At 35.9% G+C, this 72,089-nt stretch overlaps 2 protein-coding genes and 1 pseudogene across 3 annotated transcripts; all 3 read right to left on the bottom strand.

Moving 5' to 3' along the window:
* Positions 1–9,304: 9,304 nt before the first annotated feature.
* LOC120189890 lies at positions 9,305–10,750 on the bottom strand. Its single transcript, XM_039193035.1, has 2 exons — positions 10,176–10,750; positions 9,305–9,380 (listed from the first exon to the last, which is right to left on the bottom strand). Exons 1-2 carry the CDS (start codon positions 10,748–10,750, stop codon positions 9,305–9,307), a joined length of 651 nt encoding a protein of 216 aa, XP_039048966.1.
* Positions 10,751–23,372: 12,622 nt separating this feature from the next.
* LOC120189889 lies at positions 23,373–27,498 on the bottom strand (annotated as a pseudogene).
* On the bottom strand, positions 27,416–31,132 carry LOC120189874 (UPF0235 protein At5g63440). Of its 2 annotated transcripts, none has more exons than XM_039193021.1 (7): positions 30,975–31,132; positions 29,823–29,937; positions 29,379–29,532; positions 28,932–29,028; positions 27,878–27,966; positions 27,721–27,789; positions 27,416–27,564 (listed from the first exon to the last, which is right to left on the bottom strand). In XM_039193021.1, exons 1-7 carry the CDS (start codon positions 31,087–31,089, stop codon positions 27,505–27,507), a joined length of 699 nt encoding a protein of 232 aa, XP_039048952.1. In that variant the 5' UTR covers positions 31,090–31,132; the 3' UTR covers positions 27,416–27,504. The 2 variants fall into 2 exon arrangements, with proteins under 2 accessions (XP_039048952.1, XP_039048953.1); XM_039193022.1 differs by having other exon boundaries at positions 29,823–29,923; positions 30,975–31,125.
* Between the last annotated feature and the right edge of the window lie 40,957 nt (positions 31,133–72,089).

Below are 72,089 nucleotides of genomic sequence, written 5' to 3'. Positions count from 1 at the left end.
AACAACCAACTTCAAAATCACTTACCTTAGCAATGGAAGTTTATGTTGGAAGGAAGAAGAGAAGATGAAGATAATGCTTCTAGGCTTTTCTTTTTCCTTTTTCTCTATTTCCCCACATGTTATATTAACATTAAAATGAATTTTAAATTCATTTCATACCAAAAAACCATTTTTCCCTTTCATATTTCAATCTTTGATAATATATCCTGAATAAAAATTCCAAATCAATCCTTGAACATTTCATTTTATCAAAATCAAATCGCTAAAATTTGAGTTCTTACACTTTAGTCACTAACCCGATGTTTTGGGTATTACAAAACTCACATTAAATCTTCATACACTATTAAGTAGAGAATTAATAGTCCATCAAGAACTTGTGCCACTAGAATTTGAACATTCGAGAAATACTTCTTGACTTTTTCGTCGTCTCATACTCTTGAACGCAACTGGATCATATTTATCAGTTATATGAGGAATGACCAGGAATAAAATTTGACCTCCTAAGAAAATCTCGATTTTTTTTTTTGCGTACGAGGTAAGGGAAGACTTTGAATTTTTTTCACTTTATCTGGATCAATCTTAATTCTTATAAGATCCAAGAGCTCTCCTGATGTTACCTCAAAAGTGCATTCATATGGATTGAACTTCAACTGACACTTTCTTGATTTCTAGAAAATTATTCTCAAATTCTAGATGTTCCCCTATTCAATTCTTGATTTGGAAAACATTTAATCCATGTACACTTCAATGTCTTTGTGTATCATGTCATGGAAAAGGGGCACCATAACCTTCTGGTAAATTGTTCCTCATAGTTTTATGCATGAAAGTATTGATATGGGGAAAAAGGAAATTACATTTTGGGCTTACTCTATTAAGATATCTATAGTCCATACGCATGTGTATTTTAATATCTCTTTTCGGCACAAAGACTATGTTGGCTACATACTCTGAATACATGACAAAATGGAGGAATCTTGCATCAATATACTTCTTTAATAACATTTTGGCCTTATTTTTGTCAAACTGGGTTACGACCATGCCTAAGAAGCTTGTACACTACTATATATGTATTCATTCCTGGCATATCTTGATAAGACTAGAAAAATATGTCTTTTAACTCTCAAAGTGGATCTATTGACTCACGTCTTGTCTCAAGTGAGGGAGTAGTGTCGATCTTTACCTCTTTTCTTTCTTCATCAGTCCTTATATTTAAAATCTTAATATCTTCTTTTTTTGGTAAGATCTATTGGTTATCATTTTCCACTAGCCTTAATAATTTGTTAGTAACATCACATTTTACCTCATTTTTGTACTCATTGACTTTTTCTAGACACATGTGCAGTTCAAAATTTATCTTATGATTAAATTCATAAACATTCATGTTATTAATGATTGAAACACATGCAAAGAAAATTTAGAACAAATATATGCATTTGGGAAGAGAAATAAATGTGTTATGGAATGAATGAAAGAATAGAAATTGTAAAGAATAAAGAATGTAAAAATGATAGAGAATGTAAAAATGTATAGAATGATTTCCACTTGAGAAATGAAAGAAAGCATCTTCAATTGCAGAAAAAAAAAGTATAATTAACATAACATCCCTTTAAAAAGATTCCTTAATGTTCAAGGGTAAATTCAAGCCAAAAACTTTCCAACTCTATCATCTCCAATCATCACACTGACATGTGACTCTTGATCTTTCATATTCTTTTCTTCTTGAATTGTTATCGCCAACAACGGTTCAGCATTAACCTTTCTAAACTTGAAAGTTTTTTTCATAAGAAGATATTACATATGTTTCAAAGGAATACACTCTTGTTTTAGGTTGGCGTATCTTATTTCTTTGTTCTTCATCTCTTTCTTCCCTTGCTGAAAATTGGGCCCAATTTTAGGTTCAAAATGATTTTCCATGGAGATAACAATCTTGGTTGAATTCAGAGCATCTCTTGCGACAATTTTTGGTGGTGTAATTATAAAACCCTTTGAAACGTCTGATTTGATTGACTCTTGGTCTTTGCCTAATGCCCCCCCCCCGTTATCAAAAAATATGATATAGGTGTCTGAGATATTTTAGGAGATGCATCTACCCAATTTATTTTTAGAAGTATGGGCCAACCTCGGGTTACATTCATTGGAATCTTCTTTCTTGTATTTCCCTTCTTCTCCTCTTCTTCTACATAGCCTTCATTTATTTCAGCTATGTTAATCTCCAATGGGAAAGGAATTTATGGGCTTTGGATTTTACCTTATTTCTTTTTCGTCTTGTACTTCTCAATTTCTCGCTCAAGAGGGTCTTGAATTTTTCCCTCAATGTTAGTACAACCCTTAATCGAACATCATGGGGTTTCTTTCTGGTTTATCTAAGGAACCTCCTCATAAGACCATTTTTCATGTAGAGACCACTGTGATAGGACATAATGTGGTGCAATCAGCCCAGCTTTGAGCATTTTATAATGCAATTTTTTGTAAGAAAAAGTGAAAAGAAATAAATTGAAATTTTTTAGATTCCCTTTTATTCCCATCTAACCCTCTTTATGAGAGATTAACTTGTGATGACTTTAGAGGTTGAGTTTAGTTGTCTTGGATTGATAATTGAGAAGGATTAAATCATAAGAGTTTGGCCTTTTTTAGCCTTCTTGATTGACATTTGGTCTTCTTCTATGCCCTCTTCTTCGAGTGAGGCTAATCTCTCATAAGGAAACTCTCATATTTCGTTATTTCTTCATTCATTATCAATTCAATGGTGTTGTTTGGAACCACATCTAATTTCTAGAGCTGGCTTGAGTTATCTTGTTATTTAATTGGCTCTTGATCATTTTTTGATGTCACTTTGGCCCCACGACTAATATTCAGACTCTCATTCAAGGTCTTTGTAGTGAGATAATGTATTGGCTTCTCCTCATAGATCAGAATAGTCATCATGTGCATTAATTTAGACATATTCTCTCTTTACTCGTCCTGAAACGTCTTTGCTTGGTCATTCATCTCTTGCTGAGTTCTGAAAAGTTTTTCTTGGAGTCTCTCAATTTTATTAATCTGCTATAATATCTCATTCATGCTCATAATCCTCTTGGTATGACCAGGATGACTTCTACTTGCTTTTTAGATCTATGACATGGAATCCTCCATAAATTATTCTTTTATTTTCATGATTGAGTGCATGTAAAAATGCTTAAATATGTAGTATGCAAGAAGCAAAATGCAGATGCAGATGCAAAAAGTGTTAATTTCGAAAGTGATCCCTATAGAACAACCTTCGTTTAGACAACAATGTTTCTTTACACTAGGTGATCAAAACAAATCTATGTCTTCATTTCTTTGAACCATCTTTTGATATTGCACTCACAGTCATTGTTGCCCCTAGGTTGAGCCATCTCCCGTAATTTATAATGTTCATGCCTTCTAGTCCATCATCCAATCTTAAAGTCTCCATTCCTTTAAAGGAAGTTTTCAATCAAGTTTGAATTATTATTATTTTTTATTTGGCCTTCCTTGGGACATCATCGGACATCAAACTAGATAACTTAGTTAAGAAACTCTTGTTTCATTATGAAGGCCTTCTAATACTGGTGAACACTTTGTAAATTAACACCTTAATATGACATGAAGATGCAAATGCTCAAAAGAATAAGCATCAAACAAAAATGGGTTAGTACACATAAGGTAATCAATACAATAGTGTGTATGCTCCTATTTCAAGGTAAGACTAAAGGAAAGGTTGATTATGGTACATTACATACATGGTTCGATTCTAGAGTAAAAGGTACTCGAATTATCCTTGTCGATGCCCCCTTAGGCATGTTAGACCCTCAATTTTCACCCATTATAAGCTTATACGAACCAAATTCAATTAGAAGAGATGCATTTCTCCATACCCGTATGGAGGTTTACTCACGAGGGTATAGGTACTTTGTACCTCGGAAGTGGTTTACTAGCTCGTACGGAGGTTTACTCACAAAGGCATAACAACCATCTCCCACTTAATTTGGACGAAGCTTGGGTAGAGAGCTTATGTTATGTGCGTGCATTATGTATGTCAAGAATAAAGTGCACATAAATTAAATACGTATAAATCATAAATAAAAAAATTGCACAAACAGAAAACGAATTCAAACCAATTATCTAAACCAAAAATATTTGTGATCAAAGAAAGATTTTCAGCCTTTTTCTTTTTATTTTCACCCGCTCTTTGAAAATCAAAACCAAACATGCAGAAAATACACCCAACGAAGTGATCTAACGAATAAAAATGAGAAACCTTTTGGTTTCTTTTATTTCTTCTACTAAAGACAGTTACAAAGTCCTAGCAAACTATTACAACACTCAATCTCTCTTCATTTCTTCCTTTTTTTATGTGAAAAAACTCCCATTGGTTGTTGATTTCTTGCATGTTATAACCAAAATGGCGTGGAGATGGCGTGCGTTTGGTGATACAGCAACAGTTGTTGTATGGACACTCTGAATGTCATTAATATTCCGGATTTTTAAGATTTTGCTTTGATATTATTTAAATATTTTTATCTGATTTTTGTTGATTTTTTAGATCCGTTTGAAAACAGTGGCGGCTGGAGGCGATTGGCTTCTTGGCGGTGGCTGATGGCTAGGGCTAATGTTAGAACCCTAGCTCATTTGGATTCTGATGCATGGCCTCCTTAGTTGGAATGATATTGAGTCACTTGAATTTAATTTTTGGGTTGTTGATATTTGTAAGACTTGGCCTGCAAAATTCAAACATTAGCAAAGGTTTATGTTTATTTTAATTTCAAATGTATTAATATTTGTTATTTATAATTATAAAATAAAATTATAAAATATGATATTAAAAGGTGTCATAACCATTTTTTTAGGTGAACAATATTTTATTGTTTTAAAAAAAAGTTATGATTTTTATTTTTGAAAAATGGGTGATTTTAAATTAAATCGGATAGAGTAGCTATCGATCTTTGGGTTAGGTAGGTCGAATACCTAAAAACATATTTTAAAAATAATTTTAAGAAAAATCATTTTTAAAACAAAAGCTGGTATGCTTTTACCAAAGATTCAATTAAATGGGTTCGAGAGTCGGTTACGTGTGGGGAGGGTGAGCACCCCCACAACGCCCAAATTTTGATACCTAAACGATTATACAATGTTTAAATATTGGGAATTACAAACTTCAAAAATATATTTAAATTATGATCTTGTTATTCATTTGAATTTATTTAAAAAGTGTGACCAATCTTCGAGAACGCACTTCCTTTGTAGTTAGGAGACTTTCCCACTGATTTCCCCTCACAAAAACGTTATTTCGCAATTTTTGCAAAGGTAAAATAAAATAAAATAAAATGAAATGAAATGAAATGAAATAAAAGTGAAAAGAGTTGAAAAATAATCAAAATAAATAATCGTGAAACAAAGAGAATTATCGAATACAAAACAAACAATTATGCGAAAAATCCTTGAAAAGATACCTTCCCTTTAGTTGGGAAATGTCTTCATAGATTTCCCTCATATTGAAATTTCCTTTTTTATTTTTTTATATTAGAAAACAATGATGATTTATAAAAATGGTGTAAATGAAAATCCAAATATGTACATAAATAAGGGACCAATATACAAGCTTCCTAAATCAACCACCAAGATTTAAAATACCATACAAACAAAAGTGTGAATAAATAAGACTAAAACATAAATATAAATATATCACAAGCAAGATCAATGACTAAAATAAAATGAAATAATAAGTTAAGATACTTGAGTATAAATACTTTAAAACTAAATGTTGGAAATAAAAAGGATTGAAATAAAATGCTGGAAAATTAAAGAGTAGAAAAATAAAGTGATGGAATTTAAAGTGCTAAAAAAAAAAAAAAACAGAAACAAATTGCATAAATTTAAAAGCTAAGGGTTAGTTTGGGAAATAAAAATGAAATGTTAATAATAACAGTAAAAAAATGAAAAAGTCAGTACAATAATAAGAACAAATAAATAAAAGTTAGTATGTTAGTTCGAATAAAATGAATGTTAGTATTAATAAGTCAGTGACAAAAATAAAAAAAAGGAAAGTAAAATGCCCAAATCAAAAATAAATAAAAACAAAAAATATAGCATATTAGTGACCAAATTAAAAATAACTAAACTGAAGTGTCGAAAATGAAATAAACAAAACAAAGAGATTCGGGGACTAAAATGTAAAACATTGTAATGTATCAGGGGGTTTATCATAATTTTATGCAAGCAATTCAATGAACAGATTATAAAAAAGCGTTAAATGTATAAGGGCGTAAGTGTGATTTTACGCAAAAGTTTGGTGGCCAAGATGTAAAACACGACAGAAATTTGAAAGATCTCAGCGCGATTTTACCAATTTTTAGCATATATATTTCACATTTTGAGGGAAAACCCCAAGCCCCTTTTGTATCTTCCTCTCCCCTTTCTCTCTACCCTCTCGCCGGCCTCGCTCTTTGAAACTACCAAAACCGGCCACTCCGACGAGACCCCCTTTTACCTTCTATTCCACCTAGACTCTAAACCAAAGTCAAAAAGGATCTGAAAATGTTTTCCCCTCCTAAACCAAACTACATCGAAACCCGAGTTATCCCAACGCTGTCGTAGATCGATGGCTTTCACCTCTCGACCACCACCAACGGTGGCCGACCAAACCCCAAAATTGCCCTAAACACCTAATAATTTCAACTTTCTTCTACCCTTAACCCAAACTAATATTAAAACGGCCGAATGAAGCCCCCCAACAAAGGTAAAACTCAAATATATTTTATATATATTTAGTTCTTCCGAAATATAAAAATGCATGTAAAAAAATGAAAATACCTTGGAGAAATCGTTGCTTCAAATCTGATTTTTTTGGTACTTTGTATTGCTTTTTTTCGAATTTTTCTGTCTACCTTACATTGGTTTTTTGGGGCATTATATACCCGATTGCATGAAAATAAAAAATATTTCTTTTACCCTTTGAATATGCCTTTTTCACGCGTTTGAAATGGTAAAACCGGCGTGTTTGACGCTGGTAAAATCGATCGGCCAGGGCATTTAATTCCTCGAATTTCTTACGATTCTGCCTCGGCGTTGCCAAATTGTGTGTAGGAAAGTCAAGGGTGACGGTGGCTGGTACTAGGGTTTAGAAATCCTTAGCTACTCTTTCTTTCATGTGGGCTCCTGCCCATTGGGCCTTGGGTCGGGTCTTATTCTGGGTCAAACACGACCCAGTTAAAATACAGGGTCAATAGCTGCCCCTCTTTATCCATTGTCGTGTAATAGGAATATGACAAATATCAAAGGCCCTAATTTTGATCAACCTATCTTCTTATTTTGATGATGAGGAAATCAGATTAATCTGGAAAGTTTGGTGTTAAAGGCGATGTTGCTCATCCGTGTTGAAGAGATCTGGTCGCTTTTAGATAAATTGTTTGTTGAAGATGACATTGTTCCTTTGCATTGAGCAAATCGAGTCAATCTGGAAATGATTTGGAGATAACACGATTCCTTCATGTTGGGGAAATCTTATTCTCTCAGGATGACACTGCTCATTCGCGTTGAGGAGATCGGGTCAATTTGATGTTGAAGATGACACTGCTCATCTGTGTTGAAAAGATCTGGTCATTTTTAGGTAAATTATTTGTTGAAGATGACATTGTTCCTTCGCGTTGAGGAAATCGGGTCAATTAGGAGATAATTTAGAGACAACTCTGTTCTTTCGCGTTTAGGAATTTCGATTGTCTGAGGATGACACTACTCCTTCGCATTGAGCAGATCGGGTCGATGTTGTTCCTTCGTTTTGAGGAAATTGGGCCAATCAAGAGATGAAATTGGAAACAATCATTGTTCCTTCGTGTTTAGGAAGTCTGATTGTCTGAAGACGACGCTGCACCTTCACATTGAGGAGATCGGGTCAACCTGGAGATAAATTGATGTTGAAGATGACACTAGTCATCCGCGTTGAAGAGATCTGGTCGTTTTTAGGTAAAAAGATGATATTGTTCCTTCACATTGAGGAAATTGGGTCAATCAGGAGATAACTTGGAGACAACATCGTTCCTTCACGTTGAGGAAGTTTGATTATCTGAGGATGACACTGCTCCTTCGTGTTGAGAAGATCGGGTCAAAACTAACTTTAACATATTCTGTTCAAAAAAATCAAATACCATGCATGTCATATGCAACATGTCCTAAAGATGATCTAATGTGAATGTAATGTATGAATGTTCAGTGTGCATCAGGTTTCGAATCACGAAACTTCATCGGCTTTCTACAATCCATACTTGATTAAAACTGTCGAGGTTTTCTACTGCCATTGTCTGGGATTTCAAATGTGATTGCATTGCCAACCCCCTTAATTGACAAAAGGTCAAATTGAATGGGTAAGGTTACATCTGATACAAACTCTGATTTATGATCTCTTTTGATCTTTCTTGGGATAGTGGAACCCAAATAAGATGGCTCTTTTGATTGATCTCTTTTACTTGTGCAAACTATTTTTCTGATGCTCCGACCGATTAAAGCAATCCTGTTCACATAGGCTTCCTGGTGGACACTTATTTTGAAATTCATGTACCCTCGCACTCTTCTTTGAGTAAGGCATAATAATCCTTCTTTTTATATAATACCATTATTAATCAAAATTTTATATGTATGATGCTTATGAAAATAAGGTAACAAAAATCATCCAATTGATTTCATTAAAGAGTGGTAAAAAGGTATATATTTTTTGGATGAAGATTTCTTTTAACGAAAGAAAGAAAAATATTACAAAAAGAACAGAGATTAGGTATACCCAATAAGTGCGTGAGTCTTTCTATCATTTTTTCCTAAGTCTCTCCTGAAACTTGACATGTGTTTAGAGGATTCAGATCATACTAAAGATGTTTGAGTAAGAGAACCTCTCCCCTAACTGTCAATGTTATGAGCCTAACCCCAAATATTCGAGTTATCTCTGATGGATTTTCAACTCGAATCCCTCATTTGGCTTTAAGACATCCATTTTGGGTTTTTGTCTTGATCCCCTGTTCCATTTTCTTCTCTTTAGGTGTAGTATCTCTTGACTGAATCAGAATTTATGGGATTAGACAACTCATCTCCATCCATTTCAGTCAAAATCAAAGCTCATCCTAAAAATGCCTTCTTTACGATATAGGGGCCTTCCCAATTTGGCATCCACTTCCCTCGGAAGTCTTTTTGCATGGGTAAGATCTTTTTTTAGTACCAGATCTCCTTCATGAAGTTCTCGAGGTCTAAATTTCTTGTCATGAGCTCGTATCATCCTCTTCTGATACATTTGGCCATGACAGATAGCTCTCAATCTTTTCTAACCAGTTAAATTCAACTGATCAAATTTGTTCTGAACCCTCTCAACCTCTTCTAACTTGAGCTCCATCATTACTCTAAGAGAAGGGATTTCCACTTAAACTGGTAAAACTGCCTCTATCCCATAGACAAGTGAGAATGGTGTTGCCCCAGTCGATGTTCGGACTGATGTGCGGTAAGCGAGCAGAGCGAAAGGTAGCTTTGCATTCCAGTCCCTATATTTTTTAGTCATTCGGGCGATAATCTTTTTGATATTTTTGTTTGCTGCTTCTACTGTACCATTCATTTTTGGGCGATAAGGAGCTGAATTGTGATGCTTGATCTTAAATTTTGCACATATTTCCTTCATCAGGTTGTTGTTCAAATTCAGAGCATTATCTGTGATGATTCTTTCTAGGGTTCCATATCTACAGATAATTTCCCTTCTTAAGAATTTGCACACTACTCCTTTCGTGATATTGGCATATGATACAACTTCAATCCACTTGGTAAAATAGTCAATAGCTACTAGGATGAAACGATGCTTGTTTGAAGCCTTTGGTGAGATTGCCCCAATGACATCTATGCCCCACATTAAAAATGGCCACGGCATGGTCATTACATGAAGTGGTGAAGGAGGAACATGTATTTTATCACCATGGATTTGACATTTATGGCATTTGCGTGCAAAACTGATGCAATCCCTCTCTATTATTGACCAGTAATAACCAAACCTCATAATTTGCTTGGCCATTGTGAAATCATTCACATGTGTCCCACAAATTCCTTCGTGGACTTCTTCAAGTATCTTCTTGGCTTCAACTTTGTCCACACATCTCAGCAGTATCTAATTTTTTCCTTTTTTGTACAAAACATCTCCATCAAGGACATACCCCATAGCCAATCTTTTTAGTGTTCTTTTATCATTTTCAGTAGCTTCAGCAGGGTAAGTTCGACATTTCACATATTGAAGAATATCATAGTACCAAGGGAAACCATCTTCCTTATCCTCTTCTTCAATATTACAACAGTGTGTCAGTATTTCTCTTATACTCATTCGAATGGGCATCATGCGAGCTTCATCATTGACTTTGAACATTGAAGCTAGTGTGGCTAAGGCATCCGCCATCTGGTTTTCTTCTCCCAGGAGATAACTAAAAGTAATCTCCTCAAATCCTTTTATCAGATCCATGACTAGATTCTTGTACTCTACCAATTTAGAATCTCTAGTCATCCATTCTCCACGAAGTTGATAAATAACTAAGGCAAAATCTCTGAACACTTCTAGGATTTTGATTTTGCGCTCAATTACAGCTCGGATCCCCATGATACAAGCTACATACTCAGCCATGTTGTTTGTACATTCAAAAGTGAGACGATTGGTGAAAGGATAGTGATCTCCTTCAGGTGAAACCAATACTGTCCCAATTCCATACTCAACAGCATTTGATGCACCATCAAAATTCATCTTCCATATTTCCTCTTTTGGAGCTTCCTCTTATTCTATTGTATATATGGTCATTAAGTCCTCGTTTAGGAATTCGAATTTTATTGGTTCATAGTCTTTCAGTGCCCTATTTGCCAAAAAATCTGCAATGACACTACCTTTCACGGCTTTCTGGCTCACATATACCAGGTCGAATTCTGCTAATAGCATTTTCCATCTCGCCATCCTCCCATTCAAGATTGATGATTCCATAATATACTTCAAAGGATCCAATCTTGATATTAACCACGTGGTATGGTATAATAAATATTACCTTAGTCTTTTCGTAGTCCAAACCAAGGCACAACACAACTTTTCGATGTGAGAATATCGGGTCTTGCAGTCAGAAAACTTTTTACTTAAATAGTAAATTGCTCGTTCTTTCTTTTCCTATTCATCATGTTGTGCTAGAGCGCATCCCATTAAATTTCCAAAAACGGTCAAGTATAGAATTAATGGTCTGTCAGGAACTAGTGGCAATAGGACTGGAGCATTGGATAGATAATGTTTGATTTTGTCAAAATCTTCCTGGAAGTTATCGTTCTAGGTTCCTGGATTCTTTTTATTCAACAAACGGAAGATTGGATTGCATTTCTCTGTTAACTGAGATATGACCTAGCAATATAATTTAACCTCCCCAAGAATCCTCATACTTCCTTTCGTGTTTTAGGGGCGGTAATTCTAGGATTGCCTTGACTTTATCAGGATCTATTTCTATCCTTTTCTCGCTGACCACAAACCCGAGCAACTTCCCTGAAGTGGCCCCAAAGGTGCACTTGGCTGGATTAAGTTTTAACTGATATTTCCTTAATCTCATTAACAACTTCTTGAGGACTTGAACATATTCTTCTTCAGTTTATGATTTGGAAATCATATCATCCACATACACTTCTATTTTTTGTGCATGATATCGTGGAATAAAGTAACCATAGCTCGTTGATACATTGTCCCTGCGTTCTTTAGCCCAAAAGGCATCACTTTATAGAAAAATGTGCCCTACATGGTTACAAACGTAGTTTTTTCCATGTCGTCCGGATTCATTTTTTTTGGTTGTATCTTTAGAAGCCATCCATAAATGAGAAGAAAACGTGCCTTGCAGTGTTATCGACCGATGTATCAATGTGAGGGAGCGGGAAATTGTCTTTAGGACTTGCACGAATAAGATCTCAGTAGTCAACACACATTCAGACCTTTCCATCCTTCTTTGGAACCGTCACAATATTTGCTACCCACTCGGAGTATTTGGACACTTGTAGGAATCCTACATCGAACTGTTTCTTCACCTCATCTTTTATTTTTAGCAACATATCTGGTCTCATTCTCTGAAGTTTCTGCTGAATCGGCTTGCATTCTGGCTGTATTGGCAGCCTATGTACCACAATGTCATTTTCCAAACATGGCATGCCTTGATAAGACCATACAAACACATCTTTGAATTCATGCAAGAGATGTATAAGATCCTCTCTTGATTCTCCTGAGAGCGAGGTACCAATCTTGACCTCTTTCTTATCATCATCTGTCCCCAAATTTATTGTCTCAATCTTCTCTTGATGGGGTAAAATATGCTTATTTTCTTGCTCAATCAATCTGACAAGTTTAGGATTTAACTCGAATTCCTCATCATCTTTATAACATTTAGATTCCTCTAGACAGATATCATTTTTGAAATCGATTCTTGGTTCAAAAATGCCTTTATTTGTGCAATTGATATCTGGAGACTTGCAAAAGAAGATGAATATGTTTGGGAAAGAGACAAGAATATTTATTTTATTTTTGTTGAAGGCTAAATGACTATCATAGAGAACAAAATAAATGTTTTCCATGAAAAAAAATTAAGTGAAATGCATCATTTTATTAAAATAAGGATTAATAATAGTACGCCCTTACAGTGGATCCCTATTACTTTCAAGCCAAAGTAACAAGGTTGTTATCATGTATTACTCTGATATTTGTTTGAAAAATATAGAGAGCTCCTCAACAGTATAATTATTCAGAATGTATCCAGGAGGGCATGCTCGAATTAATGCCAGAGAGTATTCCGCACTAGTGTCATTTGTCACAACATTGATGCTGAGATCTTCTATCAGGGTTTCAACTTCAATAGCTCCTTCTTTAATCCCTGGGAGCTCTAATGTATTCATCAAAAAAACCCTAGAGGTGAAAGTCTGAGTGATGGGCGGTATGACGATAGGTTCCCCGAAGACATCCTGTCCATGTGCCCTGGTTTTCTTTCTATCCCTCAGCTTCTGGGTATCTTTAATGTATCCTATCCCGAAACAATTTCTCTTAGGTATGGGGCTCAATCCCTCAGTGATTCCTTGCAGCTCCTTCCCCAATCTTTTCCCAACTATAGCTCTCGGGCTAAAGTTTCCTTCAACTACATCTTAGTATTCTTTGAGAGTTGGGGAGATGGTAATTTCTTTCCTTCAGGGACAAAGGTGGCGTTGACGAACTCCAGGGATTAGAATGACGACTTGAGTGTTCTTTCATTTACATCTACATATGGCATATCAGTGGTGATAGAGGCTATGATTTCCTCTTCATCTTTGATGGTTATCAAAGTCCCTTCCATGATAAATATGAGTTTCTGGTGCAGTGAAGAAGAAACCGTTCCATTCATATATATCCATGGTCTTCCAAGTAGGCAATTATAATTCGGGTGAATGTCCATGACCACGAATTCTACCTCAAATATTACAGGACCTACCCTTAGAGGGATTATGATCTTTCCAATGATGCTCTTTTCTGTGCCATCAAATGCTCGGACAGTATTGCCACAAACTTTCATGTGTGAGGTATCTACTGAAAGTCGATTTAAGGTTTCCCAGGGCATAACATTCAATTCTGATCCATTCTCTATTAAGACTCCAGATATGATAACCCCTTTACAGTGAACAGTTATATGCAGTGCCTTATATCTACCCTTGCCATCTTCGGGTATTTCGTCATCATAAAAATAGATAAAATTGTCGGCATTGATGTTGCTTACCAGCCTATCTAAGCGTTCCACTGGTATGTCCTTGGCTGCGAATGTCTCATTCAATACCTTCATCAAAATGTTTCGGTGTACCTCTGAGTGCAGAAGAAGAGACGGTATTGAGATAAGTGCAGGAGTTCTATGGAGTTGTTCCACAATGTTATATTCACTATGCTTCAAGAATTTTAGAAACTCTTGAGCATGCTCAATTTTGACAGGTTCATTCATCTTATCTTCATTTTCATTAATTACAATAGCTATATCCTTTTCTGTTCAACCGAGAGCATAACACCTGCCACTTTTAGTGAAACCTCCAACCTCATCAACTTCACATTCCTTGTGTTCGGGAGTGCTGATTTGACATGAGTAACTCCATGGAACACGTTTGTTATCTTTGTAAGCAAATGGTACCAGTGTTTCTATCACTACTCTCGGTACCGTCTTCCCCTTGTTCACCTCGTAACTTGGCTTATATATAACCAGAACCGGCTTTTTCATCTTTGCGTCGATATTTTCTGAATTGTCCTCAGAGGCATAAACATCTCATTCATTCTTTGTCGGTTCTTCTTCAAAGAATTGCATTTCCTTCTCATCCATCATCTTATGTATTATATTTTTGAATTCATGGCAATCTTGGATCTGATGGCCATCATCACAATGGTATTCACGGTAATTTTTTTATTTTTTCCCCACTGATCCTTTCTTTGGACTCAACAATCCTCTCATGATCATTTGTTCATACACCCATCTTAACGGTGTCTTTACTTCTTCAATGTTTTCTTTTACCTTACGACCTTCATCAACAGCATTAACTCCTTGATTTTGATGATTTGGGAGCAGGTTCGCGGCAATGCATGGTGCCTCAGAGTCATTAAAAGACACGACCTTTGTCCTGATCAAGTCTTCAACCACCCTTTTGAAGGAAATGCATTTTTTGATTAGGTGTCCTCGAATATTGGCATGATATTCATATGTTTCATTCTCGTTATACCACTTAGAGAAAGGTCGTTCGAGCGGATCCACATACTTTGGTGACACCACATGTGATTTGAATAATCCTTGGAAAAGTTCATTGTATATCATTGGGATAGGTGTGAAAGTTGTTTTTTTAGTATTGTTTTCGCGCTTGGTTGTTCCTTGAGGTGTAGAATTTCCAGCTTTCAGTTTATTTATTGAGAAGTTCACATTGTTTACCTCTCCTTCCTTTTTCTTCACAAAGGGCTTCTTCATTGAGTTTTGGCCACCGACAATTTGGCCTTTCTTCAATGCCCTCTCGATCATTTCCCCACACATAACTATGTCGAAGAAACTTTTCATGGCTACCCCCAGCATGTGATCAATTTAAGGGGATTTCAACGTATCAATGAACATGGTTATTAATTATCTTTCAACCAACGGGGGGTGGACTAGGCAGCAATATCTCTCCAGCATTGTGAATATTGACGGAATCTCTCATTGTTCCTCATCTCCATATTCTGGAGAGTAACCCTATCGGGCATCATGTCAATGACATGTTGATATTGCTCTTTGAAGGCATTTGCTAAGTCTTTCAAATACCATATTTTAGCCCGGGTCAGTTAGTTGTACCACCTTGTGGTAGATCCTGTCAAACTTTCCTGAAAGCAATGTATCAGGAAACTATCGTCTTTAACGAAGCCATTTATCCTTTTACAGAACATTGTTAAATGTACAATGGGACATGTCTTTCCTTCGTACTTCTCAAACTCCGGCATCTTAAACTTAGGTGGTAAAACCAAGTCGGGAACCAAACTTAGCTCTACCGCGTTCATCCCATCTTGGGAGCCTTGTCCCCCCATCTTTTTAAAGAAATCTTTGCACCAATCTTTCAGATGCTCAGGCAATTCATTCTTCATTTTCTTGATTTCATCAAAATCTGGTACAATATACTCGTTCAGATTATTTTAAGGATTTGTGACAACTATTTGAGCTTTAGCAGTAGAGGAACCTATGGGATGCCCAGTAAGCTTTTCAGGTGGAATGACCAATCTAGGACTAGACTGTACTAGTGCATATTCAGAAGTCTCGGCCACTGCAGTAGTTTGTTCTTTCCCTTCAATGCCACTGAGCCCAGATAATTTGGCCACGATGTCATTTACCATGTTGGATTGGCTTTGCATTATACGGCCAATGGTGGATCTTTGTGACTGCTCAATCTTAGCCTCCCAGTCTTGTTCATCTTCAAAAGCTTCTCTTGAAGTTCCTTTTACATTTGCTCGAGTTTAACATCCATTTTTTTTGTCTTACTTCTAGTATTATGTGGATGTGTGGCTTCAGAGTGGTTTTTATCAGTTTCCAGGTATCTTTCTTCAAAAGAAATGTTAATAAATTAATACCTTTATTATTATGGTTGTTTTCTATGCACATGAAATGCTTTGAAAATTAATATGTGAATGCTAAAATGCAATAATAAAGAATGCAAAATGCAAATGCAAAAGGTATCGATTTTTAAAGGGAACCATTCTTAGAAAAAGTTTCATTCTTCCAAAAGAGTTCTCATCATTACAAGAGAGATCAATCTACAAATACGGTTTGGCTCTTTCACTTAGTTTCATGATCTCAGTCAACAACTTTCTCTTCATACTCAGAAGATAAACTAGTGCGAAGTAGGATGACTTCGGCTCTGTTGGCAAGCTCTCGTGTATAGTGAGCCGACTCATTTGTGTTATTGCTTTACCCATCATGCGCTCACGTTCCTCAACCAACATCCGGTGGTACTTTATCCTTCCACCCGGCATTCATACGAGTGATTTCTCTTTCCAGGTTGGTGATGTGTACTCGACAGCGCTGAAGCTCACTTTCTAGTCCTCTGACTTGTTCTCGCAAAGATTTATTCTCCTCACGAGAAAGCCTTAAGTTCATCGACTCGGGTGGTACTTGCACTTGAAGTAAGGACTCCTCGAGATGTGTAACATGATCTTTGAGTTTACTATTCATAGCTCGATACCGATTCAACTCTCCTTCAAAACTGACCTGTAGATCTTCCATTTCCTTGGTTAATTATTCCACTTGCCTGTTCTTTGTTTGGAATCTTTGCATCCAAGATCCAATTTTGGCCTACTTTCTTTCGAGAATTCAGTTCCACCCCTGTCTCTCAATCCATACTTCTTCTTTCTGTTGCTTTCTTGCTTCCTCTAATTCTTGGATCCTCTAATTTTTTGCTTCGAGTTCTTCCAATATATTATTCATTTCAGTTTTCAAACCACAAACTCGATGTTTTTCTGCCTCCAACTCCTTCAAGCTAGTTTGCTTCTCAGCCTTCCATTTCTCTGCTCTGCGGTTTTCAATCTTAAGCAGTTTACTCACCTCTCTTTTCTCAACTTTATATATATTCTACAATTTCTTCTCGGCTTCAATTCTCCTAAGTTGGCATTTGTTCTCGGCCTCCAGACTTTGAATACGTCGCTTCTAAATTGCCAACTCTTTACCCCCACTATTGTGATGTCTTGCTAGATCTAGATATTTTCTTTGCCTTTTGTAGGTTGTGGTAATCCCTTTTCAGGTCAGCCAGCTCAAGATCGACTTTCTCTTTATCTTTTTTCAACAACTCACATTGTTTGGCATGGATACCCCTATCAAGGTCTAACATGAAGTTATCTTCTTTGACCTCTTCCATTTCTTTGTCCCATTTCTACTTTTCAGTTTTAAACTCAGCAGTAAGAATCTCTTCTTGTAAGGTACCACCTTGATAAGATCTTCCTAAGGGATAACTTCTCCTTGATCTGGCAAAGAGACATTTTTGTTCTTTCTTGCAGACCTCCAAGCCTCATAGTCTGGCGTGTACATAACATCTCCGGCCACATCTCTTGTTCGAAAGGTTCTTTTTCAGGCAAGAGATAAATCATGTGCTCTCTTCATATAGTGGTATCCATGGTATGTAATTTCATATTTACTCAAATCGCTCGTAACTGGGACAAATTGGCGCACCCTATATTATCTGAGAACCACCAACGAGGCAAAGCTGACTCATCCCCATAATCCTAACAACGAAACATGGTCAAGATCTCCACATCTGAATAAAATGCTAGTATGTCCTAGCCAAGGAACACACCAAGCGATGTCTCGATCATGGAGATTACTGAAAGCTGATATCCATCTTCTCTTTGGCAACCCCTCTGGCCACTCCTTGCTAAGAAATTCTTTCAAATGCGAGTACATGGTAGAGAAACGGTGATAAGATATTTTTTTCTTCCTTCCAAAAGTGGCTACAAATCCAGACAGTGAGTTGCTGGGTGCATCCTATAAATCGACCCCCTTCCAATCTACGAAAATTATTTAAGGATCGGAAAGTATCTTTCAAAATAATTGGTGTCGGATTTATACCCTTCTCTAATCTGTCAAAGAAATATGCAACAGCAGCCTCCACGTGGAACAATATCTTCAGGAATATCACTAGACCATATACAGCCAGAGCAAATATGTCTAATCTCTTATCTTCATCTATGTGCTCGAGTATCACCTTCTTGAGACAATGCCACGAAAAACATTCGCTTTCTCTTTTCTGTTGGATGTGCTTTACTATCCAATTTTTGCCTCTACCAGTAATTTTTACAAGTTTACTTTTAAAGGATTGAACTTTCAGAGGTCTGGAATAAATCCTATCCACCTGCAGGCTCTCGAAGTTAAATAGAGGTGTAAACTCCTCTATTATCGGTATCAAATCTTGTTTGTTGAAAGTGAAGCAGTTGTATGCAGGGTTCCAGAATCAGACCAGAGCTCTAATCAATGGTTCATCTATCTTTACATAAAAGAGATAGACTATGTCACCATATTTCTTGGAACTTCTCTTTGGTAGCTACTTTCCAGCTCTCCCAAATTTCTATAAGCTCTTCTAGATCATTCTGTTTGAAATTGACATTAACATCTATGGACATCTGTGATACATAATCCCTAGGCAAACTGTCTCCTTTCACCCTTTGTGTTTCTTCAGACCAAACTCGGATAAGCGGATTGGGTTCTTCCTTGTTATGAAAACTCTTTTCCATTTTAATGATCGCTCTTCTACTATGATGATTACTTGGTTAATCAACACCTTTATTTTATTTATGATGATCATGCAAAAATGCCAAATAATAAACAATCAAACATAGAAAATGTGTCAGTATAAAAGAATTCAAATATCAAGCAAATCTTATTGAAAGGTAATTGCAACACCTACCCACATGCTTTTAAAATAATAATATGCAGGTAAAGAAAAGAAGTTTAGTATCGTTTTGTGTATACGTATTCTGAGTACCTACTGACGGACAGAGGTTCGGTATGAACTTTATTAATGTGGGTTACTAGGGTTCACTATATGCTGTGTTGGGTTCTAAGAACAAGGTACTCGAATTGTCCATGTTTGTGCCTCCTTAGGCTGACAAACCCTTAATTCTGGCCCATTACAGGCTCGTGCGGATCAAGTTCAATTCGAGAGGATACATTCCCTTATATCCGTTCGGAGAAACAATTTATCTCATGTAGATATAAGGTATATGAACCCCAAAGGTTACTTACTAAAACCCGTGTGGAGAAACAAATTATCTCACGTAGGCTAAGCTTTCACCTCAACTTAAAAGGGACAAAGCTCGTAAATGAGCTTATGTTATGTAAATACACGTGTTGTGTGTGAGAAGAAACTCACACACCTTCAAAAATAAGACAGAAGACATATTTTTACGGTCTCAAAAACCTGCTCAATTCTGAAAGACCAAATAAAATCAAGTCAATTAGTTAAAAATAAAATAAGTTATGATATGTTAAAACTCAAAATAAATAAAAGGATCATAGATTAAATATAATTTAAGTTTGTAATTCCCAAATACAAAACAACGTATAATATGGCCTGACTCTCTACGTCCACAGCGGAGTCGCCAAACTATCATAACCATTTTTTTAGGTGAATAATATTTTATTGTTTTAAAAAAAGTTATGATTTTTATTTTGGAAAAATGGGTTATTTTAAATTAAATCAGATAGAGTCGCCATCAACCTTTGGGTTAAGTAGGTCGAATACCTAAAAACATCTTTTAAAAATAATTTTAAGAAAAATCATTTTTAAGACAAAAGTTGGTATGTGTTTACCAAAGATTTGATTAAAACGGGTTAGGAAGTCGGTTACGTGTGGGGAAGGGTGAGCACCCCCACAACGTCCAAAGTTTGGTACCTAAACGATTATACAATGTTTAAATATTATGAATTAAAAACTTCAAAAATATATTTAAATTATGATCCTTTTATTCATTTGCATTTATTTAAAAAGTGTTAACAATCTTCGAGAACGCACTCCTTTGTAGTTAGGAGACTTTCCCATAGATTCCCCTCACAAAAATGTTATTTCGCAATTTTTGTAAAGGTAAAATAAAATAAAATAAAACAAAATGAAATGAAATGAAATGAAATAAAAGTGAAAAGAGTTGAAAAATAATCAAAATAAATAATCATGGAACAAAGAGAATTATCGAATACAAAACAAACATTTATGCGAAAAATCCTCGAAAAGATACATTCCCTTTAGTTGGGAGATGTCTTCATAGATTTCCCTCATATTGAAATTTCCTTTTTTTTATTTTTGTATATTAGAAAACAATGATGATTTATAAAAAGGGTGTAAATGAAAATCCAAATATGTACATAAATAAGGGACCAATATACAAGCTTCCTAAATCAACCACCAAGATTTAAAATACCATACAAACAAGAGTGTGAATAAATAAGACTAAACATAAATATAAATATATCACAAGCAAGATCAATGACTAAAATAAAATGAAATAATAAGTTAAGATACTTGAGTATAAATACATAAAAACTAAATGTTGGAAATAAAAAGGATTGAAATAAAATGCTGGAAAATTAAAGAGTAGAAAAATAAAGTGATGGAATTTAAGGTGCTGAAAAATAAAAAAAACAGAAACAAATTGCATAAATTTAAAAGTTAGGGGTTAGTTTGTGCAATAAAAATGAAATGTTAATAATAACAGTAAAAAAATGAAAAAGTCAGTACAATAATAAGAACAAATAAATAAAAGTTAGTATGTTAGTTCGAATAAAATGAATGTTAGTATTAATAACTTAGTGACAAAAATAAAATAAAAGGAAAGTAAAATGCCCAAATCAAAAATAAATAAAAACAAAAAATATAGCATATTAGTGACCAAATTAAAAATAACGAAACTGAAGTGCCGAAAATGAAATAAACAAAACAAAGAGATTTGGGGACTAAAATGTAAAACACGATAATGTATTAGGGGGTTTACCGTAATTTTACACAAGCAATTCAGTGACCAGTTTATAAAAACGCGTTAAATGTGCAGGGGCCTAAATGTGATTTTACGCAAAATTTTGGTGGCCATGATGTAAAACACGATAGAAATTTGAAGGGCCTCAGCGTTATTTTACCATTTTTAGCCTATATATTTCACATTTTAACCATTTTGAGTGAAAAAACCCTAGCCCCTTTTGTATCTTCCTCTCCCCTTTCTCTCTACCCTCTCACCGGCCTCCCTCTTTGAAACTATCAAAACCGGTCGGCCACCGTTGAACCCCACTCCGACGAGACCCCCTTTTACCTTCTATTCCACCTAGACTCTAAATCGAACCCAAAAAGATTCGAAAATGTTCTCCCCTCCTAAACCAAACTCCACCGAAACCCGAGCTATTCCAATGTCGCCATAGATCGGTGGCTTTTGCCATAAATTATTTTAATTTATTTTATCTTTCGATTCCGTTAAACAACAAAATTTAATTAAAAATTAAAATTCTAAAACAAAATTTGTAATAGTATTGTTACTTCCAAACGATTTTTCTTATAAAAAAAGTAAACCAAGTAAATTATGTTGAATTAACATGAATAAATCTCGAAACATAATTACAACTTGATTTTTGTTTACAGGCATATCACAATTTGGCTTCGATATCCTATTAATCGCAAGAAGTTTTAGTCAGATACTAAAACACAATAATTGATAAACTAAAACCCAAAACAGAAGTACAACATAATTTGTGTACAAAAACTTTCTTCTTTATCGAAACATATATGGTGCTAAAACCACAAACACCTTATTAAAAATAATAATAATCTGAAATCTTAGAAGCGTTATAAGGTTCAATTTTTCGAGGTGTGGAATCAAACTATTATGGTCCGTTTTCATATTACTGAAATGATAACAGTAGCATGAGACACTAAACAACGTAACAACATTCTTGTCTGTTTGATAACAGCGTATGGTTCAATGATATTCTTTGGCACCAATTTCATCCTTCAATGAAAAGCACCAGCGCACCACGTGAAGATTTGGTCAAACCAAAATAGTAGAGAAACATGAAATTAAACAAGTCCTGTTATTATTTAATCATAAAACTAAGGGTAAACTACAGCAATGGTCACTAAACTTTTAATAAGCTTTTGTTTTCCCCACTAAACTTTGAAAAGTTTCAAATTAATCACTAATATTATCAATTGTAATAAAATAGTCCTTCTACGTTAACAGCCGTTACCTTCCGTGACGGAAAGCTGAGCTAGATCGTTAAACGCTTAATTGAATAGTCGGGTGCCAAGCTGGAGGGCCCATTTGACTACTGTTGACCGACTCTTCAACTAATTGCAACATCAAAGCTCCATCCACTAGCAACTTGGCCATCGCCACCTTCACCTCTCTCTCTCTCTCCTGCTGTTTGCTTACAATTCTCATTAGGGATGGCAAGTGAGCAGGTCGGGTGCGGATACCCCCTCCCTCATCCCCATACCCACATAATATTTTTAAATCCACCATCCGTCCACCACTCATGGTGGGTAAAATTTTCAAATCCACACCTGCCCACGCGGGTATATTCTCAAATTCATCCCCACACCCACTACTCAACTGGAGACATACCCAGTTAGACCCACCTGCAGTAATTAAGTTATACATAAGCAACAAACATAAAACAAACACGTCCATTAAGAAGCATAATAAAATAAATCAAAGATTATCTGAGTTAAGTATTAACATAGATTTTAAAATACATAAATTATAAGTTATATCTTATACAATATTAAGATTTATAAATTAATCTCTAAAATTATACCTAAATTCATAATTGTCCAAAATTTACTGGATATTTAGTGGGTTTGCAGATGTGGGGCGGATAAGGTCTCAAACCCATGACCTGCCCACTACCCGCGACGAGTACCACTTTCTAAATCCACATCCGCCCACTACTCACTAAAGTTATACCCATCCCGGCCCCAATTAAAACGGGTAAGATACGGAATCCACGAAACTGTACATGTTTGCCATCCCTACTCCTCATCAACTTCTCTTCATGTGAGCAGCTTCTTATTGCCAGTCATGGCGGCCTCACAAAACAAGTAGTTGTCTACATCAAGCAACGCCAGCTTCTCTACTACAAAGACGAGTTCGACGACAAAGGGGAAGCGGTCATCGTCGATCCATTGCTTGTTTTTTAAAACCCAAGGCTTAGAAATGCAACTACACCGGCGTTCACTGTGCTCCGGCGCCGAATAATGGCACGAGCAGAATCTTCGCCGGCATTAACTTGAACCATGGTGATATCACTGAGTACTTGCCGGAAAAGCTTGGGTTGCTTATTGATTTTGCATTGTTCCATATAAACTCAACACAGAATTCAAGACATGATCACAGGACATGAATTCAAGACAGAATTGTAAGTCCTTATTGAGAAAGGAATTCCCAAAGCCTTCATTTTTTTTAGCCGATAAACTATTTTGGAAAGTTTCGTAAAAGCCCCGTACGATAAAAGAACAATATTCGAGTAAATAGTATCCACTTCAAATCCTTCCATCTCCATATTGTTCACCATTCTCTCCATATCTTCAAAACATCCCATTTTCCCATACCTATACAAAACAAACCTGAACTCAAACAATAAAGGCTTAACCCCATTTTTTCTCATGTCTTCAACCACATTCTCTCAGCCTCATTAGGAACATTGGCGTTTGACATACATCGATGAAGAATTACGAACAAGTTCAGACAAGTAACCGTAAGATTCATTAAACCCTTGTTTTGATTAATGTTTAGAACAAGACTCAATCAAATTGCAATACAATTGAGCAAGATCTCGCTCTCGAGACTTTAGCTTTGAAACAGCTTGAGAGATTAAAACCTCGGATTCATCGTGCTTACCTTGTATATCCAGCAAAGGAATTAACTCAGCAACTAACTTTGGGTTCCAATTGTACCATGGTGCTTCAGTTATCCTAGTATACAAGGGAAACGTGAGGTTGGAGAGGTGAGGGTACGAATTGTGGGGAGAGAGAAAAAGAAAGAGAGCGCGTTCGAAGCAATGGACTTTGGCGATGATGCAACGAATTTCTTTATCAACCGGTTAGCAGTAGTTGGGTCGTCGACGGCGGTACTGGATACTAATGTAGAGAGGAAGCGGTGACCTTACTTTGTTAGTGGCACTCCCCCTCTCTCACATTTGATTAAAGGTGGCGTTAGCCGAAGGCGGTGGTGGTTCCATGGCGGGGGAATAGTTAACGCTAAGCTTCGTACTGTGTTTGATGTTAGTTTCAACGAGTTGATGGAGTTTTTGCCGAAGGAAATTTGGGGAATGGTGAGCCTGAAGCAGCTCCTTTTGCTGGCAATGTATTCTCAGCCGGATGAAGGTGGCGATGCCGAAGGTTCTAACAATGAAGTAGAGCTTCGCATTAGTGGGTGGAGCTTTGTTGTTGCAATTAATTGAAGTGTCGGTCGACATGAGTCAAATGAGCTCTCCAACGTGGCATTTGACTGTCTAGGTAAGCATTTAATGGCTCAGTTAGCTTTCCGTCACCGAAGTTAACGAGTGTTAGTTAACTTCTAGTGACCATTTTGTTACAATCAATAAAGTTAGTGACTAATCTATAATTTTTAAAAGTTTAATGGGGAAACGAAAACTTACTCAAAATTTAGTGACCATTAATGTAGTAGTTTACCCTAAAATTAAACAGTCCCGTCAATTTGAGAAAAACAAGATATTACAACAAACGATAGTTATTGGGAAAAGATGAACGTGTCTTTTGTCATGAGAAAAATAATATATTAAAGTTTATAAATATCGTCTACTCTTCGAGCACCACCAACAGATGATAACTTCACTATCAACAAGATATTACAATAAATTGAACTCCTTAGATTCCCCAATCTATTACAAGTGGGAGAATAGAGAAAAACAAACGGGAAAGATAATTTTTGGGATGATTTGATGTAAAAATAATTTGGCCTATTTATAGTTGAGCTACATGTACTAAACTTATAAATGGAAATTTTCCATCCCTTTTTCAAAGCATTTTTTCAACTTGAATTCTTTGATAGTAAAATTGATCTTTGATGCTTGTCAATTTTAATCAATACTTGTTGACTTATTAAGTTGTATGCTTGAAAAATACAAACCACACATAACAATATTGACTAGTTTAAAACTTGTCCACAAATAATATTAACATACCAAAATTGCATATTACGTGAGAAATAAAAGCAATTGAGTTTGTAACGCCAAAAATGTTAACAAAGAGTACTGAGCTCAAGTGGGTCTAACAACAAAATGAACAAAACTAAAAATACCACGACACCACTTTGGAATTTCCCTTGGAAGAGCCTTCACTTAAGCCCTCTTTAAAAGCTTCAAAACATAGAAAACACATATACAACCAAAAAGTCATTATTTAATGCATCGTGTCTCCCAAAATCAACAAAACTAAGAGCGGATGCATATGAATGGCTCCAAAGTTCTTACTTTATACTTGCACTCATTCTTTCAGTATTTTCTCTCAAGTAATAAACAATTTGATATCACTTATACAGGTCTCGAGTTCAAGTCATTATGTATGTAGAAAATCTCTGCTGGGAGATTCACTCACCAAAATCAAGTGTAATACCCAGATAGATTCAAATTAATCAAAACAAAACCTTAAGAAGCTATAGGGAACAAAAAGAAAAGGTATTTTCTCTCATAGGCATGATAAAAAACTTGATGAAACTTTAAGAAAGTGCTCAAATCCCACTAGAAATATCAAACAAAGTGAACCAGTATTAAAAAGTTTGGCCATTCTAGAATATTCTTTGGGTATGGGAAGAGAAAAATGGAATTTTTCCTTGGGTTTGGAAAAGTGACGAAAATGGGGGAAATAAACTCAAAACTATATTTTTTCACCTAAAACAAATCAAATTAAGGACTAGGATCAATCCTCACTAACTCATGAAAATCATTGTCTAAAATTACTTCTTTTAGTTGTTAATTCACTTAAAATTTATCCCACAACATTCTATTTTGTTATTGTAATTCGAATTTAGTTTGACATGATACAAAAAATTGGTGACGTAACACACTTGATATATACATCTTATGTGACGTCGTTATGCGTTTAGATTTTAATTGTACGTCTCTTACAATATTTCCTGTAATTTTATCAACTATAATAAAAAAATCATTTATTTATAATTTTTCTCAAATATAATTTCACATAAAATTTATGTATTTATTTCATTTGTATTGTTTCGTGATTAATTATTCGTTATCATTCATAATATATTCCTTAGACGAAACTAACGAAAATTATATCTCCAAGCCAATTGATATCCATATCAATAGATTTAATAGTATGGATAGTTATGGATCATTTCCAACCTCCAGATTTCAAAAATTAAGCTACAACTCCTTTTACCTTACCCGAAGATGGACTCCTACAATTAAGCATACTTAACCAATAATGCTCAAGATTATAATATTCTATACGCTCACAAAATTAACAGATATATTACCAAAATTTCAGACGTTATAATTGCGTTCATTCTTCAAGGAGTGACTAGGATATGGATGGATTTTATCTAGGGTAAAGTATACAAATGGTCTCCGACTACAAGACGTTATTTTTTTAAGTTTCTCGACTATTAAAAGTTATAAAATATTCATTTATCTATAGGACATTATTTTGTTAAGTCTTCAACTATTAAAAGTTACAAAATGATTACCTGACTATTCATATGTTTCAAACTTATTCTTCTCTGTTAGAAAAACGACGACAATCTTTGTTTGACATTAACTTATTGACTGTAATATAATCAAATATAATCCTTAAATCTCACACGACTATCATATATCAATTAACTAGTTAACATCCAACTCATACTATTATCAATTTTTCTAACGAAAAAAAATGAGTTTGAAATAAATGAATAATCGAATTATCATTTTATAACTTTTAACAGTTGAGATTCAATAAAACAACGCCCTATAGTCAAAAGATTTATAACTTTTAATAATCAAGAGACTCAACAAAACAATCAACAAAACAATGAACATTTGTGTACCCTTTTATCTAATGCAACTAGTTGCCTACAACAATAAGTCGCATTTATTAGACATCACTGTGTACAAATTGCATCCCAGGATAGGGCAAAGTGGCATATGAAAAAAAGATTTAATTAACTTTAATCCCTATATTATAAAAATAAATAAATTTAATCCTGTATTTATAATGATACTACAAACCAGGTTAATGAAAAATTATCAAAACACCATTTATTATGTGTTTTAAAAAAGTGTTAAGGATAAATTCTATTGTTCCAATTAATGGATATAAAAGCATACCTATATCCGAACCATCCCGATGGGTGAAACATAAGGTTGAAGTTAAAACAATTGATCCAAACACATATAATACAGTTGAAATGCTTGTAGACGAGAAGCAATGGATTGCATGATTTGCCACAGTTAACACAGAATCTGAACCCAAAGATATTACCATAATGCATCAAGGTTGAACAGCCTCTAGAAGTTTCTCGTACACCTGTCTGGCAGACAAATCCTCAACCTGATGCAAGAATCAAATAAACTATTTTTCAAGGCAAGTGTTTAAGGTGAATTTTTGTACCAGACAGCAATGACAATTCAACTCTGAAGATCAAATTCAACAAGGGAATGGATGTATGCATACTAACATACCATTATGGGAATTTGATTCACTTACCACGAGAAGCTTTGATTTGTTATTCCATCCTCTCTGAAGTGTCATCTGGCTAAGTCTCAGTCCCAGCACCTGTGTAAAAGGTAGATGATATTAACTTCAGCTCAGCTTCCCTATTATACATATATATGATGAACTTTAGATAAATATCAGAAAGAACCTTTCCCATGAATTCCAAAAGTTCATTGTTAGCTTCACCACGGGCAGCAGGTGCAGCCACAGTAACTCGTACATCATCTGCATTTACTCCTGGAAATAATAAAAGGCCAGGTTGAAGATATCTTCATCCGTCATGGTTTTAACAATTACCATGTAAAGCATCCTTAAAGGTAACAGATAAGATCTCAAGAAATATAGTTTCTGCTTGTAAAGGTAAAAGTCATCTACTCAGCTATGACATCATTTTTCAAGTATTTTATGAGCCTTCCCTAATACAGTATCGTTTTTCCTTCAGCTTTTTTTATTTATTTTGTCAGTTTCACCAAAGGCAGCATGTCCAAATGGGTCCCAAATCCTAACACAGATTGTGATGTAAGGGGCTTTCAAGCTCACCAGTCCACGAGGGGTGGGGGATGGGACCAACAAAAAGATCACAGTTCACACTCTTGCAACCATTCCTTTAGAATGTCATTATTCAAGAATCAAACTCTGTGCTCGGAGTACTTAATGTTTTTCCAAGGCTCTAGTGATAGCCAATAACATTAAAATCATTGATTTACCATGATTTTTACCTCATCTGGATTACAATCAAACACCAGAGTTAAGATGTTATACAGTTTAGTTTTACCTAATTTTGTTGGTACCCTCATGCCATCCACATAAGATTATGTCCATCTTATTTAATCTCCCATCTCCATTGTTCGTACACCCATAGCATTACAATGCTAGTGTTTCCAACACCATAAATGTCAAGATACGTTTTCAAGTTCCATAATGAGTCATGGATAAAACCACCCATGGTTCTTTATATACAGGTAGACTGGTAGAGAAGTATGATCTTTCAGTAAGAGGTATAAATTGATCTCCTTAAGCATGAAAAAAGATCCACATATTGGAAAGATAACCAAATTACTTAAAAAAATGTAATTATATGACAAGAATTTGACTTAGCAGGTAAGACATTAAAGTGTTACAAAAATAATTCGGGAAATATAAGGTGGTCAAAGGGCGACAAGCATTAAGAATATAAAAAGATGATTGAAGGAGCCTGTTACTTGTAATTGCTGAGCGTTGTGCACGATCTTCCACCTCTATGGCAACTTGGACAAGTCCTCCCTCTAACTGGGATATGCAAGGTGGCACAGGAGCATCCTACAACGTAAAGGAAACCAGGAAAAATGAAGTATAAAGATATTTATAGTGGCTTTCCCTTGCAGAAAACTAAATTGGAAATCAATCTGATATAAAAAAGATGTGTGCAACTCAGTTGGTAGAGCACAAGGTTCTTAACCTTGAGGTTGTAGGATCGAGTCCCACGGAGGGCATTTCATAATTTAGAGGTCTCCCACGGAAGCTGCTCTCAACCTGGCGTTGAGGGCAGCCTACTATCTTACCTCCCCTTACCCCATTACATATGAGAATAAGGGTCAGCTAATTAAATAGCTAAAGAAACATAGATGATGGATGAAAAAGTAACCCAGAATCATTGTACATAATTGTACCTGAGGATTGGTTTCTGCAGCAACCGTACTAAGGGCACCATCAACAGCATAAATTAAAGACACGGTTTCCAGATCTTCTTCAGCCCGGTAGCAAACAAACAGACCACAACCTAAACAATTCATGCGGAATTGCTTCTCCAATTTCCCTTCTCCCCTGAAAGAAGGTAACAAGCACATAACTACAAACTCCGTGCAACAGTGGTACAATCATAAAAAGTTAAAGCAAACATCACTCATTCCCCATCCTCTTTTTTGAAAGCCAAAACAAAGTGTAAAATATTCCAAGAAAATGAATCATGTTAAGAAATTAAGGAACATGGTATAGAAAAATATGGCATCAGACCTAAAACTAGGAAATGCATTCATAAGTAATCAGCCAAAATTAGGCAACTGCATAGCAGTAATGAATAAATAAATATATATATATATATAATAAAACCTTGCCTCTTCAAGAGAACTTTCCCCCCCTCGGTAACATTAAGCCTAGCAAGATGCTTTTTCTTGTCAAGCACATATGCTTTGTCAGTCTTTCTCTTGGGCATTTTCTGCAATTGGGTATCTTATAAGAAATATTTGTCAGCAACAGGGAAGGCCTTATCTAAACTAATCAAGCAACTAAAACATTCAATCTATAAAAGATTAATCAAGTAGCCCATATCTGTCAAAACAAAGAACTTCAAAAAGATAAAAGGAAAGCTTTCCATAGCAGTCAATTTAACTTTAATGCTTTATACACCATGGCAGAGGTGTAGGCTGCTTCATTAGGAGGCAAATGACTTCATTGAATCACATGCACTCATTTAGCCAGTAACTACTTGTCCGAATGTAAAATCACATAAATAAATCTTTTGTAACAATAAAACCAGGAATGAAGAGATTCGAGAATCTAAACTATCTCTGTTTTGATCATGAGAGATCACTAAAAAGTAGGTATCCTTACAATTGCATTTTATTTTAATCTTTGAAAAAGCTAACAAGTCACAACAACATTTAATTACAATGACATTTCAAAAGCCTTTTGGTATGAGCCATTCCGAACCTATCTAGCAACATAAGATACTACATAAGAAACAGATAAGAGAATAGGTGAACGAAAAGGAGAGAGAAGAGAGGAAGAAGAGAGCAATTTTGTTTTATATTTTCTTGCTTGCTTCATACCAAAGAAATGCCTCTCTTTCGGACCCAATGTAAAATCGAACCAGGGGCTATCACAATAGATTAATGACCAGATAACTAGACAAGTAGTGACTAGTTCTACTGCCTGCTCATATTTGGCCTGTAACACTTTTTTTTCTTACAACAATGGATCCATGAACAAAAGCCAATAAGAAGGCCTAAACATGGCAAAGAATACCAGATTGGACATTTTCACAGTTATCGTATGGTAATACATCTGACTTTGACTTAAACATGTTTTAGCATAAAAATAAAAGATCCAAATCATCTGCTTAAACAATGTTTAATCAAAGAATGAGAGAAAATCGAAATATAGATTCGGAATCAATAACAATGGAACTATCTGTGCAAGATTTCTTTAACACTAAACCTAGAAGCACCTAAACGGAGAAAATCGAAAGAAAGGAGAGAAGAAGTAACCAGTAATAAGGACGTGGGAGCCACAGTGCTTGCAATAGTAGACGAAAAGATCAGAGTCAGGTCCATCTGGTGCTGCGTCTTCGCTCGAGTACGTATGCGTTGTTCTCTTCGGCATTTTCCCCCTTCCCTCTTTCCCTCTTCTTCTTCTATCGCTTTAATATTTTACCTTCTCTTTTTAATTTCATGGGTAAACTACACGTTTAATATTTAAACTATTAATTTTATTTTGTTTTAGTACTTAAACTTTCATTTATTTTAAAATCATACTTAATGTTTATTTTTTTGTTTCATTTTAATACCCACGGTTCAAAATTTAACATCAACGTTTTTTTAAATTTCAAGCCATTTTTCTTTATTTTTTTAATAATTATATGATATTTTTTATGTAATCTTATTAAATCAATAAAATATGACAAGTGTCATCTCCCAATGAAGTAAAATCACACATGAAAGCTTGCACCAACGACCCTAGCCTTCAGGGTAAAAACATAGGCACTTGCCATCCGGCTAAGCAGTCCATTTTAATTAACTTTGTAACAAAATCTATTTAACCTATAGTACACTAACATCAATAATTATTTGATTAATTTTTATTCCTAAATAAAGTTAAAAATATATATGTTTAATTTAAAAATTATATATATTAAATATTAATGTTAATTGAGTTTGCATATATATATATATATATATATATATATATATATATTACTCAAAGATCTTATGTTTGAATTCCAATTTTGATCAAAATCTTGTGTTTTGTGGTAAAAGAATGACTATAGGTTAAATATATATTTCGGTGAAAATTTATCAATTAAATTGCTTAGTCTAGTAGCCAAGTGCTTGGCTTTATTAGTCGAAGACCAAGGTTTGAATGTTGTTGTATGTATTTGTCGCATTCTCTACAGTGATTTTATTCTAATAAGGTGGTGATATGTGTAATCACTTTTTAGATCGAATACAGTCACTTAAAAGTTGTATATGATTATTAAAAAACAAAGAAAAATAACGTGAAAGTTTTAGAAAGAAAATTAATAATATCACGTCGTTGTGCCGTTAAAATTTTAATAGTGAGGTATTAAAATGAAACAGAAAGTAAACGTTGGGTATAATTTTAAAACAAATGAAAGTTTATGTATTAAAACGAAACAAACACGATAATTTATATACTAAATATGTTGTTTACTCTAATTTCTTTGGCCCAATTATATCTCCCAAGGCTAAAATGAGCCGCGAGCCCTTGACCTATGGGCTAGACCTGCGAGCAAAATGATGTCGTTTAAGTAATCTGATATGAATCGCGTTATTTGAAAAAGATTCAAATGCACCATTGCTTCTTAAAGTATGTCATTGTATCTAGTTGTCTCTTAAAGTATTTTTTAGATGTTTTTTCCCCATAAAACTTAAGTTATTACCTCGTTTATCTTAAATTGTTAATTTCGCTAAAACAATAGTGATCAATCAAAATACATCATGTCACCTTTTAATTTTAACTTTCTTTTATCTAAATAAATAAAATGAATAATATTTTAATCATTAAATGTATAATATCAATTATCAAAAGTTAACTCTGTCTCCCTCATTCCTTGTCGTCGCCACCCATCTTCACCCATTGGTGGGAGTTGAGCGCTAAGATTTTTGGTCTTCAGTTCTATAGACACGTCATTTCGTCCCGATTTATGTGATATTATGTATCGCATATATTACATATTTATATCACCATATGTTACACATTTATAATATTTATATATTATTCAACACATATATATATTATTCATTTCATTTACATGTTTTAGGCCCGAAGCCCATTTACAAAGTTGTTGGCCCAACAGTGACCCAAATCAGTAGCCCAGAAGACCAAAGCAAACCCCAAACTAGTCCAGACCCAAATCGATCCAGACCAGAACCGGTCTCGACCCGAACCGATCCAGACCCGAACCTGTCCCAAATCATTCACATGTTGCAAATTAGGGTTTTCCAACCCTAACCCCTTCTTTCCATAGACGCTATGTATCCACTATTCAAGGATAATGGTCGGTCAATTGGGGGTTCTTAAAGAGTCCTCATAGCCGCAGACTCCCCACTCCTCACATCTCCAACTATCGATTTTTACGGTATCACCAACAAACCACCAACAAGCAATAATAAACAAGTTCAGTCGAAATCAAATTCTCTAAAAATAAGTCCCTTTTAGACTATAAATAAAGCATGTAAACACCGAGCAAAACACACGAAATGCGCACAGAAAAATCGCGAAAAAAATAGAGGAAATATGCATCAAAACAGTAGTACCCAAAGCTTGTATTTTCGAAAGAAAAGAAAATAAAAAAGATATTGGTTGTTTACCTTTCTTGTCGGTTTGCATGTGTTTAGGATATGCTTGTTTTGCTTGAAAGTGCCCACGAACAAAAAACCCCGATGAAAAAGGGGGAGGATTTTCGAAGTTTCTTTTCTAGATATATTCTCCCCCGAGATGTTTTTGAAAAAACTTATTTGATATTCGAAAGGAGGGGAAAAGATTTTAAAAAACAAATTTTTTTGGTTTGTCGCCGCCGATGAACGGCGGTCGACAAGGCGGTGACCCGCCGGTTTCTAGGCTGTGCAGTTGTATTCTTCATTTCATGAAGAACACTTTGAATTTTTTTAGGGTAAATGGGGAGGGTTGTTTTGATCGGTTTGGAGGCTAAAGAAATTATGAGAAAGTGTTTAAGGTTTTGGGTTATATACCCAACCCGCTGGGCGACCCGCGTGTCGACCCGACCTGAGCTGGAGATTCGCGTGTTTTCAAGTTTAAAAGGGGGAATTATTATTTTAATCCCCCGCATTTTTCATATATTTATTTGCCCCCTAAATTCGATTTTCACGATAATTGTCTTCTAAATTTGGCCCCTAATTTGCTTTTATTCCAATTCGATCCTCTATCACTAATATAATTATATACATACATATTTTCTATTTAATTAATTTAGCATTAATCTTTATATATGTTTTTGTTTACTTTTTTCTTTTGTTTCTTTTTTTTGTTATTTATTTATTATTTATTATTTTCTATTTTATTAATAATGCGTTTTTATATTGTTTTTTATTATTTTTGTTTCTTTTCTTTTATTCCATTACTTTTTGTCTTTTTTTATTTTTGTTTTATTTATTGTGATTTTATTAATTTTGTTTATATTTATTCATTTTGTTTTATTTTATCTTTATTTTATCTTATTATTTTATTTTATTCTATTTTTATTGTTATATTTATTTTATTTATTTTAATATATTTTTTTCTTTTTTCTTTTCTTTTAATCTTTAATTTATTTAGCTAGTTTTTAGGGCTTTTATGTTTTCTATTTTACCCCTTTTTCTTCATTATGGTATTTGTTTTCATTTAATTTTTCTATTTTAATTCGATTCTACAATTCATTACATCTAACATTTTTTTTATTTTTTTAAGGGTACGATTTAAATCCGTTTGAGGTAAGTAATTTGGATCATATTTTACCTTTTAATTTAAATTATAATTTTCTTAATTAAAGACAATTGGAAATTAATTAGTACCGAAAGGGCAATTCAATGGTGCTAATCATTCATTGATTGTTACCGACTCTCGAATCCAACATATCTTTGGAAAGACACGGATCAAGTAAGATGATGTCCGGTCAGCCAAAATCTTGTTTTTAAAATGATCGGTGACGACTCAAATCATTTAATTCAAGTCGAAGCCCAATTTCGGGCCTACGCGAAAGACGGTTCCGACAGCTTGGTGACTCTGCTGGGGACAGGTAAGTGAGTCAGGCTAAAGGTTAATTTCCAGTTATTTTTTTAATGAAAATGGTAAGTTTAAATTTTAAGGTAACTTTTCTATCCCTATTACTTTTGATTATTTTTTTCAAATAAATAGTTGTGCTGATAGTTTCTTTAAATGATTTCAGCCTTTTAAGCTTTTTTCCATCTAAGACTCTATACCCGAGCTCCAAACCCATTTTAAGTAGAGGAGAAATCGACGCTCTCGTGAGAATTTATTCTCCATATGAGCCTAGCAAGTAATCTTCGGGATTCATAGACCTTATGTCTTCGTGTGAATTTATTCTCCGTATGGGCATAAGGGAATGTATCCTCTCGAGTTTAACTTAGTCCATATAAACTTGTAATGGGCTTATGACTAAGGGTCTGGCAAGCCCAAGGGGGCACCAGCAAGGAGAACTCGGGTACCGTTTTTTAGAACTTAAATCGGGAGACTACAGAATTAGAGCCTACCCCAAAACCCAACTTCAAAACCTAGGATGATTTTCTTACTCATGCAGTTTGCCCTCGTTATTTTTCTTTTTCTTTTCTTCAACATTTATATTTTTTATCTTACTAACTTTTTGTTTTCATGTTTGTTTTTTTAGCATTTGCATTATAAAAAGAGGCTATTGATCCATAAAAAGGTGTTTGTTACACACAAATAATATGAATTAATGGACAAAGGGGTTGTAATACAAGATGTAAAAAACGTCGAGGTACGACTATGGTCCGAAAAGACTCAGAAAGAGAAGGGAGACAGTCTTAAAGGAAATTATGTGTCAGAACTAGTTAGCTACGCCTCTGTTAGCCTAAAGCAGAATGATGTCCAAGAGTTATGGAGCATTTGGGACAGTTAGAAAGGTAACCGAAAGCAGAAGTTCAGCTAGCGGTATGGTGATATCAAACTCCTACTCTATGTCAAGATAGATGAGCCCTTAATCAGAACCTTGATTCAATTCTGGAATCTGGGGCATAGTTGTTTCACCTTTAACCAGGAGGACATGGTGCCCACAATCGAAGAGTATACTACACTGCTACACTGTGAAAGTATCAGATTAGAGCGAGTCTATATCAAACACATCAAAAGTCAACCCTTCAAAAATGGGTTGGCAAAAGTTACGGAAGTAGACGAGAAATTGGTAACTGACCGGACTCAACGCAGAGGCAACGAGGAAGGAGTTCCTTGGTCTGACATCAAGCAATTGATGAAGAATCACCCTGATGAATGGAAGGATATAGATTTTTTTGCACTGGGCCATTACGGTTTGATTATCTTCTCAAAGACTTTGAGGTGCATCGACGCAGCTGTGGTGGAACTGTTTGAACAACTCCCGAGGCGAATAAATCCAGCACCGACAATCTTAGCTGAGACCTTTCGCTCTCTCAACCACTGCAGAAAACCTGGCGAAGGAAGGTTCATTGGATGTGCTCAGCTTCTCCAAGTCTGGATTCACAACCATTTCTGGAAAACTAACGAGATTGCCTATCACCGATTCAGCACCAGTTATTCACCTTTGGGATAATTCATCATTTTGAAATGGCATGAAGGCACCTTCAAAGAAAAATGGATGAAAGTTTTCACCCATCTTCAGGACCAGGATATTACATGGAGAGCTCATTGGTTGACCCACAGTGACATTCTCTTCCGATGTGGGGATTCAGACACTATGACCCTACTTGGACTATGGAGAGGAGATGGGTATTCTTCTCTTTTGGCACTTCGACAGTATGGGGCACGTCAATTTGTCCTAGCAACATACGAACTATCTGGATCGAAATTTATATACCACGGTGACAACTACAAGAAAAGAGTCAATGAAGTAGTTGAGTCATGGAAGAAGGTGTTCCGAATGGATGTCGTGGCTGCCAAAGACATACTTACTCCGGACTAGTTAGAGTGGCAAAGACTAAGGAAAAATGACAACATCCCAGTGCCATATCATGAAGACACTCGGACCATGGAGGAACATCTCAAGCATGTCCCTTCCGAGTTGAAAATAACAAAGGAAGAATCTGAAGCTGTGAAGAATGAACTGAAACAGATGGTAAGGGAACTCGAAGCTGAATGCTACCAGTGAAAGTTAGATGTCGATACTCAGAAGGATCGGGCAGATAAGCCGGAGAAGGAACATAAGAAAGTCCGTTTTGAGTTTGAAGACTTGAGAAAGGGGTACCAAGAGCAAGTCCAGAATAACTCCAATTTGAAAAGGACTTCTGAGTACTGGAAAGGCGAAGCTAACAGCCTGAAAATAAAGTTTGAAGGGCCTGATGAAAGAGAAACTCTGAAAGAACAGCTGAAGACTGCTCAGAGCTGTTTGATAGACAGTCAGTATCAGAACAAGCGTTTGAGAATCCAGGTAGCTGGTTTGGAGAAGTCTCTTTAGAAACAACAGGAACGGAATAGCAAAACCATAGCTGAGTTATAAACCATTATGGAAGGATTCAAGAAACAAACAAGCGAGCTTTAGATAGTAACCTTTGACGGAGGGTTACAGTGGCGTTTTCGTTGGCAACAAACTCAACAAAGGGTGAAGGCTAGAGATGTAGTCATTCGTGATTTTCCTGGAGCAAGTATAGAAGGTAGCTCGTCATTTGCATGGCTTAGCAAGGGAAGCCGGAGTGGTTCGACAAGGCATTCAACCAGTAACAGATGAAGGAAGAAGACTTTTCAACCTATTAGAAGTTGTTCGGGGTCTAGAGGAATTAGTCCAGATGCACCTTTAGATTATTTTTGTCTCTTAAAAGATAAAACATTTTTGTTTAAATAGGGATTATTTATAATATCAGACACATTTCTGGATCGATGCTTGTAAAATTTCATACATCATGCATCTCATACTGTGTATTTTATTTTTTCATGTTTATTTTTATATTTTCCATGTTTTTACATTCATATTAACTAACAGAACATGTCTCATCAGAAGAAAGAACAAACACCAAGTTTACCTCTACAAAGCTCTAAACACGCATCATCCGCATAATACTCGAACAAAGAAAAGACAAATGGAGGCCATAATCGCTCAAATCGAGAAGAACATGTTGAAGTTATAAAGAGAGTCGGAAGAAAAGATAAACTAGAACAGTCAGAGTACTTTAGACACAATCACAAAGAGCCAAGAATCCTTGATTGATCAGATTATGGTCCAGTCATCCGGCTTACATCAAACCAGTGCACTCGAGGGTGGTTCGTCTGATGGGGTAACTATACCACCAACCCCACAGGTGGTTATATCACCTGAAATCTTACCCGGGGACTAATCTGCTATTATAGGGAAAGCTGCATCTGCTGTGAAGATACAAACTTCTGCAACCAACCCTGATAATAAACTGGATGATTACCGCATACCATATTTTGATGAGGATGATAAGGCGAAGAAGATGGAAGAGAAAATTAAAATGCTGGAAGATCAAATGAAAGTGGTCAAAGGGGACCATGACTACTATAGGGTAGATGCTTTGGAACTAACCCTAGTCCCGGATTTAGTGCTTCCACCAAAATTCAAAGTCCCTAAGTTCGAGAAATTTGATGTAAATAGTTGCCCCTCATTCCACATCACTATGTTCTGTCAGAAAATGACAGGATATGTGGGAAATGATCAACTCATGATTCACTGTTTCCAAGAGAGCCTGTTCGATTCAGCTATCCGGTGGAATATTCAGCTGAACCGATCTCATATCAGGACATGGAAAGACTTAGCTAAGTCTTTCTTGGAGTAGTACAAGCACATTAATGATATGAAACCAGACCGAGTTATGCTGTAAAGCCTGAAGAAGAAACATAACGAGAGTTTCCGGTAGTACGCACAGAGATGGAGGGATTTGGCTGTGCAAGTTCATCCACCCTTGGATGAAAATGAAACTAGAAAGCTTTTTGTATAGACCCTGAAGGCTCCTTACTACGGGTACTTGGTCGCAATCATGTCAGGAAGCTTTTCAGACTTAGTTATGGCCGAAGAGATGAATTAGATGGCTATAAAACAAGGCAAAATTGAGGGAGGGGAATCAAGCAGGAAACCTCTCACGAAGAACAAATACAAAGAGATCAACGATGTCAACACCTACAATGCCAACAAATGTGTTACGATCTCAAGCACGAAAGTAACTGCAGCTGTACCGTCAAGTACTTCTAAACAAAATCATAGGGAACTGAGTAAGGAAATAGAAAGGGAGCAATTCGATCTTATTACTATATCGTACAAGGAATTATACCAATAGCTTTTTGACACTCATGTGGTGTCACCTTACCCTATGGAGCCAATGAAGCCCCATTACCCCAGATGGTATAACGAGAACGGTCACTATGAATACCATGGTGGTGTGCAGGGGCACATAATTGGATCCACTTTAACTCTGGAGCACCGAACGTTGTAAAAAAACCCTTGCCTAATCATCAGGAGACTGGATTAATACAGTCACTACCGAGAAGGGTAGGAGAATCAAAACTAGTGTTTCAGAGGTAAAATCTCATTTGGCTTGGATATAGAGTCAAATGGTGAAGGTAGGGTTTCTTGCACCATATTCGAATATGTCAAGGAATGAATACGGTAATCACTGTTGTTATCACAACGAATAGGGGCACGAGGTGCAAGACTGCCCAGAATTCAAAACTTTGGTCTAACTCATGATGGATAAAAAGAAACTGGAATTTTATGAAGAAGTTCAAGATTCTCTGGAAGCATATGTTTGCGCTACCTGAGAGTCATCCACAAGAAAATATGGCAGTCGTACCCCCTTGATAATTACCCGTAAAGCAAAGACAACAGCAACGACACAAGCAAATGTGGTGATCACAGCACCCCAACCTTTTACTTACAAGGACAGCCGATAAGTGCCATGGAAGTATGAATGTCAGGTGAGCACGTCAGGAGAAGACGATCGAAAAGTGGGGTAGAGACCACTTGAACCTTTCAAGGAGGATCTGTTGGCTATCAATAAGCCCATAAAGGAGGAGGAAGCTAAAGAGTTCCTCAAATTCTTAAAGCACAGCGAATACAACGTTGTAGAACAGATCCATAGCTTGCCGACGTGTACTTCAATGTTGGCACTACTATTAAACTCAGAGGTACACCAGGAGGCACTGTTGAAGGTCCTGAATCAGACGTTCGTGCCACAAAACATACCAGTCAGCAAGATGGATCGACTGGTAAACAACATTCAAGCCGATAATCTTATCTCATTTTCAGATGATGAGATTTCATCTAGAGGGAGAGGTCGAACTAAGGCATAACATATCACCACCCACTGTAAGGGGCACACTTTACTGAGTGTTTTAATCGATAATGGGTCAGCCCTTAACGTAATGCCTTTAGTCACATTGAAGAGGCTGCCAATGGATACATCTCATATGAGAACCTGCCAAAGCGTGGTCCGAGCATTTGATGGGACCAAAAGATAGGTAGTTCGCAAGATTGAGGTGTCGTTATCTATCGGACCTACCACCTATAATATTGAGTTCTTAGTGATGAACATCATGCCTTCCTACAACTGTCTTTTGAGAAGGCCTTAGATTCATCAAGCTGGTACAGTACCATCCACGCTGCGTCAAAAAGTCAAATTTGTCATTAATGGGGCCCTGGTGATTATTAATACCGAAGATGATATCGTGGCAAGTGTGACCACGGATGCTCATACATCGAAGTAGACGATGATGTGATAGAATGTTTATTCTGCTCCTTAAAATTTGTGAATACCACATTTATGGCAGAAGGAAGGAGGATTCCTAAACCCTGGATTTCCAAGTGTACCAGAATGGAGATTAGACGGACTTTGGGAAGAGGTGCCAAGACCGAAAGAGGGTTTAGGAAGCTACTGCAAGGAAGAATAAGTTCAGTCCTTCTTATATCAACACTCGATCAGTTTGGGCTTGGTTTTCAGCCCAGACATCAAGAAAAGAGGAAAGAAATCCAGAAGAATCGGAAAAGAATAATAGCCAGGTTAACAAGAAATGAATTTCAATGGGAACCTATGGTATTCCCGCCTCTTTACAACACTTTCAAGTCATATGGTTATATGTTTGAGACCACCTCATCAGATTTGGAAGCGACTTTGAAAGATATGAGTATCAATACCGAAATCACAGAAAATGTTGAAGACGCAGATAGATCCGAAATCCGCCCATTGCCACCTGGGTCTGTGCTTAGCAACTGGTCGGCGGAAGAACTGCTTGTGATTTACAAATGTCTTTCAGTGTAATATTAAAACTATCTCTAGTTGCCTACACCCGGGGCAATAGGTGATCTATTGTAAGGGTGAATAAATGTGTTGTTTTAAATTCAATAAAGATGCAATTTCTTCCATGACAAACAACTTTCTTATTCCATTTCTTTTGAATTCATTTTTCTATCTTTTTCATTTCAGTACTCCATTTCATTCTCTCTTTGAATTTAATTTTCAGTTGTTCCGTGTGGGATATTTTCCTCTTACGCATACACGTTTTCTTTTTTCTTCATATCCCCAGATAACGATAATGTAGGCACTGATGATCCTGATCCGAATGTGGACTTTGAATAAACCATTTTCCTTGGGGAATTTGATGAATGCAACAATGAAGAGGAGTGAAACTTACCTACCAAATTGTTGAGAATGGTAGAAATATAAGAGAAGAAAATACTACCATATGAGGAGAAGATCAAAATCTTGAATCTGAGCACCGAAGAGGAGAGAAAGGAGGTTAAAATCGACACAACTATTTCAGTGGAGGCAAGACAAAACTTGATAGTCTTACTTCAAGAATACAAAGATGTGTTCGCATGGTCATATCAAGACATGTCGGGGCTAGACACAGATACGGTAGTCCATAACTACCTATCAAATTAGAATGCAAACCCGTGTAACAAAAGCTAAGGAGAATGTGACAAAAAATGGTCCTAAATATCAAGGAAGAGATCAAAAAGCAAGTCAATACCGGTTTCCTTCAAGTGGCCAAGTATCCGGAGTGGGTGGCCAACATAGTGTCGGTTCCGAAAAAGACGGGAAAGTGTGTATGTGTGTTGATTATCGAGACCTTAACAAGGCAAGCCCTAAAGACAACTTCCCTCTGCCACACATAGAAACTTTGGTGGATAATACTGTCGGGAACGCCTTCTTCTCATTCATGGATGGATTATCAGGATATAACCAGATTAAGATGCATCCTGAAGACATGAAAAAGACCACGTTCGTCACAATGTGAGGAACTTTCTACTATAAAGTGATGCTCTTTGGATTGAAGAATGTTGGGGAAACATATCAGAGAGCTATGTTGACCCTGTTTCATGACATAATACACAAAGAAATCAAGGTTTATGTCAACGACATGATTATCAAAGCACAAACCGAGAATGAACATGTAGAGAATCTGAGAAAGCTCTTCTAGAGATTGAGAAAGTTCTAGCTGAGACTGAACCCTAGCAAATGCACCTTCGGAGTAACCTCTAGGAATCTGTTAGGCTTTGTGGTTATAAGGAAAGACATCGAGGTTGATCTTGATAAACTTAAGGCTATCTAGAATCTACCTCCCCCTCAAACACAAAAGGAGGTTCGAGGTTTCTTGGCAGATTGAACTGTATAGCACATTTCATATCTTAGTTAACCGATAAGTATGATCCAATCTTTCGCCCCCTGCTCCGAAAGAACAACCCTGGAGCATGGGATGAGAATTGTCAGAATGTATTTGAGAAAATAAAAGAGTATTTGTCTCACACTCCTATCATGATGTCCCATATCTTGGGAAACCTCTGTTCTTTTATTTATCCAAATTCAAGAATTCAATGGGGTGTGTCATGGGTCAACATAATGAATCTGGAAGGAAGGAAAAAACTATCTACTACTTGAGCAACAAGTTCATCGATTGTGAGGTCAGATATCCTCCCATCAAAAAGGTTTGATGTGCTTTAGTCTGGGCTACACGAAGCTCAGACAATACATGATGTACCATACCACTTGGTTGATTTCCAAGTTAGATCCACTAAAGTACATGATGGGCATGCCTTCTCTCTCTGGTATGTTAGGCCGATGGCAGATGTTGTTATAGAAATTTGACATCGAATATGTGAGCCAGAAAGCCATTAAAAGTAGTGCCATATCAGATTTCTTGGCAAGCAGAACTGATGAAAACTACGAGCCACTAGACTTTGACTTCCCAGATGAAGATTTGATGGTCATATCCGTAGAAGAAGCAAGTACTTCCACAGAAAATTCCTGGAAAATGCATTTTGATGGTGTATCAAATACATTAGGACATGACATCGGGGCAATATTGGTCTCCCCAGAAGAGAATCATTACCCCTTCACTAGCAGACTGAATTTTGATTGCTCCAACAACATGGTATAATATGAGGCTTGTGTTTTGGGAATTCGAGCTACAATGGAGCAAAATATAAAGACCTTGCGGGTATACGGAGATTCAGTCTTAGTAATCTATCAGCTCCGTGGAGAATGGGAAACCAAGGATGTAAAGTTGGTGTAATACCGAAAGCTAAAAATGGATCTACTCGAAGAATTCGATGAAGTTACCTTCCACTATGTACCCAAAGAAGAAAATCAAATGGTTGATGCTTTAGCTACCTTGGCAGCCGCATTCAAGGCTGGCGGGGAGAAATGATGCCAATTGACATGCAGTCGTATGAATACCCGGCTCATTATTACCAAATCGAGGAAGTAAAAGACACTAAGCCTTGGTACTATGACATTCTGTAATACATCAAGAATCGAAGTTATCCAGAAGAAGCCACTAAAACCGATAAAAGAACCATTAGAAGGATGTCAATTGGATATGTCCTTGACGAGAAGGTCTTGTACAATAAAAGTCATGATCAAGTCCTGTTAAGGTGTGTAGATGTAGAAGAGGCTAAGATGATAGTGGAAGAAGTACATGACAGATTGTGTGGAACACATGTAAACGGACATATGATGTCAAGACAAATAATGAGATATAAATATTTTTGGTCTACATTGGAAAGTGATTGCATCAACTATGCTAGAAGATGTCATAAATGTCAAATTTACGGAGATAAAATAAATGTTCCACCTCATCCACTTCATGTGATGACATCACCATGGTCTTTCTCCATGTGGGGCATGGATGTCATCGATCAAATCCATTTGAAGGCTTCGAATGGTCACCGGTTCATTCTCATTGCAATTGATTATTTCACGAAATGGGTAGAGGCTACATCATACGCTAGTGTCACTCAGTCCAATATTTGCAAGTTTTTGAAGAAAGGAATCATATGTCGGTATGGCTTACCCGAAAAGATCATTAACGATAATGCTACAAACTTAAACAACAAAATGATATATGCTTCTTATGAACAATTTAACATAAAGAATCACAACTCTATTGCTTATAGAACAAATATGAACGAAGCAGTAGAAACAGCAAACAAAAACATCAAGAATATAGTGGAGAAAACAACTGAGACCCATAAGGATTAGCACAAGAAGTTGCCTTTTGCTTTGTTTGCCTACCGAACCTCGATACGAACATTGATTGGGGCAACCCCATTTTCATTAGCATATGGGATGGAAGCAGTGATGCCCATTGTGGTAGAAATTGTGTCACTCTGGGTCTTATCAGAAGTCAAACTGGATGATGCAGAATGGGTGCAATCTCGATATGATCAGCTAAACCTAATAGATTAAAAGAGATTGAAAGCCATTCATAATGGTTAAATCTACCAGAAGCGAATAATTCGAGCACATGACAAGAAGGTGCGCCCGAGAGTATTCCGTGAAGAAGATCTTGTGGTAAAAAGAATTTGGCCAATTCAAAAAGACTTCAGAGGAAAATGGATGCCAAATTGGGAGGGACCTTATGTCGTGAAAAAGGTTTTCTCCGGAGGAGCACTTGTACTGATTGAAATGAACGAGTCGGAACTGCCAAATCCTGTTAATTCGGATGTAGTCAAGAAATACTTCGCTTAGGATGAAAACCCGAGAGGGCGTCCTAATTTGAAAAAGAAAAAAAAAGATAAAATAAAAAACGTTTAGGGTGAAAACTTGAAAAGGCGCCTAAATTAAAAAGAGAAAAAGGAAAATTTAAAAAAAAAGAAAAAGAAAAAAATAAGGTGGGTGCAAGATGAAAACCCGCAAAGGGCTTATTGAAACCAAGGATGGGTTCAAATTGAAAACCCGAAAGGGCGATTTGGATATTGATTCAAGAAAGGTATCTAGTCCAGACAGTAAAACATCTCGACATCCGAATCTTCTACAGACTTAACGAGTCGGAGAAAGGTTGCACTGTCCTGAACGGTGTCACATCTTCGAAGATCCCTTGGCGAAGTCTGCATTCAAAGTCAACCAACAGTATATCATTTCAGGAGTGCTCGCATTATTGAGATCTAAGACATCCATTCACACTTCATTTATGTATTCATTTTCCATAATGTTTGTCATGTATTGTTTGTTCTTTTTTCCTTGTCAATAAAGACGACCATTTCTCTAAATCAATTCTTTTCAAACATCTTGGGTTGAATTTAAACCTAATGATTTATTCACTTCTGAAAAAGATAATGGCATATTACTGTACAAAGATTTTTTAAAAGTGCAGGTACCCGGAAACCGATCAAGGCTCATGCATATACTTGAGATGGTTGAGAAGCATTTCCCAAATCAAGGATAAAAGATAAAATCTACACATCATATTTAAACATTCAAAGGATTCAAGATCGAAAATCAGAAATTCAGGATTCCAGAATCAATAGTCACCAAGGCAGGCAGACGGTGATCGAGATTTCTCTCAAGAGCCCAAAATAACATATTTCGCATATGCATTTTAGGCACATATAAGAGCATTGCAGCCATAGCATCCCATATGTGTATAATTTTGAAGATTCATGCTAGAGTTAATTTCAACTTCACAGTGAAGGATATTGGACTCAAAGCAACACAAATTATACAAAATTGGATTTCAACTTCACAACGAAGGATATCGAACTCAAAGCCAAACAATACTCAAGATTGGATTTCAACTTCACAACGAATGATATCCAACTCAAATCCAATTTGGCAAAACAATACTTGGATTTCAACTTCACAACGAATGATATCCAACTCAAAGCTCAATTTCATAATAAAGGAGCCATCCACGATTTCAACTTCACGACGAATGATATCGTGCTCAACGGATTGACTTAAATCCATCTGCAACAACAAGGATTTATTCTCCAGCCAAGTACAACATAACTCAAAGGCAAGAATAGTTATCTGTTAACAAACACTGTCGAGTTCGATACCATTCAGCTCGAGGACGTATACGCCGCATGGTAGCAGCAAGGAACTACCTTCCGGCCAAAATTTTCACACTAAGGTCTTTAAGTCGAGAAGAAAGCCGATGTCAAGAATGGAAACAAGAAGCCACTTTCTGATTTTCCTACGATTTCAACTTCACAATGAAGGATATCGTACCCAAAAGATTAACCCAACTTCGTAACGAATGAGTCATCTGTAACGCAACAACACCGAAATCTTCAAGTCTAGTTTCAGCTTCACAACGAAGTGTCTTGGCCTAGAAGACGTTCTAGGAGCTACTTACCAAAACTTTGAGCTCGGTTTCAACTTCGTGATGAAGGATACAACTCAGCCTCAGGATGAGGGAGTCATTTCGTGATTCAATCCAAATTGTCAAACCAGTCTTGATATCAGATTTCAACTCTACGACAGAGGACATTCGATATGGACGAAATTTGTGTCCTTTAATCTTTGCTCTATTTTTGTTGCACGATAATGACCAAAGAGGGGCAGTTGTAGACACTTCATTTCGTCCCGATTTATGTGATATTATTTATCGTATATATTACATATTTATAACATCATATATTACATATTTATAATATATATATATATATATATTATTCATTTCATTTACATGTTTCAGGCCTGAAGCCCATTTACAAAGCTGTTGACCCAACAGTGACCTGAATCAGCAGCCCAAAAGACCAAAGCAAACCCAGATCCACTAGTCCAGACCCGAACTGATCACGACCCAAACCGGTCCTAAATATTTCACCCAATGTAAATTAGAGGTTTTCAACCCTAACCTATTCTTTCCACAGGTGTCATGCAACCACTATTCAAGGGATCAACAGACAATCAACTAGGGGTTCTTGAAAGGTCTTCATCGCCCTAGACTCCTCACTCCTCACGTCTCCAACAGCCGATTTTCATGGCATCACCAACAAACCATCAACAAGCAAGAATAAACAAGTTCAATCGAAATCAAATTATCTAAAAATATGACTCTTTTAGACTATAAATAAAGCATGTAAACACCAAGCAAAACACATGAAATACGCACAGAAAAATTACGAAAAAAAAGTAGAGGAAATATGCATCAAAACAGTAGCACCCAAAGCATGTATTTTCGAAAGAAAAGAAAATAAAAAAGGTATTGGCCTTTTGCATTTCTCGTCGATTTGCATGTGTTTAGGATATGCTTGTTTTGCTTGAAAATATCCACGAACAAAAAAACTGATGAAAAAGGGAGAGGATTTTCAAAGTTTTTTTTTCTAGATCTACTCTCCCCCGAGGTGTTTTTGAAAAAACCGATTTGATATTCGAAAGGTCGGGGAAAAGCTTTAAAAAACAAATTTTTTTCATTGGTCGTCGTCGATGAACGTTGGTCGGCGAGGCGACGACCCACCAATTTCTAGGCTGCGCGGTTGTGTTCTTCATTTCATGAATAACACTTTGAAGTTTTAGAGAAAATAGGGAGGGTTGTTTTGAACGGTTTGGAGGCTAAGGAAATTATGAGAAAGTGTTTAAGGGTTTGGGTTCTATACCCAACCCGCTGGGCGACCCGAGCTGGGGATCCGCGTGTTTTCAAGTTTAAAAGGGGGATTATTTTTTTGGTCCCCGCATTTTTCATATATTTATTTGCCCCCTAAATTCGATTTTCACCCCAATTTACTTTTATTTTAATTCGATCCTCTATCGCTAATATAATTATATACATACATATTTTTTATTTATTTAATTTAGCATTGATCTTTATATATGTTTTTGTTTACTTTTTTTTTTCTTTTGTTTTTCTTTTGTTCTTTATTTTTTTATTTTTTATTTTTTTCTATTTTATTAATAATAAATTTTTATATTGTTTTTTGTTTCTTTTCTTTTATTCCATTACTTTTTGTCTTTTGTTTTTATTTTTGTTTTATTTAGTGTGGCTTTATTAATTTTGTTTTATTTTATCTTTATTTATCTTATTATTTTATTTTATTTTTATTTTTATCTTTATTTTATTTATTTTAATATTTTTCCCTTTTCTCTTTTATTATTTTATTTTATTCTTTAATTTATTTAGCTAGTTTTTAGGGGGGGGGGGTTTGTTTTCTATTTTACCCCTTTTTCTTCATTATGGTATTTTTTTTCATTTAGTTTTTCTATTTTAATTCGATACTACACTTCATTACATCTAACATTTTTCTTGATTTTTTAAGAGTACAATTTAAATCCGTCAAAGGTAAGTAATTTGGATCATACTTTACATTTTAATTTAAATTACAATTTTCTTAATTAAAGACAACTAGAAATTAATTAGTACCGAAAGGACAATTCAATGGTGCTAATCTTTCCTTGATTGTAATCGACTCTCGAATCCAACACATCTTTGGTAAGACATGGATCAGGTAAGATGGTGTCAGATCAGTTGAAATCTTGTTTTAAAATGATCGGTGGCGACTAAAATCATTTCATTCAAGTTGAAGCCCAATTTCGGGCCCACTCGAAAGACGGTTCTGACAAATTCTTTGTTGTAATGTTGTGATGTGTTGGGTTCATATATTGTTACGATCGAAGGATATTTAGATTAAGGTGGTGTTTGTTTTTGCAGAGGTAAAAGGTCTACAGTCTGCGGACCACATCTGCAGCAGAAGAGGTAGACCAAAAGTCTGCAGTCTGCAAGAAGAAGACTGTTTGTTTTTTAACGTCTGCAGACTACTAAAATAAATTGAAATATAAATAAACTGAGTTTTTAAACTTAAAAGAGTTTTACAATACTGAGATTTAAATAATTTTATTTAAATAATTTTAGTTTTAAAATATTGAAATTTAAATAATTCATACAACTACAATAATAAATTTTTTAGAAAAACAAACAACACCTTATTAATTCTATTATAAGTCTCACATAATCACATGTATTATTAGTTTTATAAGTTTTATAGAATAAAATTTATAAATGATCATTAAATTATATGATTGTTTTTAAATATGCAATTATGTAATACTTTTAATTTTTTTTCATAATTATTTTTATAATATATATATTTTTAGAAAATATTTTTAATTTATCAAATTATTTTATGACTATTTTTTATTTAATTGTGATTATATTTTAAAATTTTAAAAACATAATTTATAATTTTTTATATTTTAAAATCTTAATTATCAAACAATGAAATCATTTTTTATTAAGAAATGTGGTTTAAATACTTACATTTTGTATAAAAAGTTTAAATATAATTTAAAAATAACAAATCCAAAAAAATATTATATTTAAACTTAAATCAAAATAATTAAAATAAATATTTTAATATATAAAATAGTTTATATGATATAAAATTAAATATCTATAATATAATATTAAAAATTTAATATTTAATTTATTTAAAAAATTAATATTAAAATTAATATCTATAATATAATATTAAAAAATTAATATTTAATTTATTTAAAAAAATTAATATTAAAATTAAAATCAAATATAATATAAAATTAAATATAAAACCTCTTTGAAGATGTTAGAAGACGTCTGCAGGCATAAGACCACGTCTGCGCCGCACAGACCACGCGCAGACGTTAGAAGAGTTTCTGTCTTCTAAAAAACAAACGGTCTGCGAAGCCCAATGTCTGCGTGTGGTCTGCGCGGCGCAAACATAAGAGCTTTGCAGACCTTATACAGTAAAAACAAACACCACCTAAGAGTTTCTATTCCTTTATATACAGTGCTCGAACTCAAAATCTCGAGAGATAATAACAGATTCTTTGACCACTAAGATCGTTTGGTACATGCAATAATTAAATTATTTTGAATTAAGATCATTTTGATAGAAAGTATAAGTTTTGAGGAATAAAATTATTGTATCATATCAAATCTTCATTCCTATTAAGTCAACTGTCAAACTTAATAACAGATAACCAAAACATAAATGAAACACAACGTTATGTATGATTTAGAAAAATAATTAGGTGATCAAAATAAAAATACGAGAATAAATAAATGATCAAATATGTAATTTACCTTATTTATTCGATAGGTATCCTTACCCTGGGTCCAAAATGAAAAAACAAATACTAATAAGATCAAATTCTAGTTGCTGAACACTAATTTTGACTCGGCATACAAAATCATCAAGAATCAATACAAACATGTTTTTTTAGGGTAAAGTACACAAATGGTATCATAACTATAGGATATTATTTTATTGAGTCCCCCAACTATATGAAGTTATTTTGTTGAGTCTCTTTATTATTAAAAGTTACAAAATAGTCACTCGACTATTTATTATGTTACAAACTCATATTTTTTTCGTTAAAAAATTAACAACATCCTGAGATGGACATTAACCTGCTGCTGGATATTATAAAATTTATTCTCACAATCTTAAAAGACTATTGTATGTCAATAAACATGTTAACGTTCAGCTCAGATGACCATTAACTTTTTTAAGGAAAAAGGATGAGTTTGGAACATAATGAATAGTCGGGTGACTATTTTGTAACTTTTAATAGTTGAGGGACTCAACAATTATAGTCGGGGACCATTTGTGTACTTTACATTTTTGTACTATAAGTACACGATTTAAACATAGTTTAACACATGCTAGCATAGCTTAATACACCAAACCACCCATTAACCAAATTTTAGCCTAAAAAGGTTTTTTCATATAATTTAGACAAGTTCAACATGTTTATGCACATATAGCTCATTTCCTCTTAGAAAATTTTTATTAGTATTTTTCAATGATCATTAAGTAAGGAAATGCAACATGTTACATCCCAAAAACATCAAGATTAAATTATGGCATATAAAGTAAATATCGGTAATACAAAGAATTTTGCCTTGAGTGGAAATCGCCTGTTGTGGTCAAATTTAGCTTGTGTGTAATTCTTTATAAACAAGATCCTTCTGTAAAATATTATTGATTAGGATTTATATTTATTATTTTAACTATTACAAAATAATATTTATGATCATTAAAATAGTGCTTATGATAGTTAATTATTTTATAACTGTTATCAAATCTTTTACTATTTTATTCTTACTTTAAGTCTATAAATAAAGAGTTCATTTTAACTTTTGAGTATCACCAAAAATTGAATTCTCTCTCAAATGTTTTTCACTTTCAAAAGCTCTCTAACTTCTTTCAAGTTCTCTTTCTTAGAGAAGAACATTACCACTTAAGTCCACTTCATATTTCGGGTGTACGAAATATGGAGAGTCATGCTAATTTTGGAGGGCCATTTGTCCATTATAGAGATTGCAAACATCGGGACAAATTCGCTTCTAAGGTAGTGGATTACCATGACATAGTTATTAATTCGTTTAATTATTTTATTTAATATTTTTTAGTCAGTGCTAATGTCTCGTTTTGCAATAGTCTATTTTTCAACAATTTAGAAACGATTTTATTTTTTACAAAGTTGTCGGAACGGTCCTCAAGCTTTTATTTAGGTGGGGAGGCGATCCAACTTAAATTTGGGAAATATCAGGATTAGAAAAAAAAAATTCGAGTCGCCATCAACCTTTGGGTTAGGTAGATCAAACACCTAAAATTATTTTTCAATTGTTTTTAAGGAAAATAATTTTAAAAGATAAAAAAACAGCATACGTTCAACCAGAAACTCATTTTGAAAAGGATTCGAGAGTCAATTACGCGCGGGGAAGGATGAGCACCCCCACAGCGTCCAAAATTAGTACCTAAACAATTATATGTCATCTAAATAATGAAAATTGCATATTCAAGTATGTATTTAAATTATGATCATTTTTAGAAATATTTAAAAGGATATTCTTTTGTATGAACAATCCTCAAAAACACAATTCTTGTTAATCAAGATGCGTTCTCATATATATTCCCTTTACAAAAGATCATTGCTTTTTATTTTCTTAATAAATGATATATATTGTATATGTTCAACAAAGAAAGAAGAAGAAAAAAAAAACAAGGATATGAAAAGGTTGTCATTTTGTATGAATAATCCTCGAAAACACACTCTTTATCAATTAAGGCGTGTCTCCATAGATTACTCATACAAAATAATATTACATTAATAAATAGTGTACGTATATTATAGTTAATATATGTATGTAAAGTATCTTATACTATATAAAATTACTAGCGAATATGTAAAAAAACTAAAATCCATGGTAAGAAAGTCAAAATATTAAAAAAAAAAAGTAACACGCATATATATAAGATGTAATATTAGATAAGACAGCAAAGTCCAAAAATAAAATTCTTAACAAAAATGTTAATATAATATATTGTATAAAATGATATAAATTAGGTATATTAGTATGCTCATTTATGATAGAAACTATATATATGTATGGTACAGTGCATGTGTTTACATACACACACACACATATATATATATATATATATATATATATATATAAGTCATAATGGATCAAAATGCAAGAAAACAAAATCAAAAGCAGAAAATCAAATGTTGAAAATAGAGTGCTGAAATTAAATAAGCAATAAGTGCGGGTATTAAAATGTAAATTACATTAATTTAAAAGGGCTGAAATTTAAATAATGAAGAATTATATTGCATTAAATTAAAAGGGACTGAAATGTAAATAAAAAATTAAAGAACTTAAATTAAAGAAACAAAAGGATTCACGGAATGTAAGATTACCAGTGAGAATAAAAGATTATCAGGGAATAAGATTACTGAGAATGTTGTATTTTGTGTTTGGATGGTTTAGCAGGAGTGTAAGATTACCGTGTTTGGTTAAAGGAATAAAAGATTATTGAAATGTATATTTGACCAAATTGTCCTTATTATATATTTGTTTTTTAAACAAATTGAATTCTATTATAATATTACTATAATTAATTTATATATTTTCTTTAAAAAAATTAAATTCATAAAATTTATATAATTTTTTTACAAAATTGTAAAGATAAATAGGTTTAATGAAAGGGTAAAATTTTATTTTAACTCCTGAACTTCATTTAAAATTTTAATTATAGATTATTTTTTTGTAAATTTAAAATAATTTAAGGATAAATTTTTAATTTAACCTTCGTAGAAATTTTATTATTCAACAACTGAAAATGATATTTTTGAAAAAACAATTAAGGGCATTTTAGTCCAAAATGTCGATAATCTAACAATACCTAAGGGAAGGAGGGTAATCACATTTCCGGTAATATACCCCAAAAAATCCACTGTTGGTAATAAAAGATTACCAGAAATGGGATTATCGGCCAACCAAACAGGGGAATGCAGATTCCATTCCCCCAGTAATCTTAGATTACCTAAACCAAACGGGGCCTTAGGGGGTTAGGAGCATGGTTATGAAAACCGAACCGGGCCGGCCGGTTTAACCGGTTGAACCGGGAACCGATTGTTTGTCTGGTCCGATCACCCTATAAAACCAGTTTTGCAACGAACCGGTCAAGAACCGGCAAAATCGGTGTGAACCGATCGGTTCAACCAGTTCACTGGTTCTGATTTTTTTTATATAAAAATTAAACTAAACAACGTCGTTTGTTATGATTTTTTTCAACCCCAAATTTATTTTATGATTATGATGATTGATACTTGTATCAATTATATACTTTTTTATTTACTTGTATCAATTATATACTTTTTTATTTAGTTTTCTGATTCGAACCGGAGTACAATATCCTTGGATTTTCCTTTACCCCGGAGAGAAGACCCCCCCTTTACATGTTGTAGTGCTTTTCTTCCGGGTTTTAAACCCATTACAGAGAAATAATTCTATTTTATTTCTTGGTTTTTGTCCTAGGCGTGGAGCAGGCTTGGAATGGGCACATGATGGGACTTGATTAAAACTAATGATAAGCAATTTACAATTAGTAATGTGATATGTCCTTTAGCATTATTTGGATCTGCAAAGCTTCCTGTTGTACTCGATTCAATTCTTAATTATATATAATATATAATATATGATAATAATAATAATAATATCATATCATATGCAAACGGCAATTCCTATGCAAATCATCGAAAATGACACCATTCCAAGGCTTTTCTGTTATATGTGTGCTTACTCTTGTTCTTATATATTATGATTAAAAGGCATGGGCAAGACATGGACAAGGGATGTGTTTGATTAAAAAAATGGTGCTCCTGCAACTTTAATGCTCCAACCAATGGAACCTGGGATACAGTTGCTTCACTTTTAACCAGAAGGACATGGTACCCACTATTGAAGAGTACACTACACTGTTGCACTGTGAAAGTATCAGACTAGAGAGGGCCTACCTTAAACACATCAAGAACCAACCTTTTAAGAATGCACTAGCCAAGGTTGCCGGGGTTGACGAAAAATGGGTAATTGACCGAGCTCGATGTAAAGGCAGTGGGGAAGGAATTTCTTGGCTTCATATCAAGCAACTGATGAAGAACCATCCTGATGAGTGGAAGGAAATAGACTTGTTTGCACTGGGTCTATATGGTCTAATTATATTCCAGAAGACTTTGGGTTACATTGATGCTGCTGTGGTCGAGTTGTTTGAACAACTCCCGAAGCGAGTCAACCCAGCACCGGCCATCTTAGCCGAAACCTTTCGATCTCTCTACCATTGCAGAAGAACTGGCAGAGGAAGGTTCGTCGTGTGTATTCAGCTTCTTCAAGTCTGGATTCACAACCACTTTTGGAAGACTAAGGGGGTGGCTTATCGCCGATTCAGCACTACCTATTCACCTTTGGGAGAATTCATCACTAGGAAATGGCATGAAGGCACTTCGAAAGAAAAGTGGATGTAAGTCTTTACACATCTTCAGGATCGAGATATTACCTGGAGAGCCCATTGGTTGTTCCTCGGTGACATTCTCTTTTTCGGTGTGGGGATTCTGACACTATGACATTACTCAGACTTTGGAGTGCAGTTGGGTATGCTCCGTTGCTAGCACTTAGACAGTATGGGGCACGTCAGTTTGTCTCGGTAACATGTGGGCTAGCTAGATCAGAGTTTGTGTATCATGGTGACAGTTATAAGAAGATGATCAAGGAAGCAACTGATTCATGGAAGAAAGTATTCCGGATGGATATTGTAGTTGTCAGACTCCGGATTATGTGGAGTGGCGAAGATTAAGGAAAAATGATAATATCCCGGTGCCAGACTATGAATACACCCGGACCATGGAGGAACATCTCAGGTCTGTCCCTTTCGAACTTGAGATAGCCAAGGCAGAGTTTGAAGCTGTGAATAACGAGATGAAGCAGAGGGTTAAGGAACTTGAAGCTGACCGTTATCAATGAAAGCTCGATGCCAACTCTCAGAAAGATAGAGTAGACAAACTGGAAAGAGAACAAAAAATAGTCCATTTTGAGCTCGAAGATTTGAGAAAGGGGTATCAAGATAAAGTCAAGGATAGCTCCAAGTTGAAAGTAACCTCTGAATACTGGAAAGATGAAGCTCACAGTCTGAAAAGGAAGTTCGAAGGGCCTGATGAAAAAGCTTGGAAGGAACAGCTGAAGACTGCTCAAAGGTGCTTAGCAGACAGTCAACATCAGAACTAACGCTTGAGAATCCGAACGGCTGACTTAGAGAAACAACATGAAAAGGATTGCAAGACAATATTTGAGTTAGAAGCTATTATAGATGGGTTCAAGAGGCAAGCGAATGAGCTTCAAATAGTGCCCTTCGATGGAGGTTTACAATGGCATTTCCATTGGGAGCAAGCACAGCAAAGGGTGAGGGCCAGAGACGCAACCATTCGAGATTTTCTGGATCAAGTGCAGAAGGCAGCTCGTCATCTTCACGGCCTGGCAAGGGAAGCAGGAATGGTTCGACAAGGCATTCAACCGGTGACATATGAAGGCAAAATACTTGTCAACCTACTAGAAGTTGTTAGGGTCTAGAGGATTTAGTCTGGATGTACCTTTAATTTGTTTTTATGTCTCTTAAAAGATAAAACATTTTTGTGTAATAAAGATTATTTATAATAATGGACACTTTTTCTTGATCAATGCCTCCAAATTGCATACATCATACATTGCATACTTTGCATTTTATATTTCATATTATTTTTTTTACTTTCCATGTTTTTACGTTCATATTAACCAACAGAACATGTCTCAGAAAAAAAAGAGCAAACACCAAGTATACCGTTGTGAGCTCAAGACACACATCACCCTCACAACACTCGTGCAAAAAAGAAACAAATGGAAGCTAGAATGGAGAAGATCGAAGAGAACATGGCAAGACTGCAGAAAGAATTGGAGGACAAAATGGCTCAGAACAGTCAAAGTACCATGTAGTCCATCAAGAAAAGCCAGGAATCCTTAGTCGACCAAATCGTGGCTATGTTGTCTGGTTTACAACAACAGAAAAGTGCATCTGGAGTAGGTGCATCTGAGGGGATAACCATACCACCGATCCCACAAGTGGTTGTCTCATCGGGGATCTTACCCGGACTGCAAGGTGACTCATCTGCCGCCAAAGGGAAAGCTGTATTGGTTGCAAATTTACATACTTCTGCAGCAAATCTTGACAGTCATCCAGGCGACTGCCCTATCCCGGATTTTGACGAGGAGGATAAGGCAAAGAAGATGGAAGAAAAGATCTGGATGTTAGAAGACCAAATGAAGATGGTCCAAGGAGACCATGATTATTATGAGGTAGATGCAATGGAACTAAGCTTGGTTCCCGATTTGGTGCTTCTACCAAAATTCAAAGTCCCGAAGTTCGAGAAGTTCGATGGGAACAGCTGCCCTTCAGCCCATATCACTATGTTTTGTCAGAAGATGACAGGATATGAGGGAAATGACCAACTCCTGATCCACTGCTTCCAAGAGAGCCAGTCCGGTTAAGCTATCCGGTGGTACAACCAGCTTAGCCGAACTCATATCAAGACGTGGAAAGACTTAGCCAAGTCTTTCTTAGAGCAATACAAACATATGAATGATATGAGACCAGACCGAGTTATGCTGCAGATCCTGGAAAATAAACATAAATAAAGTTTTCGACAGTACGCACAGAGATGGAGGGATTTATCTGTGCAAGTTCATTCACCCTTGGATGAAAAGGAAACTAGAAAGTTGTTTGTACATACCCTGAAGGCACCTTACTTCAGGCACTTGGTAGCAATCACGTCGGGAAGTTTCTCAGATTTAGTCATGGCCGGTGAAATGATCGAACTGGCCATAAAATAAGGAAAGATTGAGGGAGGTGACTCCAGTAAAAAGCCTCACATCAAGAATAAAGAGCGAGAGATCAACAATGTCAACACATACAACACCAACAAAGGTGTTACGGTCTCAAGTTCAAAAACAACTGCAGCTGTACCATCCAGTACTTCTAACCAAACTCAGAGAGAACCAAGGAGAGAAAGGGAAAGGGAGCAGTTCGATCCCATTCCCATAACCTATAAAGAGTTATATCAATAACTCTTTGATACTCACGCGGTATCACCCTACCCAATGGATCTGATAAAGCCCCCATATATGAAATGGTTTGACGAGAACGCTCACTGCGAATATCATGGAGGTGTGCAGGGGCATTCAATTGAAAACTGTCTCGCATTCAAGAGACTTGTACAACGAATACGGAACAAAAATTGGATCCATTTCAACTCCGGAGTACCGAACATCGCCTAGAATCCCTTGCCTAATCATCCGGATACTGGAATCAACGCAATAACCACCGAGAATGGCAAGAAAATCAAAACTTGTGTTTCAGAAGTTAAAACACCTTTAGCTTGGGTATAGAGCCAAATGGTAAATACGGGGCTTCTTACACCCCATTCACGTAAAACAAGGATTGAAGATGGTAACCATTGCTGTTACCACAACGAAGAGGGGCATAATGTGCAAGAGTGCCCAGAATTCAGATCGATAGTCCAACAAATGATGGACCGGAAAGATCTGGAATTTTACGAGGAAATTCAAGATTCTTTGGAAGAAGATGTTTGCACTACAGAAGAATCATCTGACAAGAAGTATGGCAGGGGTAGTCCTCTGATAATTACCCCTAAAGCGAAGACGATGACGACAACACCAGCCAAGGTGGTGATCACAACACCTCGACCTTTTCAGTACAAGGACAATCGGCAAGTGCCATGGAAGTACGAATGCCAGGTGAGTACTTCTAAAGGATGTGATAGCAAAGTGAGGCAAAGACCACTTGAGCCATTCAAAGAAGATGTGCTAGTTGTCAATGAACCTATAAAGGTGGAAGAAGCTAAAGAGTTCCTCAAGATCTTGAAACACATCGAGTACAACATTATAGAACAGCTCCACAACTTACCTACACGTACTTCAATGCTAGCACTATTTTTAAACTCGGAGACACACTGAGAAGTACTGTTAAAAGTCCTTAATCAAATGTTCGTGCCACAAGACATACCAGTCAGCAAGATGGATCGACTAGTGAACAATATTCAAGTTGATAATCTCATCTCGTTTTCAGATGATGAGATTTCATCCGGAGGAAGAGGCCGAACAAAGGCACTGCATATTATTACGTATTGCAAGGGGTATATTTTATCGAGCGTATTGATTGACAACGGCTCGACCTTGAACGTGATGCCTTAGGTGACATTGAAGAGGTTGCCAATAGATACTTCTCATATGAGAGTTTGTCAGAACGTGGTCCGAGCATTTGACGGGACCAAACGAGAGGTAGTCGGTAAGATCGAGGTACCTTTGACCATCGAACCAACCACCTATGATATTGAGTTCCTTGTGATGGATATCATGTCGTCCTATAGTTGTCTTTTGGGAAGACCATGGATTCATCAAGCAGGTGCAATACCCTCCACGCTGTACCAAAAAGTTAAATTTGTTATTTACAGGGCCTTAGTAATTATCAGTGCTGAGGAAGATATCGTGGCAAGTGTGACCACGGAGGCCCCATACATCGAAGTAGATGATGAAGCGGTGGAGTGCTCATTCCGCTCTTTAGAATTCGTGAATGCCATATTCGTGGCAGAAAGAAGAAGGATTCCTAAACCCCGACTCTCCTAGTGCACCAAGATGGAAATCAAGCAAACCTTGGGACGAGGCGCCAAGATCGGAAGAGGATTTGGGAAGTTGCTATAAGGAAGGATCAATCTAGTCCTTCCTATTTTGAAGTTAGATCAGTTTGGGCTCGGTTTTCAGCCCAATTACCATGAAAAGATGAAGGAAGTCCAGAAGAACCGAGAAAGAAGACTAGCCAGGTTAACTGGAGGTAAACTTCAACGGGAACCCATGGCATTCCCGCATCTTTACCGCACATTTAAGTCAGGTGGTTATGTGTTTGAAACCACCACATCCGAGTTAGAAGCGGCTCTGGAAGATCTAAGCATCAAGGCCGTGACCACATAAGATGTTGACAATGGATATAGATCTGGGATATGCCCTCTGCCACCTGGGTTCATGCCTAGCAGTTGGTTGGTGGAAGAACTACATGTGGTTTACAAGAGTCTTTCAAAGTAATATTCGAACTATCCTTATTTGCCTATACCCGGGGCAATAGGTGATCTTTTGTAAGGATGAATAAACATTTTGCTTAAATTCAATAAAAGATGCATTTTTTACTTTCCATGGCAAACAAGTTTTCTTATTTTCATTTCTTTTTGAATTCATTGTTTATTTTATTCATTCCAGTGCTCTATTCTATTCTCTTTCAAATTTAATTCTTTGACTGTTTCGTGTGGGAAATTTCCTCTCACACACGTATATCTTTTTTGTTCCATCAGGACCCCAAATAACGATAATGTAGGCACTAATGATCTTGATCCGAAAGTGGATTTTGATCGACCATTTGTCTCGAGGAATTTAATGAATGTGACACTGAAGAGGAGTGTAACTTGCCTACCGAATTATTGAGAATGGTAGAAAGATAAGAGAAGCAAATACTACCACATGAGGAGGCAATCGAAATCTTGAATCTGGGCACTGAAGATGACAGAAATGAGGTTAAGATCGGTATAACTCTCTCAGCTGAAGTAAGACAAAACCTGATAGTCTTACTTCAGGAGTATAGAGATGTGTTCGTCTGGTCATATCAAGACATGCCGGGACTAGACACAGATATGGTAGTTCATAAACTGCCACTTAAGGCAGATTGCAAACCCGTGCAACAAAAACTGAGAAGGATGCGACCTGAGATGCTCCTTAAAATTAAAGAAGAAGTCAAGAAGCAATTCGATGTCGATTTCCTTCAAGTGGCCAAATATCCAGAGTGGGTAGCCAACATAGTGCCAGTTTCGAAGAAAGACGGGAAGATTCGCTTGTGTGTCGATTACTGGGACCTTAACAAGGCGAGCCCTAAAGATAACTTTCCTCTACCTCACATTGACACGTTGGTAGACAATACGGTAGGGAACACGTTCTTTTCATTCATGGATGGTTTCTCGGGATATAACCAAATTAAGATGCATCCTGAAGACATAAAGAAGACCACGTTTGTTACGATGTGGGGAACTTTTTGTTATAAAGTGATGCCATTCGGTTTGAAGAATGTTGGGGAAACATCTCAGAGAGCTATGGTGACTATGTTCCATGATATATTATACATAAATAAATTGAGGTTTATGTCGATGACATGATTGTCAATGTACAAACTGAAAATGAACATGTCGAGAATTTGAGGAAGCTCTTCCAGAGATTGAGAAAGTTCCAACTGAGATTGAACCCTTTGAACCCTAGCAAGTGTACCTTTGGGGTAATATCCGGAAAACTATTAGGCTTCGTGGTCATCAGAAAAGGCATCGAGGTTGATCCTGACAAAGTTAAGGCTATTCAAAGTCTACCTCCACCACGAACACAAAAAGATGTCAGAGGTTTTCTGGGTAGATTGAACTACATAGCACGGTTCATATCTCAGTTAACCGACAAATATGACCCAATTTTCCACCTTTTCTGAAAGAACAATCCAAGAGCATGGGATGAAAACTGCCAGATTGCATTCGAGAAAGTAAAGAAGTATTTGTCTCACACTCCTGTCCTGATGTCCCCTATCTCGGGCAAACCTCTGTTCTTGTATCTTTCCATATTCGAGAACTCTATGGGGTATGTCTTAGGTCAACATAATGAATCCAGGAAGAAGGAAAGAGCCATCTACTATTTAAGCAAGAAGTTCACCGATTGCGAGGTCAGATATCCTTCTATCGAGAAGGTTTGCTATGCTCTAGTCTAGGCCACAAAAAGACTCCGACAATACATGTTGTATCACACTACTTGGCTGATTTCCAAGTTAGATCCTTTAAAGTACATGATGGGTGTACCTGCTCTATTTGGAAGGTTAGCCCAATGGCAGATGCTCTTATCTAAATTTGACATCGAGTACGTGAGCCAAAAAGCAATCAAAGGAAGTGACATATCAGAGTTTTTGGCTAGTAGAACCGATGAGAATTATGAGCCATTGGACTTTGAATTTCCAGATGAATACTTGATGGCTATCTCCTTAGAAGAAGCAAATACTTCAACGGACAATTCCTGGAGAATGCATTTCGACGGTTCATCAAATGCATTAGGACATGACATTGGGGCAATCCCGATCTCTCCAGAAGGGAATCACTACCCATTTACCAGGAGACTGAACTTCGGTTGCACCAATAACATGGCAGAGTATGAAGCCTGTGTCTTGGGAATCCGAGCTATACTGGGGCAAAATATAAAGACTTTGCGGTTGTACGAAGACTCAGCCTTAGTAATCTATCAGCTTCGAGGAGAATGGGAAACCAAGGATGTAAAGCTGTTAGAGTACCGGAAACTGGTACTGGATCTGCTCGAATAATTCGACGAAGTCACCTTTCACTATATGCCAAGAGAAGAAAATCAAATGGTTGACGCTTTAGCTACCTTGGCAGCCACATTCAAGGCTAGCGGGGAGTCTGAAATGATGTCAATTGACATACAGTCGTATGAGTACCCGACTCATTGCTACCAAATTGAAGAAATGAAAGACACTAAGCACTGGTACTACGACATTCTGCAGTATATCAAGCATCGAAGTTATCCAGAGGAAGTCACCGAAACCGATAAGAGAACTCTTAGAAGGATGACAGCTGGATACGTCCTTGACGGAGAGGTTTTATACAAGAAAAGCCATAATCAAGTCCTGTTAAGGTGCATTGATGTTGAAGAGGCAAAAATGATAGTTGAAGAAGTACATGATGGAGTTTGTGGAGCACATGCGAATGGACATATGATGTCAAGACAAATAATGAGATGCGTATATTTTTGGTCCGCACTGGAAAGTGATTACATCAACTATGCTAGAATATGTCATAAATGTCAGATTTATGGAGACAAAATAAATATTCCACCCCATCTGCTTCATGTAATGACGTCACCATGGCCTTTATCTGTGTGGGGCATGGACGTTATTGGGCAAATCTATCCGAAGGCTTCGAATGGTCACCGTTTCATTCTCGTAGCGATTGACTATTTCACGAAATGGGTAGAGGTTGCATCGTATGCCAGTGTCACTCAATCCACTATTTGCAAGTTTATGAAGAAAGAAATCGTATGTCGGTATAGTCTACCTGAAAGGATCATTATCGATAATGCTACAAACTTGAACAACAAGATGATGAATGCTGCTTGTGAATAGTTCAACATAAAACATCACAATTCCACTGCTTACAGACCAAAGATGAACGGAGCAGTAGAAGTAGCAAACAAAAACATTAAGAAGATAGTGGAGAAAATGACTGAAACTTACAAAGACTGGCATGAGAAATTGCCTTTTGCTTTGTTCGTTTATTGAACCTCGGTACGAACCTCGGTATGAACCTCGACTGGGGCAACTCTATTTTCACTAGCTTATGGAATGGAAGTAGTAATACCAATTGAAGTAGAGATTTCGTCACTCCGGGTCTTGACAGAAGTCAAACTGGATGATGCATAGTGGGTATAATCCAGATATGATCAGCTTAATATGATAGATGAAAAGAGACTGAGAGCCATTCATTATGGTCAAATCTATCAGAAACGAATGATCCAAGCATATGACAAAAAGGTACGCCCGAGAATATTCTACGAAGGAGATCTGGTGCTAAAAAGAATTTAGCCAGTCCAGAAAGATTTTCGAGGAAAATGGACACCAAATTGGGAAGGACCTTATGTCGTGAAAAAGACTTTCTCCGGAGGAGCCCTTGTCCTGGCTGAAATGGACGGACCTGAACTGCCACTTCCCATCAACTCAGATGCAGTCAAGAAATATTTCGCTTAGGAAGAAAACCCGAGAGGGCATCCTAAGTCGAAAAAAACAAAAAAAACAAAAATCAAGGTGCCCTAAATTGAAAAAAAGAGAGAGAAATAAAAAGAACAAAAGAAAAAGAGAAAAGAAAAATAAGGTGGGTTCAAGATGAAAACCCGCAAAGGGCGTCTTGCAACCAAGGATGGGTCCAAGTTGAAAACCCGAAAGGGCAATTTGGACATCGATCAAGAAATCCAGACAGTGGAAACATCCCGGTATCTGAATCTTCTACAAACTCAACAAATCGGAGAAATGTTGCACTCTCCCGAACGTTGACGCATTTTCAAATATCCTTTGGCAAAGGCTGCATTCAAGGTCACCAAACGGCTTTTTAGCTCAGAAGTGCCCACATTATCGAGATCTAAGACATTCATTTACACCTCATCATGTATTCAATTTCCAAAATGTTTGTCATGTATTATTTGTTCTTTTTCCTCATGAATAAAAACAATCTTTTCCTCCAAATCAATTCCTTTTGAGCATCTTGAATTGAACTTAAACTCAATGATTTATCTACTTATGCAAAAGATAATCACATATTACTATACAAAGATTCATTGAAAAGTACAGGTATCCGAAAGCCGATCAAGACTCATGAACATACTTTACATGGTCGAGAAGCATTTCCCAAATCAAGAAACAAATAGAATATGCACGTCAGATTTGAACATTTGAAGAATTCAAGATCAGGAATCAGAACTTCCAGATTCCAAAATCAAGAGTCAACAACGACAGGCCACCGGAGATCGAGATTTCTCTCCAGAGCCCAGAATAATATATGTTGCATATGCATTTTAGGCATACCTAAGAGCATTGCATCCATAACATAGCACATATGCATATCTTTGCAGGTTTTATCTAGAGCCAATTTCAACTTTGCAGCGAAGGATATTGGACTCAAAATGACACAATTTGCTCAAGAATAGATTTCAACTTCACGACGAATGATATCTAGCTCGAAGCTAAACTTCATAATAAAGGGGTCATCCACGGTTTCAACTTCACGGCGAAGGGAATCGTGTCCACCTGCAACATACAATATTTGGATTTCAACTTCACGACGAAGGATATTCAAGTTAAGGCTCAACTTTACGACAAATGGGTCATCCGCGAGTTCAACTCCACGACAGATGATATCACACCCACACATCCATGATTTCAACTCCACGAAGGAGGATATCGTGTCATTCGGGACTTAACTTCACGACGAAGGGGCTTCCCAAATTTAGAGCCAATTTTAACTTCACATCGAAGGATATTGGACCCAAGACAACACAAGCTCAACTTCACAACGAAGGGGCAGCTGATTGTCAAATTCATTCAGAGTCAATTTCAACTTCACAGCAAAGGTGCGGCTGACTGTCAACAAGCAATTTCCCAGTTCCAGAACCAATTTCAACTTCACGGCGGAGGATATTGGACTCAGAGCAATACAACTTACTTGGATTTCAACTTCACGATGAAGGATATCCAATTACCAGGCTCAACTTCACGATGAAGGGGCCACCCGCAGTTTCAACTTCACGACGAAGGGAATCGTGCACACAAGCAGCATCCATCTCTAGACTGGATTTTAACTTCACGACGAAGGATATCAAACTCAAAGAAGGAGTGTCTGTCAATAAACTTCCCAGTTTCAGAGTCAATTTCAACTTCACGGCGAAGGATATTGGCCTTGAAACAACGCAACTTACATTGGATTTAAACTTCACGACGAAGGGGCCATATACAATTCCAACTTCACAAACAGATTGACCCAACTTCACGATGAAGTAGTCATCTGTAACACAGCCATACCGAAGTCTTCATGACAAGTTTGACCTTCACGTTGGAGTATCTTAAGCCAGAAGACTATCCAGGAGTTACTGGTTAAAGCTTTAAGTTCGATTTCAACTTCACGACGAAGGATTCGTACTCAGTGTTTTCCAGTTTTAACTCAACCTCACGACGAAAGAGTCATTCCGGGATTTTCCAACTATACGACAGAGGATATTCGATATAGCCGGAATTTGTGTCTTTTAATCTTTGCTCTATTTTCGTTACACGATAATGAGCAAAGAGGGGCAGCTGAAGACATCAAATTTCGTCCTTAGATATTTTATATAATATATTTGTTTATTGCAAACTATATTATAATATATATATATTTATTCATTATTTACATTATAATTTACAGGTGACCTATGCGGCCCAATAGAGTACTCTGGTCTAACCCAGACCCAAAACGAGTAACAGTGACCCAAAGTGCAGGAGATTAGGGTTTCCAGAACCCTCGTTCGTTCGTTTTATCCAGCGCCGCAAACCTATCCAGTCGAGGACTCATCGCCACACACTCCAACAATCTGAATTCTCCGGCGCAAGGAAAGCACACGAGGCCAACACCCACAACAAACCAACAACTCAGTTAGAGTTTTATTCGGAGTAAGACTCCTAAAATAGGACTCTAAATATAAGCAAATCCTAGGCTATAAATAAGAGGTAATCACCACTGTTTTGGGGTACGAACTTCATATGGTTGATATACGAGTATCACACAAGAAAAACCAGGCAAAATATCGAAAGGAATATCGAACGAGTTTGAAGCTTTTGTAACAATTTTTTAGAGAAATAAAGGTAGCATTTTTACCTTTTAGTGGCTCGTTCTTGGCTTGCATGCGTATTTTCTTCATTTATTTTTTTTCAAATCGAACCCCAAAAGAGCTTTTGGCCTAGGATAAAGGGGTGGTTTTGAATTTTTTTTTCTCGATCTACACCCTGGGAGGCCTATTTTTAAAAAAACCCCTTCGATTTTAAAGGTATCCGATCTACCCATTTATTTTAAATAAAAGATCGGTGGCGACTTCTAATCATTTAACCCAAGTCGAAGTATAATTTCGGGACCCACCCGAAAGATGGTTCCGATAGGTACCTTGCTTTTTTTTCCCGATTTACATGCAAAAATAATGAGAGATTTATTGGTGTTTACCTCGTTATTTTCGAGTCTAGCTTGAGATTCTTCCTATCTACTTTTGTGGCCATGCGAAATAGGTTCCAGTTGAAGAAAAAACTTAGCCTTTTAGGGATTATTGTTTGAAATTTAAAAGAAAAGAGGTTTTGTTGAGTGAGATGGGGTCTATATTTTAGGAGGAAGAAAAGGAAAAGTTAAGTTTTAGTTCGTTTTTTGGGGGGTCTAGACTAGTCCGGCCACCGCTGGTGGTGGCTGGAAGGAAAGATCTTGGCCGATATATGGCCATCAAAGAGAGGGGTTTCGGTTTTGGAAGAGTCGGCCAGGAGAGGGAAGAGCGTGGAAGCTAAAAAGCATATAGGGAAAAAAATTAGAGCCCAGTTTGTCAAATGACGTAAATGGAAAATATTAGCCTAAATATCAAGAGTTTCAGGTTAATTACACTTAAGTCACCTTACTTTAAGCGTGAAACATCCCTTATTTTTTTGGTTTATTTGCATTACTAAGCCTCTTTCTATATTAATTATTATTCTAACCTAGTGGCTTGGCTCCTAACCAATGTTTTTAAAATCGGACCGGACCTTAAACTGGTGAAGGTACTGATTCACTGGTTCAACCGTGGTTGAACTAGTTTATATAAAATAATATTGTTTTAAAATTTTACATAATATTATAAGCAATATTAATATATATATAACACTCTTTTTAAGTTCACAATATTAAAATATACAAAAATATCACAAGTCATAACATATATAAGTTAAATACCATAAAATCAAGTGAAAAAAATGATTTAAATCAAGTAAATCCGACCCGACCCGATTTAATTTTTTATTTATTAAAACCCAGAATTGAACCAGTGCTCTGATTAAGGGCTCATCAGTCTTGATATGAAGCAAAAGTGCAATGTCACCGTACTGGAGGCATAGCTGACCAGCTCTGACACATAACTTCCTTGAAGACTGTCTCCCTTTTCTTTCCGAGTCTTCTCGGACCATAGTCGTACCTCAGGGTTTATAATCTCTTGTATTACAACACCTTTTTCCATTTGTTCAGATAATTTTGTGTTTAACAAATGCTTTTTTAGGGATCAATGGCCTCTTGTTATGATGCAAATGCTAAAAAAAACACAGGTAAAAAGTTAGTACAATAAAAATACATAAATAAATATAAAATGACGAAAGGGAAAAAAACAAAAAGAAACATGGTTAGGGTAAAAATATCCTAGGTTTTGGAATGTGGTTTTGGGGTAGGCTCTAATTCTCCATAGTCTCCCGGTTTAGGTTTTAAAAAAAGGTACCCGAGTTCTCCTTTGTCGGCGCCCCTTGGGCTTACCAGACTCTTAGTCCTAAACCCGTCACAGGCTTGTGTGGACTAAGTTAAACTAGAGAGGACACATTCCCTTATGTCTATGCGGAGAATAAATTTACACGAAGACATAAGGTATATGAATCCCGAAGGCTACATGCTAGGCATATGCGGTGAATAAATTCACACGAATGCGTCACTTTCACCCCCACTTAAAACGGGTTTGGAGCTCGGGTTTAAAGCCTTAGATGAAAAATGTTTAAGGTCTGAAATCATTAAAAAACGGTCAGTACAACTATTTATTTGAAAAAATAATCAAAATAAGCAATAAGGATTGAAATGTTACCTTAAAATTTGAACTTACATTTTCATTAAAAAGACAACCAGAAATTACCTTAGCCTGACTCACTTACATGTGTCCCCAGTGGAGTTGCCAAGCTGTCGGAACCGTTTTTCGGTTAGGCCCGGAATTGGGCTTCGACTTGGATTAAATGGTTAGGAGTCGACACCGATCATTTATTTAAAAGTAAATAGGTTGAACGGGTACCTTATTTCTTACCTGATCTGCGTCTTACCAGATCTGCGTCTTACTAGTGATGTGTTGGATTCGGGAGTCGGTTACAATCAAGGAATGGTTAGCACCATTGAACTGCCCTTTCGGTACTATGTAATTTCCAGTTGTCTTTATTAAGAAAGTTATAAATTTAAATCAAAAGGTAAAATGACGATAAATAAATAATAAATAAATAAATAAAATAAAATAAAATGATCATCAAAGAAATAAAACAAAGTAAAATTAAAGAAAATAAATAAAATAAATAAAAAAGTAATCAAATAAAAACAATTAAAATATATATATAATAATAATAGGCATACAAATGAACTATTAACAGTATATATATATATATATATATATATATATATATATATTAAAATGTGGTATTAGGGAAAAATAATCAAATAGAAAAAATAATAATATATATATAATAATGATAAAATAAAAATATGTATATATAAAATAAAATAAATAATGTAAAATAGTGAAAATAATTATACAGGGGTCGAGTTGAATTAAAAAAGAAGGTTAGGTATCCAAATTAAAAGAAAATAAAAATTACATGCCAAATTAGAATGAATTTATGGTCGAAATGGGGTCCTTTAAAACAGAAGGGGACCTAAAGGGTGATTTACCCTAATGTCCTCAAAAACACGCGGGTCAGCAGGTTTATCGGGTTGATTCGTGGACTCTTCACGGGCATACGAGTCAAGTATAAAAGCAATCTTTCTGGCTTGAGGTTTCATAACCTCATTTTGCAAAACGAGAGCTCTCCCTTGGGAGACAAAAGCTCTCAACTGTTCTTCAAAACGAAGAACAAACTGCCCCGTTTTCCAGCACTCAATGGCCACCGCCTTGTCGGCCGCCGTGTATCAGCACCGTCCACCGTTCATCGGCAGTGGTCCACCTAAAATATTTTGCTTTTTCGATAGCTCTCTTCCCCCATTTCTCAAAAATCAAAATTTTTTAAAAAACCAAGCTTTGGGGAAGAGTAGATCTAAGAAATAATTTTCGGAAGTAAGGGCCTCACTTAGTTCATCGGCCAAACGTTTTTTTTGGGTTGTTTTTCCGAGCCAAATCTCAAGAAATACGATATGCAAAGGAAAAAAATGACAAACAAGGTAAGCAAAAACTATCTCTTTATTTCTGTTCAAATCGATTACAATAGCCTCGAATACCTCGATATTTCTCTAGTATTTTCCATAACTTTCTGGTATTTCTCCTGTGGATCGTGTGTGTAACTTGTTCTAGTTACAAGCATCTTATTTATAGTCTAAAAGAGACTATTTTTTAACCCCGATTTATTTGGGTTTTGAATCCTAAAGGGATTGAAATTTGTTGGTTGTTGATGCTGATTGAAGTCCCACTAACACACGCTTGTCGGGTTGTTGATTTTGCGAGAAACGACCGGAGAAAATGGTGGAGTAGCGTACGACGTGAGGAAACTTCAAATGACCAAACGGCGGGAGGCATGCGGTGTTAGGGTTTCTAGAAACCCTAAGTTTGCACGAGTTTAGCTTGGAAGCTGGTTGCCACGTAGGTTTGGGTCTGGTGTAATGGGCCACTTGCCTTGTAATGGTTCTTAGGCCACCTGTAACATGTAACATAAATAAATAAACATAGTTTGCAATAAACAAATATATTATATAAAATAATATCCAAGGACGAAAATTTGATGTCTTCAGTACCTTAATTGTTTTGTTTGTATTTCTTTGATACGGGGATCTGGAAAGTCTCCTTTTACATGTTTTTCCAGAGGGCTCTTATAGAGTTTCTAGATTACCAAAAGAAAATTGAAAAAAGGATCTCGGTTTTTTACTTTTCTGACGCTCTGCTTTTTATTTTCTTGTTTGCTTATCCACAGTGGACTCCGACGAAGCGTACAGACAGAGGGCAGATTGGTCGCGCATGGGTCATATTAAATGACCTCGAATTTCTTTCGATCTGTCTCGCCTAAATTGGCGCCGGCTCGACGATCAGCGCGGCTGGAGGAAGGGGCAGCGATGGCTTTAGGATGAAACCCTAATTTTCTTTGATATGGACCGTTTGATAGGTATAGATTTTACGGCTAAGAGCACATGACGGTTGGGGAAAAGTAGGAAACATAGGGTTTCATCATCTGGGCCATACTTGAGCTGCTCCAAAAAAAAAAAGCAATTGTAATATTTTAGGGTTTTTTCAAAATGCAATTTGGGCCTTTATATATATATATATATATATATATATATATATATATATATATATATATATATATATATATATATATATGGGCTTATTTGAAATAAGTAATAGTAGTAATAATAAATAATAATACTAACAATAATAATAGTAATATAATCAATAATATTAATATAACGTTAATAATAATATTAATAATAGCTAATAATAAGAATAATAGTACGTAATAATAGTGGCATTAACAACAATAATAATATAATGTTAATAATAAAAACAATAATAGTAGGTAATAATAATACACGTTAATAGTGATAATAGTAATAGCATAATATAATAATAGGATAATAATAGTACTTAATAATAATAATAATAATAATACTTAATGTGGTAACAATAATAGTATAATAACAATACTAATATAATATTTTTAATAATACTATATTAAGTAATGATAGTATTTAAATAATAGCAACAAAGTCGGGTAAAAAATAGTGATTACAATTACTCCTCTTTGCTTGTTGCTGTGAAATAGGAATAGAGCAAAGATGTGAAACACCTGTTTTTATCCGACCTTACTGTCATCAGGTATATAGCTCCAAATTCTTTTCATTATAAACTTTTCACTCTTATTTGGACGAGTTCTTTTCATTAGGAACTCTTGCTGAATGCCGACTCACCTATGATGGGTTTGAAAGGAATAAGTTTTTATTATGAACTTTATCCTTTGGGGCAAGTTCTTCTCATTTTGAACTCTTCTAGAAATGTCGGTTCACCTCCTTCTGCGATAGATTTGAAAGGAATAAATTCTTCTCATTATGAACTTTCTCTTTTGGGGCGAGTTATCATTATGAATTCTTTTGGAAATGTCATCCACCTCCTTCTACGATGGGTTTGAAAGGAATAAGTTCTTCTCATTATGAACTTTATCCTTTGGGGGAAGTTCTTCTTATTATTTTGATGTTAGGCATATGGCTGCTCCCACTACCCCATTCATCATCGAACGGTAGGTTATTGAATTAGAATATTTTATCTTGAACCGAGTTCAAAGTTCTTTCATCATTTTGCTGTTCAAATTGGTGGCATTATTTGTAATGATTCTCTCCGGCAACCCATACTGACAAATTATCTCTTTCTTTATAAACTTGCAAACTGTAGACCTCGTCATATTGGCATATAAAGTGGCTTCAACCCACTTAGTGAAGTAATTAATTGCCACAAATATGAAGCGATGTTTATTCGAAGTCTTTGGTGTAATTTTCTCAATGACATCCATGCCCCACATAGATAATGACCATGGTGTAATCATCACATGCAAAGGTAACGGATGTGTATGGATATTGTCTGCATAGATATGACACTTATGGCATCTTCTTGCATAATCAACACAGTCTAAATGCATGGTGGCCCAATAGTATCCATATCTCATGATCTTCCTGGCTATAGAGAGCCCATTCGCACGTGTTTCACATATCCCCCATGCACCTCTTCAAGTATACTTCTTTCTTCTCGAGCATACATGCATCTCAACAAAACCTGATCACTGCCTTTTATGTACAAAATTTCCCTATCAAGGATATATCCATCAACCAATCTTTTTATTGTTCTTTTTTCAATCACAAAAGCCTGCCGCAAGTAAGTTTGATGCTTGATGTATCGTAGGATGTCATAGTACCATGGGTTACCATATATCTCTTCTTCTATTCTATAATAGTGTATTGGGGTTTCATATACTTGCATTTTAATTGGCATCATGTCAGGTCTCTTATTTGCTTGAAACATTGCAGCTAATGTGGTCAAAGCATTTGACATTTGATTATTTTCTCGAGGGAGATAAGTGAAAGTGACATCTTCAAATTCTTTTTACCAATTCAATGATTAATTTTTGGTATTCAACTAGCTTTGGTCATTTGTCTCCCATTCTCCTCGTAATTGATGCACCACTATAGAGGAATCTCTATATACTTTGAACACTTTAGCTTTTC

The sequence above is a fragment of the Hibiscus syriacus genome, unplaced genomic scaffold, assembly GCF_006381635.1.
Source record: "Hibiscus syriacus cultivar Baekdansim isolate YM2019G1 unplaced genomic scaffold, ASM638163v2 tig00116960_pilon, whole genome shotgun sequence".
Lineage (NCBI taxonomy): Eukaryota > Viridiplantae > Streptophyta > Magnoliopsida > Malvales > Malvaceae > Hibiscus > Hibiscus syriacus.
This window is presented reverse-complemented; position numbering and strand designations above follow the sequence as displayed.

Excerpts from the sequence above, each read along its gene's own strand:
- LOC120189890 (XM_039193035.1), bottom strand. The coding sequence starts at position 10,750 with ATGAATTTTGATGGTGCATCAAATGCTGTTGAGTATGGAATTGGGACA. Across the intron at positions 9,381-10,175 it reads CTAAAAAGATTGGCTATGGG|AGTAATGATGGAGCTCAAGT; the intron begins GTATGTCCTTGA and ends CCCTTCTCTTAG.
- LOC120189874 (XM_039193021.1), bottom strand. The coding sequence starts at position 31,089 with ATGCCGAAGAGAACAACGCATACGTACTCGAGCGAAGACGCAGCACCA. Across the intron at positions 29,533-29,822 it reads GGGAAAGTTCTCTTGAAGAG|GGGAGAAGGGAAATTGGAGA; the intron begins GCAAGGTTTTAT and ends ACCTTCTTTCAG. Across the intron at positions 27,565-27,720 it reads ACAAATCAAAGCTTCTCGTG|GTTGAGGATTTGTCTGCCAG; the intron begins GTAAGTGAATCA and ends TTCTTGCATCAG.